This window comes from Canis lupus, chromosome 30, assembly GCF_048164855.1.
Source record: "Canis lupus baileyi chromosome 30, mCanLup2.hap1, whole genome shotgun sequence".
Classification (NCBI taxonomy): domain Eukaryota; kingdom Metazoa; phylum Chordata; class Mammalia; order Carnivora; family Canidae; genus Canis; species Canis lupus.
Genome location: NC_132867.1, coordinates 39,768,661 through 39,838,896, shown reverse-complemented (window position 1 = coordinate 39,838,896; position 70,236 = coordinate 39,768,661). Strand labels below are relative to the sequence as shown.

Sequence of the window (70,236 nt, the reverse complement as noted above, 5' to 3'; positions counted from 1 at the left end):
TGGTTCGGGCCTGAATCAAGCCGGGCTGGCCCCGCGGTGGCCTTGGGAAGACCCCTGAGGCCCAGGGAATAAGGCTGCCTGGCAGGGCTCTGGTGCCGCAGAGGTCACGTGGGGAGGCAGGTGAGGACGCTGCTTCCGCACAGCACGTCCCAGCCAGGTGCACAGGCTGACCCCGTGTCCCAGACATGCCGGCCTTCATCGCCCTTGTGGCATCGCTCCGAGTGCTCCTGGGTGTTCTCTTCCTCCCGTGAGCTGTGTGACCCGGCCGTGTGACACCTTACCCCCCTCCCACTCCTTGTCCCCCTCCGGGGTCGGTGCTGGGGGAGCGAGGCCCAGAGACCACGGCTTTGGCAGCCTGACGGATGTGACCTCGCTGCTGTGCCCGGCTTGACAGGCTGTGGCTGGCAGCTGCCCTTGGCCGAGCTCTAAAGATGCTCCATGGGGAAGAGTCTGAGCCACCCTCAGATCCCACTCAGAAAGAAGGGGACTCTGCAGAATTAGAACAAGGGACCCAGAAACCCAGCAAGAGGAGGGGATGCCCGATAAAGGATGGCCTGGGTAGCAGGTGTCCTGTGCCCAGGGGTAGAGTCTGCTTCTCAAAGACTGCAGCTCCCATTACAGCGCTGCACACACGTATCTCCCACCTGGGGCAAAGCCGCCACTGGGGTCGGAGAGACTGAGTCTCAGAGGCAGAGGGGCCCCACCAGGGGGGTCAGGTCTGTGGCTTTCACCCCACCTCATCCCAACATGCCCAGTTCCCCTGGGGATGAGGCACTTCTCGGGTTGTAGGATGCCACGAGAGACACCGGGGCGCCCATGAAAACCAGGATGAGTGTGTCGAGTACTAGGAAGCTCTTTAAGAAATACCAGCATTGGTATTGCTGCATTGGCTCAGCGGTTTAGCGCCGCCTTCAGCCCAGGGCATGATCCTGGAGACCCGGGATCAAGTCCCACGTCGGGCTCCCTGCATGGAGCCTGCTTCTCCCTCTGCCTGTGTCTCTCCTTCTCTCTCTCTCTCTCTCTCTCTGTCTCATGAATAAATAAAATCTTAAAAAAAAAAAAAAAATACCAGCATCTTCGTTCGTTCCCAGATTTGGACACAAAAAAGAAAAAAGAAAAGGAAAGAAAGAAAGAAAAGGAAAGAAAGGAGAGAACAAAAAAGAAGGAAAGAAGAAAGAAAGAAAGAAAGAAAGAAAGAAAGAAAGAAAGAAAGAAAGAAAGAAAGAAAGAAAGAAAGAAAGAAAGAAAGAAAGAAAAGAACCAGCATCCACCCCCAACCCAGGAAAGGGGCTCAGAATCTCTAGAGGAGGGATGGGACCCCCTTTCTTTAGGAAATTCCCTGGGGGGATTTCAAGGGGCAGCAAGGGTGACGGCCCCTGAGTCAGCCCAGACTCCGGACAGTTTGCCAATAATGAGACAGACGCGAGGTGCCCTTCGTAACGAGACATGGCAGGTGTGTCCAAGTTCTAACCTCTGGCGCCTATGAATGTGCACGTGGAGAGAGAGAGTCTTTGCAGATGTGGTCTGCATCGGGCTCTTGGGACAAGGTCACCCTGGGTTCAGGGTGAGTCCTAATCCTGGTGCCTGGCATCCTCTGAAGAGAAGGGCGGCGAACTGGAGATGCACGGGGGTCGGGGCAGGCCGTGGGAGGACGGCGGCGGAGGACGGAGGGATGCATCTGCAGGCTGAGGTTGGCGGCAACGTCAGGGACTGGACGAGGCGAGGAAGGACGCTCCCCCCCACCAAAACCTCCAGGAGGAACCGCCCCTGCACCCATCCTGGTTTCAGGCTTCTGCCCCCAGACTTTGGGAGAACAGCCGTCTGCGGGGTTAGGTCCCCAGTCCGTGGGGCTTGGTTCTAGCAGCTTGCAGATGCTCGTCTGCCCCCCTGGGCAGAGGCAGAGCTTCACCCACCCCTCATCGCACCCCCAGAAGACCCCCTTTGCCCTCGGCCCCATCCCCTTCTTCCTCACCCCCTCCAGCCTCCCCCCTCCAAGTTCCGGCAGAGATTTTTGGGGGTGAACAGCAAGACACGGTACACGTGGATCTGTGGGTGGATAATCACATCAGCGCTTCGAGAAGTGTGTCCATCGCTCTGAAATAATACGGCCAGGTTTCCGCCTTCCACACTCGGGGTGGGGGGTCTCCACCCTCTGCGGGGCCCCAGGAGAACCTTCGGGAAACACCTCCAGGGGGATTGCTAATTCGGATCCCTTGGTGCCTCCCGCTGACTGCCCAGCCCGCCCGCCTTCCGTGCCAGCCACACCAGGAGAAGCCGCTGCCCCTGGTCTAATGGGTCGTAAGGCCTTCATCCCCCGGGTCGGTGGCTTTGCCCTCCTCCTCTGGCACGAGGGCGTCAGGCTGAGGTTAGGCTGCGTTATCTCAGCCGCGTCTGGGAGGCTTCTTCCCACGGGGTCACGGGCACTGGGCCTGCTCACAAGGCTCCTCTGCAAAACCTCCCTGCTTTCACCGACAAGACCTCTCACCTTCTCTGGTTCTTGCACCGTCTAGGGTGAGCGGTTTTCTAGAATGCTGTGTCCTGCACCCTAATCCCAGCTGGAGGCACTGGTTCAGCTTTGCAGCCTGAGCAGGGCCGAGGGGAAGGTACCAGAACTCCCAGCATTGGGGCAGCCAGGCCCCAACACAGCCCCAGCCCTCCCTAACTCCTCACCTGCCGCAGCCTCCGAGGGTTGCGTGCGACAGCATTTCTTTCAAAAGATTTGGAAAAAACTAGCGTGCACGTGCAGGGCTGGACGTCTGTGTCCTTTAAATGCACACGCAAGCGGAAGCCCTAAGCCCCCAGCGTGTATTTGCAGTAAGGAAGTCGTGAGGTCGCAAGGCGGGGCCCTGACCCCACAGGAGTGGTGTCCTCATGAGAGGGGACACCAGAGCTCGCTTGCTGTCTCCCCCTCTCTCTGTCACATCGGGACACAGCCAGAAGGCGGCCATCTGCCAGCCAAGAGGAGTCCTCACCACAAACCCACCCTGCTGGACACTGATCTTGGGCGTCCAGGCTCCAGACCCGTGAGATGGCACATTTCTGTTGCTTGAGTCCCGAAGTCCATGGCCTTGTGTCATGGCAGCTGAGTGAGATGGGGCTAGGGACAGTGGTGACGGGTGCAGCCAACGCCATCTGACTCTCTGGTTCTGCGAGATGCCGCCAGAGGTGGGCTCAGAGCCTCTGGGGAGGAGGAGAATGTTCTCGAGGTCTAAGCCAGAGCCAGCCTCGGAGGGGCCGTGAGCACGCACTGCCAGGCTCCTCAGGTCCACCCCGCTCTCGTCCTCCCTGCGAGCAGCTCAGGGCCACTTCCCTGGAGGCTCTGCAGGGACACAGTGGGGGCCGGGGTGCAGGAGGAAGCACGGTCACTGCTCTTCCTGGGACAGACGTGTGCCTTCTCCCGTGGGCACGTCCAGCCCCGACAGGTGGGCTTCTGGAATGAGGACGGGGCGGGGTGGGGGGCGCTGTGGTCCATACGGTGAAGCCACGCCACGTTGGAGAAGGATCAAAGCGACAAGAAAGGGGAGGACAAGAGAAGGAAGTCGACAGCACAAATCGCACCGTCCTGGGTGTTGGTTCTTTTCACCGACCGCCCGTTTGCAAAGTCGACTCTCCACCTGTTCGCTCACTCACTCGCAGGCCCGCCCACACGCCCCCTACCCCCCCGCCCGGGGTCTCCCCAGGACCACAGCCGTGGCCGGGGCTGACCTGGACCCGGAAAGCCTTCCAGTCTGCCCTGTGGGTTTTGGTGTGTCCCCAAGAAGAAACGTTCAGGCCTTCCCGGGTACAGGTGACATAAGGTCTCTGCAGACGTCCTTGGGTTCAGGTGAGGTGATGCTGGTGTAGAGGGGACCTCAGTCTGGAGGGACCGAGTCCTCATGAAATGGACACAGAGAGGGAAGGTCGTGTCACCACCGAGGTACAGGATGCAATGGTGACGGCGGCGGGCCCGGGGACACCTGGATCTGGGGTGGGGACACAAGGTATTGCTGTCGGTTTAGAGCGCCGAGCCCGTGGCGCTTTCCCGGGCAGCCCTGGGGATCTACTGCGGAGCGCAGGGCAGAGCATAAGGGCTGAGCAAGCTCACAACCAGTCCTGTCACCACAGCAGTTATGTCGCCAGGACGCCAGGACGAGAGCTCAGACCCGCGGGGAGGGGCACAGCCTTCAAAGGCCGGCGCCGGCTTCCTGAGAGGAACCTGCCCAGGGGGTTGGTCCCTGAGGCCCAGAGGGGGGAGGTGCGTCCCCGCCCCGTCCTGCCAGCCGCCTCCCAGGACCTCCCTTGAAGTGAGCATCACCTCCTGCACCTGTGACCCCTCGGGGGTACGAGACGGGGCCTCGGCATCCCTCAGGGCCAGGTCCGTTTCAGGAGGTATTTGGGTCAGATAATGAGGCCTGTTAAGCCCTGGAATGCCTTATCTAGAGCGCTGTGACGATGAACGGCTGGCACGGGGTGAGCCTGCCCGAGCAGCTGGGGCGCCCCCCGCCTCGCCCCTGCGGCCCTGCCACGGGTGCACCTGCGGGACCCCACGGCACCACCCCACCAGCCTCCGTGTTTGAGATTGCAGCCTCACCAGGCAGTGGCTTCAGCTCCGGGCAGCAGGATCCAGAGCCAGAGGGGCCAGGGGCCACCCGGGAAGAAAAGGGGGGAGACTCTGCTGTGGGCCTTTGGGCCTCGCGGGTCCAGCTCCAGCCCTGACCCTCGGCTCGCTTTCTGGCAGCTCAGGAGGCCCCTGGGCTGTGTCCTCATCTGTCCGTCTGCATGCAAGGAGCGCTGCCCCCTCGCAGGTGGCCCTGGGCACGCCATCGGTGCTGTCAAGGCTGCTGTCCTCGCTCCCCCCTTATGAAGGTTAGGGACAGGAGTGACCGTGAGGTGACCCAGTACATGCAATGTCAACTATAGTCACTGTCTGTGTGGGGGACCCACTGGCCAAACGGACTCCTTGCCACAGGTCATCTGGGGACAGGCAGGCAGCAGCAAGGACCCAGATGGGGGCTGGTGGGTGCTAGGAAGCCGTCCTCGCGAGGGGTGCCGGTGGGGGTTCCAGCAGCAGCTGGTCAGGGTGGACGCAATCAGGTGACAGTGCGGCAGCCAGGACAGTGTGAATCATGAGCACACGGAGGGGACACCGGCAGGGACCCAGGGCAGGGGGGCAGGAGGCCGGCCCCAGGGAGGCCCACTGGGGTGTTAGGGCTGGCCCTGGGCCCAGAAACTGCTGATCCTGGAAGGGAAATGGCAATGGCTGTCGCGGGACGGCACGGGGCCCTCAAGCGGGTCATCTCAACCAGAGCAACGCAGAGGCGGCGCTGAGCAGCAGGAACCACGTCCAGGGCCAAGCCAGCCCGAGGTCGGAGGCCAAGGTCAGGTGTCACAGTTGGGGCTAATGCTTGTGAGGACACGGGGGCCATCAGGGCAGCGTCGGACCAACAAGGAAACAAGCATGGGTCCAACTGGCCCCGGCTCAAATCCTAATTCCTGCTGCGCCTTCCTGCCCTGCCCCCAAGCGTCCCTCTCCCGTTTATCCTTGTGTCCATGGGAGGATTCTTTATATCTGCCCTGGGAGATGGGGGCCAACACCACGGGGAGGTCATGCAAGACCGACCACCTCCTCCTGGCGCCCAGCCGGGCATCTAGCAGACAGTAGGCACCCCGTAAGAGCTGGTCCAGCGAGCGGCCTTGGGTCAGCCCTCCTGAGCATTAGGGGACCCACCAGGAGAGTCATGGCCTTCCCCCACCCTCTGTTCCGAGGACACCTTGTTTTCGGATGCACGGACAGCCTCGCAGAGCCACGGCCACGCTTCCCAGGAGAAACCCGACCACCCTGATGCGCGGTCCGTCGGGAAAATGTGTTGCTCTGGCTCGCAGGGTGTCCCCTTCTTCCCGGGAGATCCCGGAGGGGGAAAGTCCCCTTCTCAGCAGTGTTCTTCACCCACTTCCTGCCCAAGGGGTCCCGGAGTGAGGGGAAGTCACTCCCAGCTGAGAAACCGAGCCTCCGTGCTGCACCCGTCTTAGAAATATACTTAAATTGAGGGACGCCTCGGTGGCTCAGCGGTTGAGCATCTGCCTTTAGCTCAAGTCTTGATCCCTGGGTCCTGGGATCGAGTTCAGCATCGGGCTCCCTGCATGGAGCCTGCTTCTCCCTCTGCCTGTGTCTCTGCCTTTCTCTCTGGGTCTCTCATGAACAAATAAATTAATTTAATTAAAGAATAAAAGAAAGATACTTAAATTGAATATTATTATTTATTTTCCATTCTGACGGGGCGTTCCCGCTACACTACCTTGCAGTCCCCTCCACCACGTGGCGATCCCTGACCCGGCACAAACGCAGGGTGCAGCCCCGAAGCCAGGGCCGCTCCCCTCCATCACCCCGGCTGCTCCGCTCAGCCAAGCGCGGCGGGCCAGCCCGGGGAGGACCTGACTCAGGGTTGGCACCACAAGGCAGCACCTCTGGCGAGCGAGAAGACCCCCCCGGAAAGCCAGGGGTGGACAGGCAAGCCGCGCAGAAATCACTGGAGACTCAGCCCCGCGGCAGGGCGACGCCTTCCCAGGGACGGGAAAGCAAGGCGGCCGCAGTCGCCCCTGAAGGATTTGGTAACGGGCCCTCAAAACTGGGAACTTCCTTCCAGATGACTAAGTCCTCGTGTATTTTCCGAGGGCTCCAGCGCTCCAGCGCTTTGCCGGGGCTTTTCCAGGGGAGGGAGGGCCTGGGTTCCAATCCCAGCATTTGCACAGCAAATAACCCAGTGTTTACCGAGCAGTGTTCCGTGGCTTGGGGCTTGTATAAATAAAAGATAGACAGATGAGAAAGTCCAAATGGAAAGACCGGCTTGGAATGTCCCCCTGGCGGGCGGCGGGCCGCGGAGGGCAGCTTTCCATCCCAGAAGGAGCAAGATTCGCCGCCTTCCCAGCACGGCCCCCAGCGCCTCTGCTGAAGCGGCGCCTGCCTCCTGTAAGCATCTCCGCGGAGGGTTTGGGCAAGTCGGGGTCCCCTGAGAAGGCAGGGATGACAACCAAGGAAAGGAGATGTCGTGGCTGGGCAGTACCCCCCAAATTCATGTCCACGCAGAAGCTTAGAATGTGGGGCGCCCGGGTGGCTCAGTGGTTGAGCATCTGCATTCAGCTCAGGTCATGACCCCGGGGTCCTGGGATCGAGTCCCGCATCAGGGTCCCTGCATGGAGCCTGCTTCTCCCTCTGCCTGTCTCTGCCTCTCTCTGTCTCTCTCATGAATAAATAAATAAGATCTAAAAAAAAAAAAAAAGAAGAAAAAGAAGAAGAAGCTTAGAAGTCACTTTTTGGACATGGGGTCTTGGCAGATGTAATGAAGGTGAAGCTCCAGTATGAGACCATCCTGCGTCGGGGTGAGCCCCGAATCCAGCGCCAGCCCCCTAACACACGGAGGAGGCAGAGACTGAACAGAGGTGTCTATGAGTCAAAGAACACCAGGGACAGCCCGGTTCACCAGCCGCCGGGAAGGGCAGGAACAACACCCCCGCCCCCCGCCGATGCCCGGGAGCCCCCCCACTCCCCGAGGGAGCCAGCCCTGCTCTCATCTTCATCTCAGACTTGTGGCCTCCAGACTACGAGACAATAAATGTTGTTTTAAGCCACAAATTTGGTGGTAATTTGTTGCAGCAGCCGCAGGACACTGTTACAAATGGAAAGGAAAGGATCACATGGGGTTCAGACAGGCTCCTTACCCAAGTCTGCTTCTTCTTGATCTGCTGACGTCTTTTTAATTTTTTTTTATTTATTTATTTTGGGAGAGAGAGCATGAGCACAAGTCGGGGAGAGGCAGAGGGAGAGTGAGAATCCTGAAGCAGCAGACGCCCCGCTGAGCATGGAGCCAGACACTGGGCTCGATCCCATGACCCCGAGATCGTGATCTGAGCCCAGACCAAGAGTCGGACACTCAGCCCACCCAGCCGCCCAGGGGCCCCTGCAGACGTCCTAGCATAGACACTTGGTCTAATGCTTGCTCAGGGGCCGACTGCAGAGCAGAGAATTATCCCCGTCCTCAGATCTGTTTGCTCACCAAAGAGGATGCCTCTGGATGTGAGAACCGGTGCAGATTATTTAAGTGATTTGCCACCAAGATTTCCAAACTATTTGAAAAGATTAGATGCAGAGGCTGTGGGGTAGGCCCGCGAGCCTCCCAGTCACATGGGGAAGGTGGCATTCGCTCGAGACGCGCCCAGGAAGGGCCGGGTGGCCTGGGGACCAGGTCCAGCCCAGGCCAGGCCTCACCATGCCACACCAAGGAGACTCCCGCCAGTGACACAACCACAGTGGGCCCACCTCCTGTCCACCCATCAGGCCAGGGATTGGGCCGCAGCCCCCGGGGCCTTCCTCCCAGAGCTGACACCCAGCAATGCACAGTAATTTCAAAGTTCTTTTCTCAGATTTTATACAATCGAGTAAGATGGCCTTTGGGTCATCCAATTTAGCCTCCTGGAAATGCCCCCTCTTAGACGAATGGAAGGCAGGGAGGAAGCAGAGGGGGGATCCCCCAGAGAGTCGGTCATTTCCTCACAGTCAGGGTCTTCTTCCTCCACTGGGCCCTGGGAGGGGGTCTAGCTCTGGCCTTGGACCTGCAGGCATGTCACAGACATGAGGCGCTCAGAGGAGAAGGTCAGTGGCTGCCCCAGTGCCATCTCCATCTACAGGGAGGAACTGTAAGGAGAACTCCCTCCCCCTGGGCCCCCGGAGCCCTGGAGATGAAGGAGAGGTGCAGAGGGGCTGCATCCGGCCCCCTCGGCCCTCTGTTCTCCACACAGAAAGTCCCGAGTAGTAGGACTTCCTGTCCTCGTGATTCCACCTGCACCTGTGGCCTGTCCAGAGCGGCGCTGGGACAAAGAAACAGCCACTAAGGCTTCACTCTGGCTTTCTTGGGCGTCCTCTCCCCAATCCTGAACTCTCCAGCACCCTCCTGCCTGTCCTACGACTCCCACCACCCTCACCCTCCACTCCATCTGCAGGGTGCCTGGGTGGCTCAGTGGTTGAGCGTCTGCCTTCAGCTCAGGGTGTGACCCCGGGGTCCCGAGATCGAGCAGGGAGCCTGCTTCTCCCTCTGCCTGTGTCTCTGTCTCTCTCTGTGTGTCTCTCATGAATGAATAAATAAAATCTTTTTTAAAAAAGGGGAGCTGAGTCCACCTCTAAGGCCACCCATCAAAAAAACGAGTAGGTGACCCAAACCAGGCTTAATTAACTTACAAGTGTTTCCTAGTTACCTATAAGGCCCCTGGGCCCTTTTGCTGTGAGATAAAAGTGTAATAAATGTTAAAAATGGGTTTGTTTGGTTTGGTTTGGTTTTTTTCCAGACACATCTCCGTTTTGCTGGTGGTCCTTAGCTAGAGGACCTGACACAGGAGCTCTTAGCCTGACACAGGAGCTCTTAGGTCAAGCAGGGCGCTCTGGTCTAAATCCCCCCCTGGTTCGGGGCCCAGAGAGTGTGGCCAGGACATCCCTACCTCACGGGCCCTGTCCGCCCCACGCTGGTCTGCAGGAGCCCCCCACAAAGGGTGCCAAGGTTGGGGGTGACCGGTATGGCTCTGCACAAAGAATTACTATCCAATTGTGGGAAGGGAGGCTGGCCCAGTCAAACCTGACTTTAATTTAGCTGGGAAGCTTTCATTCCTCCTCAGCTAGGGCAAGATTTGTAATTGAATTCACAGTCGAAGAGCACGGCCAAAAATCTGCCTTTTAACACACGTGCACAGGGCCTGAACCCCGATGGGGGAGCAGAGCACCCGGCGAGGGCGCAGGCTGGGGTCAGGACAGCAGTAGTTCATAAACCGCATACACTTCCTACGTGCGGCCCCAAAAGCAGCCCCTGGCAGCCCTGCCCCGGACCCCAGCCACGCGCCGTTCATCCCAAGTCACTTGGGTTTGGATTCTGTTCGCTAATGGAAAGAAGCTGCGGATTCCAAGTCTGTAAATGTTCATGCCAATGGTTGGTTCTAGTTTTATACTTTACTAAGAAAAGTGAAAAGAACGCCTTCCCTGCATATCATGATGGTCGTGACAACTGAATGCCGTGTTCCTGGAAAGGGTCCTGCGCTGGGAAACGAGGCAACCGTAAAGGGCATGATTTTATAATCAACAAGAAAGCCCTGCTCATTTGTAGGCTTTATTTTGACTCATTATCGGGGGCTGCGTCCTCCTTCCCCCACCTCCCAAAATGCCTTCGTTCCCCAAAGGAAGTCATCTCTGGACGAGTAATTATTTCGAAGTTTTTCAGACCTTCCAGAGCTTTTCAGTGGAGGAGACACAGGCAAAGAGCCTCCCACATTCCTCTTGGGAAGGGAATTCGTGAGGACAGTGACAGTGGGCCCAACACCCGGCAGCACTGAGGTGCCAGGCAGGGTGGTGGCGAACCTGGCCCACTTCATGTCCTCCTGTTCTCCGGACTCTCCACCATCATTTTTATTTGAGCAAATTCACTGATGGTGGAAGTGGTAACTGAAATGTGTCAGAGACACGCTAGATGTTAACCACATCTCTCTGCTTTATAAAGGGGAGTGAAGGGGCACCCAGGTAGCTCAGTCAGGTGAGTGTCTACCTTGGGCTCAGGTCATGATCCCAGGGTCCTGGAATCGAGTCCCGCATCGGGTTCCCTGCTCAGTGGGGAGTCTGCTTCTCCCTCTCCCTCTGCCTGTCCACCCTGACTGACACTCTGTCTCTCAAATGAATAATTAAAATCTTTTAAAAATTTTTTAAAATTTCAAAGGGTGTGAACTTTGCATTTGGATGGTGGATTAGGGACTAATATAATAATTTAAGCCTCTTGATTTTGATGAACGTGCAATGGTGAAGTAAGAGAATGAGGACATAGAGAGACATAGACATATCACGTATTTACTTGAAGATGTCTACACAGAAAGAGACGTGTGTGTACACAGATGGATACACGAAGGCTGTATGTAGGCTGATGTAACAGAATGCCACAGACTGGCTCATAGACAATAGAAATGCATCTCTCACTGTTCTGGAGGCTCCGGATCAAGGTGCCGGCAGGATGGATGTCCACTGAGAGCCCGCTTCCTGCTCCATAGGAAGCCGCCCCTCCCTGTGTCCTCACGTGGGGCCAGGTTGCAACATGAGATCTCTTTCACTAGGGCGCTAATCCCGCGCAGAGGGGCTCCACCCATCCGACCTACTCACCTCCCAACAGCCCCACCTCCAAACACCATCACGTGCGGCATTAGGTTTCCTTTTTTTTTTTTTTTTAATAAATTTTATTTATTTATTCATGAGAGACACAGAGAGAGAGGGAGAGAGAGAGAAAGGCAGAGACACAGGCAGAGGGAGAAACAGGCTCCATGCAGGGAGCCTGACGCGGGACTCGATCCCAGGTCTCCAGGATCACACCCTAGGCTGAAGGTGGTGCTAAACCTCTGAGCCACCGGGGCTGCCCGGCATTAGGTTTCAACATAGGAATTTGGGGAGGTCAGAAATATTCAAACCACAGCAAGAGGCCATACCATACATATGGATATATGCATGCACACATACTAGACATATTGCAAGAGGCCATACCATACATATAGTATATATAGTATATGTATAGTATGTATATATAGTATATAATATACATATATATTATATACAATATATAATATACATACATATACATATAATATACTATATGTAGTATATAATATACATATATAATATAATATACATACATATAATATACTATACAGTATATATAGTATATAATATACATATAATATATTATATACATATAATATAATATACATATAATATACATATGTATATGACATACATACTATATATACATACTATACATAGAGGTCATGCTATTCACATATATACATGCTATACATACCTTACATATACACATTATACATAGAGGTCATACTAGACATACTACACATACATATATGTTCTATACATACTGTCTATGAGTATACTTGCTGTACATACTATACATACACATGAAAACATATAAAGACATATTACTCTCTATATATGTGGTTATATACATAGAGATTATTCTGTCAGTGTATAATATATGTAGAAACGGAGAGACACACACATTATACAGCATATCTAAGAAAAGACATATATAGACATATGCATAGATGGAGATTATACTATATGTATGTATATATGTGTGTGTCCATATATATGTGTGTATACATGTGTGCGTATATATGTGTATGTGTATATGTGTGCATGTGTGTATATGTGTGTGCATGTATATATGCATGTGTATGTGTGTATATATGTGTGTGTGCATATGCATGTGTGTATATATGAGTGAATATATATGTGCATGTGTGTATGTGTATATATGTGCATGCATATGTGCGTGTGTATGAGTGTGTATATGCGTGTGTATATATGTGCGAGTGTGTGCATGTGTATATGTGTGTGTGCATGTGTATATGTGCATGTGTATGTCTGCGTGTATATATCTGAAAAGACATACAGAGAGACAAAGGTTATTCCGTATCTATAAGATACATACGAAGGTAGGGATCCTACGAAATATGTATGAAAAAGTGTCTACACAGAGATTATGGAGAGAGAGATGATGCCAGAGAGAAAAAGATGTTAAGCAAATGGGACGAAACTCTGACCACTGGCGAGTCACATGAAGGGCACGGGATCCCTTTGTGCTCTTCCTTGCACTTTTCCCCGAGGCTGAAATCAGATACCGCAATAAGACGGTTCCACGTCCCCCTGATGGTGTCTGGGTTAATGAAGTTTCCGGGGGACGCAGTGCCCTGGCTCACCCCAGCAGCTGCTCAGACCAAGCATCTGGAGTCGTAGGCCCAGGCGGGGCCCGGCACCCGGGTCAGAGCCCAGCACAGCCCAACCCCCCAAAACTGTGGTAAGCTCCTGGGTTCCGCAGCTGAGAACCCCCAGCACCTGCGCCAGCCCCCCCATTGCTCCCCCAGAGACCCAGACTCTGAGCCCACCTTCCACACTCCTCCCCAGCAGGTATCCTACAAATGCCCTGCTCAGGAGCAGAACTGCAGCATGAGGAAAGCCACGAGGCCCTCCGCCAGGCACGGGCGCCTGCTCACCACCCCGGTGGCCTGAGCTTCGTGCGCCGATGGGCACTGCTCGTGTCCTAGTCCTGCCCTGCCTCCTCTCCGCTCGTTCAAGACGCCTCGACTGAGAACCTTCCGTGCGCAGTAGACATCTAAGGAAGGGTCAGGGGAGAGTGACCAGACGAAGCTATTGTATGCTTATTGCAGACCACCGGTGTGACACGTCCCTATGCCAAGACCCCTGGCTCCAAGGAATAAGTGACTTAGGAAGGACACCTGGACCCTTGCCCCTGTTCTATCCAGTTCCTGGATGCCCGAGAGGACGCGCACACCAGACACATCCTCAATGAAAACCCCAGACCCCCAGCAAAGAGGAGACTCTCTCTCTCCTTTTCCTTTCCGAGTCTCCCAGACCATCTATCTGTGTCTGGTCTCTCTCTGTAGCTTCAAGAACCTCTGCGCTCATTCCCTCCCGGCTTGAGCTTGATTTCTACCCTGCATAGAGCCAGGGACCCTCTTGGCTGGTCCTGTGGGGCCCCCACTGGGTCCTCGGACCTGGCCCTCCTGCATCACTGCTGTTGCCTGGGCCAGGTGGTCATGTCCATACGCTGACCTGTCAGGTCGTGGGAAGTGCTTCCCAGCATGCAGGAAGGGCTCAGCACGATGGAAATAATGCCAGGAGCCAGTTCTAGAAGTTTCCTGCAGTCAAAGGAGGTTTGGGGCCTGGCTACTTAAAGCGTGGTCGCGGCAGCAGCAGCACTGGGAGCGCATCGGTGGCTCGCACTCCTGGGCCTGCTGTGGCTGTGCAGGACCTCCAGGTGTCTCATGCACATGTGAGTGCTGGAGGAGAAATGGGTTCAGGGCATGTGTGCTACAGGGCAGCGAGACAATGGGAGTTTTAATGGAGGATGACAGCCTGGGAGCAAGCAGGGGGGCAGCTGCAAGTCCCAGCGCCGGGGTTCCTCTGCAAACTCCCACCGCTGCCCCTCGGACATGGGGGCCCTGACAAGCAGCCAGCTGGTGCCCTGGGTGCCCTCAAGCAGGTCACCAGAGCAGCTGGACCCCCGGGGTCACTGTGGAAGAAAGAAAGCAATGAGGTAGTTTTCCTGAACCCCCAGGACTCTGTGTGGTGGTTTTCACAGCTCTGTCCCCCGGACGTCACCTCCTCACAGCCCAGCACTTGCTGCGCTGAGAGCATCCTCGCAAGACCCAGGAGCACGGCAATGCCGACGGGTGACAGATCTGCATCAAGGGGCCCCCTCGGGGGCTATAAATCCACCTCTGGCAGCCACCAGCCAGTGACCTCACACCTGGCTTTCGTCTGGGCTTTGTGGTGGTGGCCGGAGCTGCAGCGAGGTGTCCTCTGTCTCCAAGTCGGGACACGCTGCTCAGAAAGCAAAGGACAGCGCTGATGAATTCAGAGGCTTAAAATAAATTCCATTCGACCACAATAAATTTCCCAAGGTCTAGTATTGCATCTCAATATTGCTTTCTTTACCTTCTAAATTCCAAGATGCACAGCGGGTATCTTCCCTGCGGACAAGGGAATGGTGACCCTTGGTCCCCCTGCTGCAAGGTCACACGGTGAGGTCACGCAGTCCCCGACAGACGCCCAAACCAATGGCTCCCCAGCTGTTTGGACTGGAGATGCCTCAACCCAACTTTGGTTTCCCAGAATTTTCCCCTCTCACAGCACAGTCCCTGGTAAACCAAAAAAAAAGAAAATTTTTTTTGCACCAAGACAGGTTTTGAATAAGTTTTGCATTAAAAATCCCACCATGCCGCAAATCAACAGGGAATGGTGAGCTGCCAATTCCCAAATCCTGCCTCAGTGTTTGAAAAACAATGTTCTGGGGCGCCTGGGTGGCTCAGCCCGTGAAGCGTCTGCCTTTGGCTCGGGACAGGATCCCGGGGTCCTGCTCAGAGAGGAGCCTGCTTCTCCCTCTCCATCTCCTGCTGCTCCCCCCGCCTGTGCTCTTTCTCTCTTTCTTGTCAAATAAATAACATCTTTAAAAAAATAAGACAAGAAAAGAAAAACAAGTGTTCAAGACTGTGATTTCCACCCCCACCCCCACCCCCTGCCTTTGCCCAGAATCGGCCGAAATGCCCGGTCCCTTTTCCTTTGCACTTTGAGACACAGAGAGAGGAAGAGTCGTAGATGATGATCTTTGCCCTAAAACGGTGATGAAATCAAGGAAGCGCTGCGTCTTCCTGAGTCACCCGTCCGGCCCCCGGCGGGGAGAAGGGGCGGACGCCGAGCCGAGGTCCACACTCGGTTCTAGGAGGATGGGCAGGGGCCTCACAAGACCGCGTCTCTGGCCGGCTGGGCAGCGGCCTCCGTGTGGTTTGGGTGAAGGTGGATCTGGAGGCCGCAGTCGGGGATGAGGAAAGGGGCCCCGCACCTCCCCAAGGTCATCTCCTACAGCTGCTGGCCTTGCAAATGGGGTCGCCCTGAATCCTCTGGAAAACTAGGGCGGGAGCAGGGACTGAGCACTGAGTGTCATCAGGTTCTACGGGGAAAGCACACGCCCCCAATCCTCCTTGGTGTGTTTTGGCTCACTTATACCCACCAGCTCCCCTACTTCTTCCCTCGTGGGAAGGGCCAGTCCCGATGCTCCGGGAAGCCGGTGGTTGTCACATTCGCTCACTCATAACCTGTGGGAGGTAGCTCTCGCCCCGTCCACTGCCAAGCCCGCTCACGCCGCCCTGTGTCCCCGTGTCCCATGCTGAACTGACGGCCTCCCCGCCTCCTTCTCCCTCATCACGCCTCTGTCTTCTGACCGGATCCTCTCAGGGGTGTTCCGGAGGCTGGACGGGCCCGTCCTACCCAGGGCAGATGCAGTCGGCCATGCGCAGCCACTGGGGACAAAGGCTGCTCACACTCATGGACTGTCCCCTCACTGTGCACTACTCTCTGCCGTCAGCCTCAATAATGGAAAAGCTCTGGCTGGACTTGAATTCCATTTTCAACTCCCACTAAGCCGACTTTGCCTTCTCGGCCATTCTCCTTGTCTGGGCCTGTGTTCCCACCAAGCCTAGGGCTCTTTCTGCTCCCTGACAGGTGCCAGCACTCGTGGGCGGACACCAAGGACCGCAGGGATTTCGATGTTTGAAGCCAACATTTGGGAAAGAGGAGTTTGCCACGGTGGGCCCGGGGGCGTCGGAGCGGGTTGGGTGGTCATGTCCAGGCCACCTGGGATCCATGGCTCTTGAAAGTCTAAAGGTAGGAAGATTCATGGAATTGCCCCTGCGTACACACACACACATCACATAGGGTCACCTGTTCCTGGAGAAGCTACAGGAGCTGAAGGTGATGGATATGTGTCCGGCGGACCAGTCCCCGGGACCAGAGGACGGAGGGGCCTGCTTCCTGGGTGTGTCCATAGCCGCCTCCCACTGCCTTGCGTGCAGGACAGTAGGGAGAAGAGCCACTGCCACCGCACTGAGCTGTGCCAAGGCCTGGAGGCTCGGAGGCCCAACCGAGCCCAGCTTCATGGTTTACCACCTGGTTCGCTTCCGGGGCCCTCAGCTGCATCGCAGGCAAGATGAGGCTGCAGGGTGATACCTCGCTGCCACGATGTCATTGTCAGCATCCAGGACGTGAGAAGACTTTATAAAATGCAAGTGCCGGGCGCCTGGGTGGCTCAGGCGGTGAAGCACCTGCCTTTGGCTTGGGTCATGATCTCAGGGTCCTGGGATCAAGCCCTGCATCGGGCTCCCTGCTCGGAGGGGCGTCCACTTCTCCCTCTCCCTCTGCCCCTCTGCCTGCTTGTGCTCTCACATGAGCTCTTTCTCAAACAAATAAAATATTTGAAAAAAATAAAATAAAATGTAATTGCTTTTAATGATTACCATCGTTCTCAATGTTCTCGGGTATGCTACTCATGATATAATTAGATACCTCGGTGCCAACCGGTTGCCAGGGGTGAGACCACCCCTTAGGCCTCATGCCCCCCATGCCAGGTTTCCTGCGGAGACCACACGATGCACACTTTCCAGCGCACACTGGTCACGACCGTGCTCTTCTGACACCAAGGACCATGGCAGGTTAGGGGCATCCGAGGGGAGGGATCTGTCCCGGGGCGGGGGGGGGGTCAGTCTCTAACGAAGGGACAAACAGACGTTCTGAGATACTATGTCACTCTGGAGGCCCTGCAGTCCCTTCACTCTAGTGCCACCCCTTGTGCCCCATGCAGAACTCCACGGGGGGGGGGGGGGTGGAGAGGGTGGGGAGGTCCTCCGTCCTCATCAACGAGCAAGCGGGCCAGCAGGGCCCCACCTGCCGCCTGCTGGAGCAGCCACACAAGCCAGCACCAATCAACAGGTACGTCAGGCAAAGCCTAATGAATTATGTCATGTCCCAGGGCCCACGGTTAATCCTGCTCTTGGCTGCCATCTCGTCACAACTTGGAACGTCAACGGGAAGCCTGGCTCAGAGCTAAGAATAGAGCCTCTGCCCGCCCTTGGCTCTGAGCTGGGTCACAGCAAAGCATCTGCCTTCTTGCTTCACCGCCGCTGTGGATGTGAAAATCTCCGAGGCCCGACATGCATGCACTGCCAGCCTCAGGCCCCAGGGAACAGGGGACTTGCAGGCACCTGCTTTCCCCCACCCGCAGCTCCCTGCGTGTTTTAACCCGTTTCAGATCTCACCCTGCGGGAGATGCCAGCCGGGTGTAACAGAGGGAAGGGTCATGTGCATGCCCAGGACCAGAGCTGCTCTGGGGCAAGTACAGCCGGCCGGCACCCCCTCACTGGGATTCAAACACATTAGGGAGGTCACCCCACCTCAAACAGATGGGGCTGGGCTGAGCCCCTCCTTCCCCCCACCCTCCGTCAGAGCAGGATGGCAATATGAGCTTTGCATCGATTGCATGGGGCAAATTAGCTCGGAAACAGAGTTTTCAAGTGTCAGGAAAACCTTGCTCCAGACGCATTGCTGTCATCCAAAGACCACAACGAGTACGTTGGACTCTGCGATGGAATGAAATACGTCACACGGCCTTGCTGCTGCAGTAACATTTTCTCATTCTAAAAAAATAATGTGCCCTTGTTAATTTTTCGGGTAAATGGACATAAAACATAGGATAATGTGTCCTTATCCATTGGAAATAAGTGACCCTAATATGCAAGGAGAACTTTCCTTAATAGCTGAGGTTTGTTTTCCTCGGAACAGACCCCGAGACAAGGATCTGCATGCAAACAGGTGGTTTGGGTGGAGGGTCCAGGAAGCGCAGGGGAGGAGGGAGGACAGGGATTCTTGTGGGAGATCAGTGTCCTCCCAGTGGGACCCCAAGCAGGACACACCAGGCAAGAGGGAGCTGAAGCATTTCTCCACCGACCCCTGTCCCCACTGGTTGGAGGGGTCACTCCTCCTGGGAGCCTCAACTTATCATCCTCAGCCCATCCTGTGAGCAGGACAGACTCACGCCTGAGAGCAGAGAATGTGCTTGTCAGCAGAGAGACACCAGCAGGACCCTGCAGGGGTGCACCTGAACCCCCCCACCCCGCCCACCAGCAGCAGCCGGGCTCCTCTGGGGGAGGAGGGGCCCCAGGGTCTGGTTGGGCCCCCACAGCCTCCAAGGTTGGAGCATGCCTGGTTCCATTCTCTGCAGACTCCAGAGCTTTCATCTGTGTGTGGGTTTAAGAACATTGCTGCTGGGGCACCCGGGTGGCTCAGCAGTTGAGCGTCTGCCTTCAGCTCAGAGCATGATCCCTGGGATTGAGTCCTGGGATCGAGTCCCACATCGGGCTCCCCGCAGGGAGCCCACTTCTCCCTCTGCCTGTGTCTCTGCCTCTCTCTCTGTGTCTCTTATGAATAAATAAATCAAATCTTAAAAAAAAAAAAAAAAAAGCGCATTGCTGCTGCCAAACGATCCCATCAGGGTTCTCCAGGAAGCCTTGCCTTCTCTCTGCTGCCTCCCCTCCCTCCCCAGGTACCCTCATCCCACCTCTGCAGCCGTGTGCACAGACAGGCGTGCATGTGCCCGAAGAGGAGCCACGGTTGCCCACCCCTTACAACTTCCTCTCTGTGCCCACCCCGCCATCCAGCGGTTGTTCATGCCAGCAGCGGGGTCACCATGACCCTCCCCAGGCCCTCATCCTTCATCTTCCATCAGTGCTTGGAATGCAGCCTCCTGAATCCTCCTCTGGCCAGCCTCTGTTCTTCCCACTGCCTCTCTGGCCCAAGTTACTGCCTTCCCTCCAGTCTGGACGCGAGTGGCCACTTGTCTGCATCCGCAGCCCCTATGGTCCGTGACGCACATGGCGATCCATGCAGCAGACACCCTATCCTTCAGTCCATAGGCGGGTGCTCTCTGTTTTCCAAGTGAGTAAATAAATGAACAAGGGAATGAATGCCATTCCTCTCAAACACATCTGGGGTCCACCGTGCAGAGACTGGGTGCATGTGCTCATGCACGCATGCGCGCACACACACACACTCACAGCTCTTTGCTGATACTCAACTTGCAACTCTCTTGGTTCCTGCTCTGTCACCTACAGGCCAGGGAGGGTGGCTCTGCCAAGACAACAGCTTAGGACAAATGACAGAGCTGAGCCTCAGCTAAGGAAATGGCCCCCCTCCTTATGCACACGGCTGATAAGGAAACCCAGGCAGACTGAAGCATGGGGAGGAAGGGACCCTCTCAGAGGCCAGAGCCGCAGGTCACAGCAGAGCAGCCTGAAACCAACAGAGGAGGAAATCCAGGGGCCCCGGGAAGGCGTGGGGGGACGCCAGGGTCTCAGGATGGGGCTCGGCGCGGGGGCGGGGGGGGGTCATGCTCAGGCCAGCTACCTGCAAAGTGTGAGAATCCCTTCAGAGGAAGTGGTGAGGCCACCCCAGCTCCGGCTGCAGTGCAGTTGAGTCGGGGTCACCGGGGTTCGGCGCGGCTGGCCCCTCTGCAGGGATTGGGAACGCCCGGCCCAGTTGGCCTGTACCACAGAGTCGGAGAAGGGGCCGTGGAAGGCAGCCCTGGACCTGCTGACACTGGGCGAGGCCTAGTGTTACTAGAAGCTGTACCTTAGGATTTCTTACAGCGCCCCTCCTTGCCCGCTCCCTGCCTTGGCCGATGGTAACACCGGGCATCGGTTTCCTGTCGCTTCTTCAGCAATTCCCACAAACTTGGTGGATTCAAACTGCGCCAATGGGCTAGCTCAGAGTTCTGGAGGTCCGAAGTTTAAAATCAGAGTGTCAGTGGGGACGCGTTTGTTCCAGAAGCTCTAGGGGACAAGCTGTTTCCTCGCCCCCTCCAGCATCTGGGGGCAGCTGCCCTCTGAGGCTCACGGCCCGTCCATCCATCCTCAAGGCCTATGGCACAGGACCTTCCCTCCTCTCCGACCTCTGCTCTGTCACCACCTCTCCTCTGATCCTCCTTCCTCTGATCCTCTTTCCTTGAACGGACCCTCGTGATCACATTTAGGGCTCACCTGGATGATCCAGGATCCTCTCCTCCTCTGAAGAGCCTTAACCGAATCATGCGATGCAGACAAAGTCCCTTTTGCCACCTAAGGGAACGTATTCATGGGCTCCGGGGATCGGGAGGTGGGCCTCTCTGGGGGGGGCATGAGTCTGTCTACCTTAGCCGTTCAGCATGAAAAGGGGTTGATGTCCCCGTTGTCGAGAGAGCAAAACAGAGAAAGCAGCGGGAGCCTGCATGAGCCCCAGGACCCAGGAGCTGAGGGCAGGCGTGGTGGGCAAACCCAAGGGGACGCAGTCATCACGGCCAGAGCAGAGCCCCAAGCTGGGGGAAGCGTCAGGCCGCGGACACAGGGGAGGGGACAGCGGGTGGGGAGCCCTGCAGAACTGAGCGATGGCTCAGCGTTCAGCCAGCAAGTAGCCTCCGTTTCCCATCCTGGATTTGGGCCGGGATTTTGGAGGCACATTCTGGAAGGTCGTCTCAACCTTCCGGCCCATCGTCTCTCCAAACGTCATCGTGAAAGGACTGACACCCTGTTTGAGGGGGAGGTTAGAATCCTTCCAGCGTCGAGCGCCATCGCGCCTGTTTCCACTCTCCGAGATCCGGGACACGTGGCTCCAAACAGAAAGAACGCGATTCGTGCCGAGCGTTGCCACGATCAGTGAAGCCGAACGTCTGTTCGGGATGAGTCCTTGGCACAGGGATCCACACTCCTGAGCAGCCCTGGTGCTGAGATGGGGCACCTGCTTACACTCCCGTTCCTTGTTTATTCCACTGGGCAGGACCTGGCACCGGCTCTGGCACCGACCTTCGGTCTGCCCCCTGCCCCCCAGGACCTCTTTTCCCACCACTTCCAGTAAGAAGAACTGTTGCAACAGGGCGTCGTGATCATGGCCCCAGGACAGTGCAAGAATTTAACCAGTGGGGTAAGGGGTGGCACAGTAGGACAGGTGGGTGGGGAGAGAGGGCCGCACTGGCAGGTCCAGGAAGCCCGGCGACCTTGGTGACACCTGGCCAGGCCACCTGAGCCAGCCCACTTTTGTTGTTGTTGTAAAAGCTTTGCTGGGATGCCAGCCCCATGCCGTACAATTCACCCGCCTGGAACGTGACGTTCAGTCCTTCCTAGTGCACTTGCAGAGCTGTGCAACCCTCGCCACGGTCGTGTCTAGAACACGCTTATCACCCTGAAGGACACCCCCTTCCGCTATCGGCTCCCCACTCCTCCCAGTCTCCCCCGTGCCCTCCAGCCCTGGGCCATCACTAATCCACTTCTTGTCTCCTTGGATTTGCCACTTCTGGACATTTTGTGCAAAGATCTCACACCCTGTGGCCTTTTGTGTCTGGCTTCTTTGACCTAACAGAAGCTTCCAAGGCTCGTTTGTGTTGTGGTAGGTGTGTATTCATTCCCTTTATGGCTGACACCATTCCACTGTAGGAAACAGCACACTGTGCCTCCCAGCCCTCTGCATACGGTCATGTGGGTGTCTCCGTCCCTTGTCTCCGTCCCTCTGTTGTGCAGAGTGCTACAGTCCATATTTCTTCAGTTGTGCTTTCTCACAAAGGAGTGGTGTTTGGTTTGGCAGCAGGGAAAGCACGTCTGCCCCCTACAACCAGCTCCAGGGCGATGCCAGTTGCTCCCTTCTCTGTCTCCCTCGGCCAGAGCTGCAGGGAGCACCCTGGTTCCCCGTGAAGCACCCCAAGTCTTGCATTTCTTGGAAAAGCAGGTCATCATTGCCCTGCTCAGTGTGTGGTCGGAGGACAGGCGGGCCTGCACATCAGCCCATATCCTGGGCAGGCCCACTCTTCCTAGGGGGCCTAACCGTGAACCCTGTCTCGCTGGCCCTGAGGGTCCTCGGGTAAGTGCACCCAGCTCACCTCACCACCAGCTCCCAGCCCAGGGGCCTGCAGGATGGAGTGTTACCGTCTGTAAGCTCAAAACTGGTTTTGTAACCCCCATCAAAACATCATGATTTATGTTGCTGAGTGCAATGCCCACACCCAAATGCTATCGTTATAAAATTCTTGGAGGAAATCTCCCCCTCCCTTGGAGCAGAGTAATGTAAAATTCTCACTCGTGTTTTCTTGACATGGACCAAATCCAATGAAATCAATGTATTACTTCTTCTGTTCACTTGCTGGGAAATCAGTGGGAGTCTTAACCTAAAACCGAGCCATATCCAGCCCATTGGGAATGAACACTGGCAGGTGAAAGGGGAGAAGCAGGTCCTGGTGTGCACATTACAGACTGCAGCATACATGTGCGTACACACATGCACACAGGTGCACACATGCATGGCACAGGCTTGTCCCCATGCCAGCCGGTCCCCCTAAGATCCCCTGGGGTGATGACGGAAGGAAGGGACGGTGGGTGGCCAGGACCATTCTGGGAAGTGACCCACCAGGTCACGGCCATGAGCATATTTAGCCCCATGATGGAACCACGCAGGGAAAAAAACCAAAGTCACATAAGCCAGAAGTTTGGAAATGGGGGGAGGCCAGGGCCTAGTGAGCAGAGAATAGTCTGGAAGGAAACAGTGAAGAAGCAGGTAATTAAAACGAGCCGTCTGCTGCAGCAGGACAGGAGCACAGACTAGGGAAAGCCCCTGCAAGAAAGCAGAAAATCCAAGTTCACGAAATGTGAAATGTCAGGGGGGAGAAAAGGCAGAGAAGGAGAGAGCGGAGACACCTGCTGCCACGTCTCAGGGGCGCCCAGGGAGGTGGCCGTGCCCGCAGGGAGGAGCACAGCCCTCAGAGACAGCGACCCGAGGGAGCGCAAACGGGGCTGCCAGGAGCCAGGAGTCCACGGAAAGACCAGAAGATAAAAGGGGGAGGGGGCCTTGGGGCCTTCACCCTCCGGGGGCACCTGCTATTCACCCAGAAGCCAGAACAGGTCTCCCTCGCCGTCCGAGGGTCCACCAGCTTCCCCTTCACAGTAAGCCTGCGAGGGGGCCTGTCCTATCACCCGGGGGACAGGTGAGGAGCCCGGCTCAGAACGAGGATTTGCCCAGGTTTGCTCACAAGCGGAGACCCCAGATTGGCCCGGGGTCTCCTGATTGCGGCCCCCGGACCATTGCGGTCTGCTGGGAGCTGCCAGTGAGGCGGCCCCCCCGGCCCACCTGCCATCCAGCAGGGACCCCAGCCCTGGGGTCACAGGGAGCTGCAGCTCACAGTGAAGACTGGTCTCCAGTGAGGTCTGGGCATCGGGTTCTGGGAAAGCTCCCGGGGCCATCCTGTCCGCCGCCCCCACGGGGCTGAGAACTGCTGTCTTGAGGGCGCCGCTCCCACATTCCCAGGGCAGGGCGGGTTCTGGACGCCGCTCCGCAGGCTGCTGGCCAGCTGTGCATTCATTTTCTTTAAATGTTTGACCTCTGCAAACCAGTGACATCTGGCCATTTATAGGACTCTGTGTTTTAAAGTGAGCTTTGAAACCGAAGGCCCAGGTGGTTAGTCTGAAGCAGGGTAGGTGAGTACACAGAAGAGAGGAGGCCAGCCCGGGGGAAGGGCCCCCCGCGTGGAGACCGGGCAGGTTCAGGTGAGCCACTCCCTTGAAGGCACGGCACCTGCCTGTCAGGTTATGCCAGTCCCGGGAATGCCCAAGAGCCGAGAGCTCCTCACCCGGGGCCTGCTGGGCCAGCTCTGAGGTCTAATTTGTTATGGGCTGAGTGGGATGGCGGGAGATGGAGCCAGCCCCCCAGCGCTAAGCCGCCACCAGGACAGTGATCCCCAGAGGAAAGCCTGAGGCCAGGGGCCACGGCTCTGGACCTCATCTCTCAAACCCCGGCCCCTGGGGCATGGCCAGACCAGAGCAGCCCCTGGAAATCCCCCGATTCACTCAGCCCTAGGAGAGTCCCTAGGATTCGTGAGAATTTTAATCCCTCAGAGGGTGCAAAGCAGAGCCTTTCTGAGGATGAAAAGCCCAGCTGGATCTGGTCAGATTCCTGTTGGGATGGTCATCCAGGGGCACCTGGGGGGCTCAGTCGGGAAGCCTCTGCCTTCGGCTCAGGGCCCTGGGATGGAGCCCCACTTCAGGCGCTCTGCTTGTCAGGGAGCCCGCTTCTCCCTCTGCCTTCCACTCACCCTGCTTGTGCGCTCTCTCTCTCTCTCTCTCAAATAAATAACTAAAATCTCAAAAAAGAAAGAGAAAAATAAGTCATCCAATCTGCCCAGAAACACCATCAGTCAATCAACAGTGCTTCACTGAGTGCCCACTGGGCTCCAGGCTCCGTCCCCACTATTATTTGTAGCCAAGTAGCCCCTCCTACTTGTAAGTGGGCCAGATTTCTCATTTTTATCCCCAGCGAGCCTCTGTACAGTGGCCCAGAAGTGGCACTGCCAACCCTCTGGATGCTCCTGGGGTCTCTCTGCCCCCCACCCCCAGGATTGCATGTGCCTAGTGGCAGGAGCCAGCACCCAAGAGGCCAGCCCCGGACCCCTCACAGGTCTGGTGTGAGCCCCGGCTCACCCCCTCCTTCTTCCCACTCCTCCAAACTGCCCAGCTGCAACCAACTTCCAAAGTCACTCATTTTGCAGAGAAAACACATGGAAACGCCAACATAGATTAGGATGGAGATGAAAGCCAAGAAAAGAGAACACAAGGAAAAGAAAAGTTACTTGTCGTGTCCCTGAGAACAGCAGCTCTTACTGCATCAATAGGACTTGGGGCTGCCTGGGATCCTGAGGGCTTCTCTGTCCACCAGGGACCGAGAAAAAGTCCAGTCATGAACGTGCGACACGAAGAGCACCCCACCGATCTGAGCTCACCGGACCCGTATGATCCAATGGTTCTCAGGTCCCACGGAGCTAGCAGAAAAGAAGGCGGTATTTCGAGTCACCAAGTGTATACTCAGGTGCCCCTTCCAACCTCTCCATCAGGGTGTCTTCATTTGATCTTGAACCCCAGAAGATCTTAGCATCAGGGTCAGCTGATCCAACAACAGAAAAGTTTAATTCTCACGCATAAAAGAAGTCTGAAGGCAAGCATTCTGGGGCAGAGATGGCAGCTTCATGAGGTCACCTGAACGTCACCTGAACACCACCCTGCTTCTGTTTTCCTCTTCTGCCACATGTGGCTTCTCTTCTCAGAGTCAACTCTTGGAGCACAATGGCTGCCAGTGCTCCAGCCCCCAACATCCACATTGCAGATGGAAAGAAAGAGGCAGGGGAACACGAGACAAGCGCCCCCTCCCTTCAACGGAGGCTTCTCAGAATTCCCGACACCTATTTGCACGGATTTCTCTTGGCAGGTCCTCATGTGAGGGCCGGAGAGTCAAGAGGCTGGAAAATGCGGTCCCTTAACTGGGTACCCCAAATGAAATCAAACTTCCGGGGATGCCTGGGTGTCTCAGTGGTTGAGCGTCTGCATGACCCTGGGGTCCCGGGATCAAGTCTCACATCTCACATACTTCTCCTGCCTCTGTCTCTGCCTCTCTGTGCCTCTCATGAATAAATACATAAAATCTTAAAAAAAAAAAATCAGACTTCCATTACTCAGAAGGAAGGCAAGGGTGGATGTCGAGGTGGGTCCCAGCATTCTCTCTCATAGGCACCCACTGTCCTCTAGAAAGGAAAGAGCAGCGCCGATTCTGAGGGAGATGAGGGCATTCGTAAGACCAAGGGTAGGTGGGGAGGAGCCTTGGGACCGGTGACTTCTCAGTTTCTGCCTCCACAGCCCCATCTGCGGACCAGTTGGCAATCGAGCAGGTGTCCTGCAGTGCCTACTTGGTGCGCGCAGCCCTGGGATAGAAGGTCACAGGGTTGGCAGGATTTTCATTGAAGTCAAATACTTGGGGCCACGTGGCACAGAGACCAGTGTCTGCAGAGACATCTGGAGCAGGGGAAGGAGAAGCCAGGTTCAGAAGGAGGTTAGCCCACGCCCTCAGACCTGGCATCGCGACCTCTCACTCTGAATCACCTTCCCACGAGAAGGCCCTGCTTCAGACCTCACTAACGGCCTCACCGCAGGGCAGGAGAGGGCTCTTCCCAGAAGATCGGAGATGTGGGCAGCGCTCTCTTCTGACCCTTGGAGCAGAGAGAGAGCCCTGGAACCGAAGGCCTGACGGCTGATTCTCACGGCTGCCCTGGGAGGCCGCACTCCTGCATTCGGCTCCCCCCGCAGCTTCCCATCTGAAACGTGAGCAAATTGCACCAGGAGCTCTCAAGTCCTCTCCATCTCCAAAGTCCCATGACCTTTTTTTCCCCTGAGAACCAGATTTGCTAACCAGCCTTGCAGGGCGCAGTGGTGCCCTTTGACCCTGGAGTCCCAAAGCCACGGTGCTCCACCCAGCGCACCCTGTCCCCAGTACACCCATGGCAGCGAAGAAAGCCAAGACACACACAGCTCTGGCCTTGACCAAAGCGAGTGGAGGCAGCACCGTGCATCATCTTCCTTAGCCATCTGTAGACCCTTAGGTAGCCAAATGTGAGCCACAGTGAGAGTGAGAGGGGAGGACTCTTTTCCTGCCTCTTCTTAAAATGTATATAAATACGTACGCTTTTGGGGTGCCCGAGTGCCTCAGTGGTTGAGCGTCTGCTTTTGGCTCAGGTAGTGATCCCGGGGTCCTGGGATTGAGTCCCACATCAGGTTCCCCGCATGGGGCCTGCTTCTCCCTCTGCCTGTATCTCTGCCTCTCTCTGTGTGTCTCTCATGAGTAAGTAAATAAAATCTTAAAAAAAAAAATACGTACGGCTTAGAAAAAGTCTTCATCTATCTTTCTTTGGAAGAGGCTAAGACATACGTGTGTCCTACACTTGCTGGTTGATTAAAGAACAGCTTGACCCAATCCATGGAAATTTTAAGGCGCTTACAGGGCCTGGAAAGAAATGCAGAAGCCAATTTGAGCACAGAATAAAAATACCATCTGGGTTTCGGTGGCAATGAGTAACACCACTGGCTCTTCTGAGCTCAGACAATTATTACATGAAAAAGGATTTTAAGTCTGCACACAGTTAAAATGGTAAAAGATGTTTAACAATGAATAAGGAGACAGAAATAACCCAAGTAGTCATGCACTCCACGCCCTTGTGCACAGGGCGCGCGTCACGTCTGGAAACGGGGAATGAGAAGAGAGGATGTCGCCAAGGACACCGTCCACCTGTAAAAGGATAAAACAGGATCACCCGGGTGCCCAGAGATTAAGGTCACCCCGGCTGCTCAGCAGCGAAGAGCTGGGGCTGGGGGTGGACGTGGGGAGGAAGTCCATGCTCTACAAACTTTGGGCGCTTTCTCAAGATATTTGAATTCTCAACTCAAACCAGCAAGCATCCGTGGCAGGCACCCGCGTCTCCCGAGCCCCATGGTTTAGTCTTTCCGGAAGACGGTCCGCTGTCAGACAGCCCGAGTCCTCAGGCCACCCACCTGACAGTTCTGGGACCTGTGCCTCCCTCAACCCGTCCTAGGCCAGCTCCGCACCAACAAAGGTTTCTCTCCTCAAAGCTAAAAGCCACATGCCATGGCTGTCGGCCAAAGGGAAGACCGCCTGGCCACCGGCCATGCCACCCGTCGTTAATGAGCCAGAGACGGGGGGGAGCGTCGGGGAGCGCCTTGATGGCTGTGGCGCATAGGCCAGAAGGACGCCGCCAACATTTCTGTTGCTGTGGTTGTAATAATAGCAGCTCACGTCAACAAAGCCTTCACACGTGCCAAGCGCGGGGCCAAGTGCTTTTCCGTGTGTTGTAAAAATATTAAAAATAATCACCCGGAGCACCTGGGTGGCTCAGTCTGTGAAGCGTCTGACTTCGGCTCAGGTCATGATCTCAGAATCCTCGAATGGAGCCCCACGTCGGGCTCCTCCCTCAGCGGGGAGTCTGCTCGTCCCTCTCTCTCTGCCGCTCCCCCTCTTTGCTGTCTCCCTCACTCTCTCACAAATAAATAAATAAATAAAATCTAGGATACCTGGGTCCTCAGCGGTTGAGCGTCTGCCTTCGGCTCAGGGCGTGATCCTGGGGTCCTGGGATCAAGTCCCACGCCAGGCTCCCTGCATGGAGCCTGCTTCTCCCTCTGCCCGTGTCTCTGCCTCTCTCATGAATAAATAAAGTCTTTTTTAAAATAAAATTAAGTAAATAAATAAAATATTTTAAAAAATAAAAATAATCACCCAACAGTTAGACTCTTGCCCCCATGTGAAACCACCAAATCCTTGACCTTCTCATATCACCTGGACATCATCCTGCCTTCTCTGCTCCCCAGCCACACCCCCGCATGCACACATGCGCACAAGCACGTGTGTGTACATGAACATGCTCACGTGCACACGCACACACAGTCTTACCATCCTACTTTCTTTCCTGGAATTCTTGAACCAATTGTAATGAGACTGCCACCTCCATCACGCCCCCAAAACAAATCTTCAGATCACCCACGACAACCCCGAGATCAAGAGTCGTGTATTCTACAGACTGAGCCATCCCGGCGCCCCAGCTGGCCTCTTTTTGACTCTCCAGCACTGGACACTGTGGATCACCCCCACCTTCCAGAGAACTCTTTTTTTTTTTTTTTTTTTTTTATTTATTTATGATAGTCACACAGAGAGAGAGAGAGAGGCAGAGACATAGGCAGAAGGAGAAGCAGGCTCCATGCACCGGGAGCCCGACGTGGGATTCGATCCCGGGTCTCCAGGATCGCGCCCTGGGCCAAAGGCAGGCGCCAAACCGCTGCGCCACCCAGGGATCCCCAGAGAACTCTTTATTACGGATCACTTCTGGCCCATGTGATGACTTATTGTGAGGGAAACCCACCACTCTGGGCAGAGGCGGCTCCATGAGCCCCTGAGCAGAGCGCGGCAGCCCCCTTCATCCGGAGCCTTTATGCAGTGCACAGACTGCTCAACAGCACCGGGCAGTTCTGCAGGGCTACAGGCTGAGGAGCCATCCAGTTATGACGACGCAGACGCACAGAACAGGGACCAGGATAGATCCCAGAAAAGGTAGCTGGGAATGAGATGGGGTTCCTGGAGGCAAGCAGCACAACGAGGAGAGAGACGTGTCCTCCAACGGGTTTGGAGCGTTCCACTGACCTGTCCGCGAGAAGCTCACCCAGGGCTTACGGGAGAGCATATTGTTATTTTTAGGAAACCCTCACGAGGCCCATGATGTGGGTGATTTACTCTCGTATGGTTCCGATGCACATAGGTGTACACGTGCAGAGCAGGGGAGGGAAAGCTCCCAACAGGGCACACCTGACGGCAGGTGGTCGGGCCTCGGAGCTACGTGGGTGGCGCCGTGCGCTTCCTGCTACACGCAACCTTCCTCTTGGGTTCAAGCGATTCCCATCTCCAGTGCTATTTTAGAGTGGGAGCTAGAGGCAAAACCATGGAGACGGTAGAAAGATCAGTGGTTGCTAGGGTTTGGGGGGGAGGGAGGGATGAAGAGTGAAGCACAGAGGTGTTCTAAGGCCCTGAAGCCACCCTGTGGGATGCTGCAGCGCTGGGTGCCCGCATTTCACACTCACCCAGACCCACAGAGTGAGCAGCGCCGAGGGCACCCCGCTGTCCGCCGTGGGCTCTGGGTGCCGATGGCGCCGCAGCGCAGGTTCGGGCGCGGTGACAGGTGCGCCGCTGGGAGGGGGCTGAGAGCAGCAGCAAGGCAGTGGGGGGGCGGATGTGGGAGCTCCCCGAACGTTCCCCTCGATTTCGCTGTGAACCTAAAACTGTTCTAAAAAAAATAATAAGAGTAAGAAAGTCTTTAAAATAAAAAAGAGGAGCAGCAGCTGAGCGTGTGCCACGGCAAGCTGACAGTCTGAGGAGCCCACCTCCGCGCAGCCGGCCCGGGCGGGCGGTCCAGCACTCGCCGTCTCCCTCGGTCGGTTCTGCACCAGCACCTCAGCCTCTCGGGGTGCTCCCTGCAAACCCCTGCGGGCTTGCCCCAGCCTCGGCCTGAGGTCGTGTGGTGGGGAGGCGCTCTGATGGGCAGGACACCCCCCCCCGGGGGTGGGAGCTGTGTGCAGGGACCCAAAGCTCCCTGCGGTGCTGTGCCAGCATCATCCACTTGAGGAAAGGTGCTGCTGCACGCAGGGTGCTCCGGAGAAACCGGTTCCGAGCTGGGGCTGAGACCCCACCCCCACCCCCTCCCAGGCTCGAACCTCAGACGCGCTTGTTCGAGAGCTTCTGCAAGTAAAGGGAGCCCACCAGCCCCCAGGACGGCATCTCCTGACTGGAGCAAGGACAGCCTGGCTCCAGCCCCCCAAAGAGAGATCCAGAAGGTGGCAGGGGCGGTGTCTGGGCCAGTGCAAGGGGCAAGCCCTGCAACGTGAACTCTGCTCAGAAGCAGGCTCGAGGCTCCTGGACGGCCCTTCAGAGCCAGAGCCCCGTCCCCTCGAAGCTGCACCGGTGACCCCAGTGGGCCTTTCGGGCCACGTGATGCGGGGGCCTGGGCTGGCAAAGGGGCAAACCCACGGGGGTGGGGAGCAAGAGGAACAGCGCCCACCCTGCCCCCCATACAACCACAGCCACCTCGCACCCCCACTACACCCCGTTCTGGGAGCTCCCAAAGGATACGGTTCCCCAACTGATGCTTTATTTCAAGGTGTATAAATATCACGGCCTCGGCCCAAGTCCGGACTCTTCACTCCAAACACACTCACCCAAACCACTGACTGATTTCACCATTCACACTCCTGCTTAGAGACGTTCCAAAGGGTGGGGGGGGGGCGGGGGGGCTCAGCGGTTTAGTGCTGCCTTCGGCCTGGGGCGTGATCCTGGGGTCCTGGGATCGAGTCCCACGCCGGGCTCCCTGCATGGAGCCTGCTTCTCCCTCTGCCTATGGCTCTGCCTCTCTCTCTCTCCTCTCTGTGTATTCTCATGAATAAATAAATAAAATCTTTAAAAAAATGAAAAAAAAGATTAAAAAAAAAAGAGATGTTCCAAAGAAAACAAGTCTCCATAAGCAATGCTTGCCCAAAATATTGTTTCCTAATATCTTTGTTTGGAGGAAAATAAAGTGTCCTGCACGACAGGTTCATCAAAGGGCTGGAATAATCCTTGCATGAAGGAAGCCAGCTGGGCACAGCAAGCCTTATGGCCTCTTATTTTTAAAGAGAGCGCGTGGGTTATGCCCCAAGCCTAAAATCCAGAAATAAAAAGATTCAGAGGGGATTGCTCTGAAATGAAATTTTTTTTTTTTTTTAAAAGATTTCATCCATTCATTCGTGAGACACACAGAGAGAGAGAGGCAGGGACACAGGCAGAGGGAGAAGCAGGCTCCCTGCAGGGAGCCCGATGTGGGACTCGATCCTAGTACCTCGGAGTCACCCCCTGAGCCGAAGGCAGACACTCAACCGCTGAGCCACCCAGGTGCCCTGGTTGCTCTGAAGTTCTGTCCTTCTTTGCATTTTCCTGGGAAGCATAGCAAGGTTTCAGAGACTTCAGGTCTGCGAACTCCAGCTTTCAACCATTACAAGGAGGGATTATTTTCCCTTGTCTGGGTTTCTCTGTAAGACGGATTTATTGAAGGGACGCCCGGGTGGCTCAACGGTTGAGTGTCAGCCTTCAGCCCAGGGCGTGATTCCGGGGTCCTGGGATCGAGTCCCACATCGGGTTCCCCGTGGAGACCCTGCTTCTCCCTCTGCCTGTGTCTCTGCCTCTCTCTGTGTGTCTTTCATGAATAAATTTCAAAAAATCTTTTTCAAAAAACGACATTTATTAAGAGAACGCGTACATAGGATGAAATTCACTCTCATTTCACAATACAAACACTTGTCACATCGTCGCTGTCCACCTAAAATCAACACACTGTGATGTGCCGATTATACCTTCAAAAATGTCACCCTCTTCAGGTGTGCGGCTCCCAGGTGTTGGCAAAGTGGGCAGCCCCATGACCGCTGCCATGGTCGAGCCACAGAGCACCCCGTCTCCCCAAAAGCCCCAGCATGGCCCCTGCTGTCAATCACCTCGTCCCGCCCCCAGCACCCCTGACTTCCATCCCTTTCATGTCCCTTTCATGTCGCCTTTTCCAGGATGTCGTAAGAGCAGCATCATACAGTCTACAGCGTTCGGAGTCGGGCTTCTTGGGCCTAGCGGGCAGTGTTCCCCCCTGCGGATGGGCCCCGTCACCCAAGCACCTGCCGACAGCCATTTGGGTTGTTTCCAGTTTGGGTGACAAAGCTGCTAGACATTTTCTCTCCTCTTGGGTGAATCCCTGGGAGCGACACTGCCGGGCAGCAGAGGAAATCTGTCCGTTTGCACAGGAAACAGGCCGCGGCCTTCCCTGTGGCTGCACCACTTCACACCAGCCGCGCACGAGCCTCCCAGCCGCTGCACACCTTGGGTCGTGGCCAACTCACCCCATCACATGGCCTCCTGGCCCCTGTGTCTCTGTGTTGTCCCCTTCCAGGGACACCAGTCACCGGATTGCGGGCCCACCCTGTCGCAGCGTGACCCCACTGTAACCTAAGCTGCGATGACCCCATTTCCAAATCAGGCCACAGGCACAGATTCAGAGGGATAGGAAGTAGACCTATTTGGGGACACAATTCAACCCACTATGGGGCTCAGACCTGTCCCTGGGAATGCTGTGTCCTCCAGGCCCCTCCAGGGCCCCCCGCCCCAGGACGAAGCTGGGGCTCCCTGGCTGGGGGACCTGAGAAAGCTGCCTACAAGCACGAGCGATGGGAACGGAGACCTCCGGTGACCTGGGACCTCGGGGAAGCAGGTGTAAGGCCTCTGCACCGCTCTGGGTGCAGCTTCCCAGGCCCGCACCCGAGCCTCTGTTTCTGGAAGCATCCTCTCTCTCGGCAGCTCTGGTTTCTGTCGGAGGCTCAGGTTATTCCCCACGAGGCAGTCTGCTGCCCAGCACCAGGCGAGCACTGGGAATGAGCTGTTCAGTGAGCACCTACTGTGTGCCAGTCACCACACAGGACCGTGAGATGACACAACCGCTCAGCCCTTCCCTCTGCGCCTGACCATTCCCTCCTCCCAGCCCAGCCTCCAGGCCCCCACAGCTCCCGGCCCTGCCACCGGGGACCTGTGGCTGCACCCCTGACCCGCTCCACAGCTCCGGCCACACCCGCAGCCATCACAGCTTGGGACAGTCTCCCAGGCGGAATTCAGACCCATGCCGCCCTGCCTCCTCCTTGTTCTTCCTCCCGCTTCTAGAAGGCCACTCAGCCTGCAGGAAGCCCCACTGCGCTGGGGCAGGATGTTAAATCCTGGGGCTACAGGCAGGAAGAGGCGGGGGACAGTGAGAGCACCTGTCACTGCCCCGGAGTCGGGAGTCGACATAAGGGCTGTGCCAGGAATGCACGGACGTCCCAAGGGGACAGCAGGGGAAAACACTGTCGCGCTGTCTGCAGAGGTCAAGGAGGGCTCCCTAGCGGAGGTGAGGCCCAGGCTGCATTGAAGGAAGAGGAGGAGCTAGCTGAGCGTCAGTGGAAGAGGGCCTGACCGGTAGAATGTGCCAGTTACCTAGCTGCGGGCAGCTCTACCTGGCGGCAAGCGGGGCCTCCCTGGAGGGAGCCTGGAGTCAGGCCTGAGTGCCTCAGCCCCCCTGAGTGTCCCACTAAGGCGGAGTGATCTGGGGGCGCTGGGACGTTCCCAATGCACCCCCTTTAGGCTCTGCTCCAAGGCCGCTTGTTGAGGCTGATGGTTCCCGGGTGCTTCCCCAACCACCTCGGCGCCTCCCCCCACAGCTCCCCACTGGGATCCACCTCCCCAAGTCCTCATGGGGTTACAGCAAGGTGGACCCCTTACATGCAGGCTGAATCCCACAGCTCAAGCCTGAGTCGCCCCCCCCCCACCGGGGACAGGTTGCCTGGCAACACCAGGCCCTCCCCCGCCCCAGCCCTGCCCATTGTGACCTATCCTTCACTCCTGCCTCCTGAGGGACAAATGCACTTGGTTGTAACCCTGCCCTGGCCCTGGGTCCCCTTCCCCACCATGGCCCATGACCCTAGAGGGTCTTCTCCATCCTTTGAGAGCCAGCTCCCCATCCCAGGGTCCTGGACCCTGACTCCTGCCTGCCACGCTGCCTCGTACATGGCCCTGAATCCCATCTTCCCGGTCACCAGCCGCGCTGCTGCTCCCCTTTTGCCGGCTCAGCGTGGCCATCTCATTCTCCGACTGCATGAGGTCCCTAACCCGGGGCCTTCCCTGGATGCAGGAGCCTGCCCACACGGCCCTGGCTTCCCAGAATGCTCAGGCCTTCACACGGCCACCCTGCGCTTTTAGATGTCACATTCCCCAAAATGCATCTCCCGGCCTCCTGTTTGCAGGGACGCTGCACCCCCGCCCCGGACCTCGCGTGGCCAAGGATGAAGAAGCCCTCCTCAGCGTGTGTAATAAAACCCGCTCCCCCACCCCCGGCCCCCAGACAGAGCCGCGAGCGTGCCAGGCCCGCCGGGGAGTGTTCCTTCCACGGCTGACGCGAGGCCGAGCCAGGCCCGCAGCCAGGACCCGCCGGCGGGGACCGAGGGGTGGGCCGCGTGCAGGCAGCGGACAGCTGGGCCCGGGCCCCAGGGGCACCTGCTCCAGGCCCGAGGGGTCCCGGCTCCCCTGTCCCTCTCTGACCCGCAACAGTGGGGCGCTGTGAGAACCTCCGCAAAGGACCGAGAGACCCAAGAAAAAGACCCCACGGGTCCAGCTTGACAAGACGTGGCGGTTAAGGGGACCCGCGGTCAGAAGTGCGTCCCGGCAGTGCTACCTCCCCTGACACGTGCCTCCGAGGCCTCTGGAGCCCCCAGGAGACCCAGTGGGGTGGCGGGCTATGCCCCTGAGGACCGTGGCGACAAGAGGTGAGGGGCTGTGCGCTCAGGGAGGCCTCAGGCCGCACCGCGGAAGGTCCCAATCCACAGAGCCTTGCCCTAGAATCTCCCTGCCGGGCCCTGCGCCACCCGCGCCCCCGCCACGCTGCGCTCGAATTTCCCACCGCCCGCCCTGCAGACACCGGCAGCCCCCCCTCCCCTCCGCTCCCCTGTCACAGTGCTCCCACAGGACGTGTCCCCTCCCCCAGCACAGTGTCCCCTCCCCCAGCACCGTGTCCCCCAGCACAGTGTCCCCAGCAGTGTCCCCAGCACTATGTCCCCTAGCACAGCATCTCCAGCACCGTGTTCCCCAACACAGTGTCCCCACACTGTGTTCCCCAGCACAGTGTCCCCCAACAGTGTCCCCAGCACAGTGTCTCCCAGCACAGCATCTCCAGCACCGTGTTCTCCAGCACTGTGTCCCCCAGCACCGTGTCCCCCAGCACAGCATCTCCAGTACCATGTTCCCCAGCAGTGTCCCCAGCACAGTATCTCCCAGCACAGCGTCCCCAGCACCGTGTCCACCAGCAGTGTCCCCGGCACCATATCCCCCAGCACTGTGTCCCCAGCAGTGTCCCCAGCACAGTGTCTCCCAGCACAGCATCTCCATCACTATGTCCCCAGCACAGTGTCCCCCAGCAGTGTCCCCAGCACCACATCCCCCAGAACAGTGTCCCCTCAGCACTGTGTCCCTCGGCACAGTATCCCCAACACTGTGTCCCCAGCACCTGTCCCCCAGAACAGTGTCCCCCAGCACAATGTCACCCCCAGCACAGCGCCCCTCACCACTTGGCACAAGTACAAGGTAAATGCTCAGTTGTTGAATAAAGTTGCTGACCAAGCAAAAGGTGATAAACATCACCTTTGCTCAGAACCCACCATCTATCACTGAGTCACGGGTGTCACCTAATCATGGGGCCCTAAGAGTAGGGCAGGCAAGACCTGCAGTTCCTTGGGCACCAGGGACATATTGGGGCCCAGCACAGGCCGCCCCAAGAGGGGCCACTTGGGCCTGAAGATTATTTTTAGTTGAAAGAGCTCAAAACCCAGCAGCTTCAGGAAAAGCTCTTCACCTCCCCTCCCCCGCCTAGATTTACATCAGAAAGGAGAGCCGGTGGCAGCGGCAACCCGGCGGCTGTTCCCAGAGATTCCCCGGTACCTCGGGAGCTCATCTGCATCACAGGGCAGCATTTGTTTCCCAAACACCTCCTCTCCCCGCCTGCTAATGGTCTTCCTCCCCCCAGGGCCCCCACGCCCATCCCCTGTCCTGAGCTCCGGAAGTCCCGTTGATGTAGGAAAGATGTTGGGATTCAGAGCTGACCCGTGGGCTGTCCCCAGGAGCTGTCCTGGGGTCGTGAGGAGTGGCCCTTGATATAGTTTCAAGTTGGGAGGGGGTGAGGGAGCACGTAAGTCTCTAAGGGATTTTGGAAGCAAGGTTTCCAGGACCTCGAGGGGGTTCCCTGTTGTTGGGAAAAGCTCATTTATTACTGTTTACTGAAAACCCAGTTCTGAGAACCTCCAGATGTAGATCAGCAGGTCACATGCTTGGGGGACGATTGCTAGCCTAGATCTTGGGGGGCAGAGATAAAGGAATTTTCCAAAGGAATGTTTGTATGTTAAGGTAGACTCACAGGGTCCTGGGGTCGGGATAACGTTAAGCTAAGATTGCCTTTTGCTCTTAGCAAAGTCTTGGCATCGAGGCAGGTGACTCCCTAGAGGAAAGTCACTCTGCCTGTTTCACGGACTTGTCAGTGGGTTCTAAGTAGTAAGGGAATTTAATTTTTTCCTTTTGACTTTGTTTCCCATGTTCCTTTGTTCCCATGGCCTCCCGTTGCCTGACAGTCCTTGGCAGCTCCGTGTCTGCCTGGATTCCCCGTATGCAGCAAATTAAATCTGATTTTCTCCAGTTACTCTGTCTCATGTCCGTTTGATTCTTCGTCCAGCTACAAGGACCTTGAAAGGCAGAGAAAATTTCTTCCTCTTCAACAGGTGGACGGGAAGGAGACTCAGAAGGAAGCACAGAGCTGCTACTCTAGAAAAGGAGAATCCAACTCGATCCACAAACACCAGTGGAGCCCTGCCCAGGGCCAAGGGCCCACCTGCCTGGCGTCTTCCAGTTGAGAAATGAGGTCGGTGACCCGAGTGTGGGCTCTGCCCCTGCAGGGTGGAGTCGGACGTATAAACCAACACTCCCATCTGACCTTTGGGAGATGCATGTCCCAGCCCCCAGGGGCTGCTCCATGGAAAGGACTAGAGAAACTGAAAGAGGGTTTGGCTGCTTCCACTCTGACCTCAAACTTTCTGGATGGGTTCTTCTTTCCAGGAGGTCTCCAGGCTTAGGCAAAAGACCCTGAGGGCAAAGCATCCCCCGCTGGGAATCGAAACCATCCCCTCAAGCAATAAGGACTGCCCTGTGTCCTGGAGACCCTCCCAAGACTGACCCCACGACAGTGATCAACCCCACCTGCACTGCTCACCTGCAAGGACCCCTCCACCTTTGTCCCACTTTTCCTGCCATAAACCTGGGAGTCTTTCCAGCACTCCGGAGATAGGCCTTGGGACACCCGTCCACTGGCTTCCCAGCATCGGCTTCCCTGAAATAAATCCCTTTCTTCTTTCACGGTCACTCATTTCTCTGCCTTTTGGGTTTTGTCTGCGGCTCATGGTCTGTTTGGGACCCCCGGGGCCGGGTGCTCGTGGGTCCCTGCGCACCAGCTGCAAAGCAACACCCAACCTGGCCTTTGAAAGACAGACTAGAGTCCTCCAGGTAGGCTTTTCGGGAGAAGTCGACGCTGTCTTCACAGAGCTTGACGGGAAGGCCAGTCTCAGGCACCAGGAGATTGTTCACAGAGCTCTCCTTCTCCCACCTAAAAACATCTGAGTCACTGGTGTGCTGCCAGACTCTACAGGTTAATTTAGAATATTCGGGTGATCAATAAATCTGTTTTTCTCCCATGGTCAATGTGATAATTCCCACATCAGTAAGACGTTCTCTACCAAAAATAACATTGAGGTGATGTTTGGCGAGCCAGTGTCAGGGTGGACTCGGCGAGGCATTAGAGGAGCGTGTCCACCTGCCGCCGAGCCTGCACCGAGATGCCCCTCGAGCCGACCCGCGCCATCCACCTGGCATTCGGATTCTGCAACTGGCTCCCTGGTACAGCTTTGCTCAGAACACGTTTTGAAACTTTCCATCTTGCCCAAATTTAGCATCTCCTTAATTAGCAACCTTTCCCAACAGCCTATTTTTAAACTCTCGTAGATGTGTATGGAATTTCTTTGCATCTTGCTGTTTAAACAGAACCAATAGTCACTTTCCCTGGTTTCCATACTGCCAAATTCTACTCATAATGTGATCCGATGAGGGGTTTTTTCTTCTATAATTTTACGTATCTATTCATGAGAGACACAGGCAGAGGGAGAAGCAGGCTCCCCAAGGGGAGCCCGATGTGGGACTCGATCCCAGGACCCCGGGATCACGTCCTGAGCTGAAGGCAGATGCTCAATCACTGAGCCACCCAGGTGCCCCCACCCCATGAGATTTTTGAGCAAGTTCTTTCTCCCAGCGTGTCATCACATAAGTCATATCGCGTGAAGGATTCGGTCTTAATGTTACGACCTCTTCTGTGCATCCGCATGATATTTTCAGCTCGTGCTCAGGATCGTCCAGACAGCATCTCCGCACACTGGATGCGGTTACACTCCAGGACCACTGCTGGCTGCACTTATTCCAGACCTGATTATTTTCCTCTGGGATGGCTTTCCATTGCAAAGTGGTTATTTAAGCAAGGGGTAGAAATAACAATACCCTCCAGCTCTCGTTGAATGCCTACTCTGTGCCAGGTACTGCTAGGCGATCGGCCCTTACCTCACTTGCTCCCCACGCGGGCCCTATGGGATGGAAATTCCCGGGGTTCCCACTCTGGGTGAGGAAACTGCAGGCGGTGGAGGTGATACAACTTGGCTGAGGTTGCCCAGTCACTAAGCTGAAGGTCTGGCACTTGAACCCGGGACTGGCAGTCCCCACCGTCCTGCTCTCAGCATCGAATCTTCTGCATCGCACAAAATACACCTTGACAAAATGACAAAAGTGAACACCACGTGCATTTTTGTGGTTGCGTCCCACGGTCGTGGTCACTGCCGCTAAGGCGCTTTCTCGGTTTATCTTTCTTAACTTCGGAATCACACCATGGTTTCTCAGGCACTGAGTGATGCTTCTTCATTTACTGCCCGGTTCGCATCGATTCTCAGACTTGAAGGCATTTCCGTTTCGATTAACAGTCTCCAATAATAGCCCAACTTTGTGACATTTTGTTCTTATATTTGGTGATAAATCACTGGTATAATTTCTGCTTATTGTCTCTTTACAGCGTTGTACATATTTGGCCTCATTTAAAACATTATCTGCAAAAAAAAATAAAAAATAAAAAATAAAAAAAATAAAAAAAAAAAATAAAACATTATCTGGGGGACGCTTGGGTGGCTCAGTGGTTGAGCATCTCCCTTGGGCTCAGGGCGTGCGTGATCCCGGGGCCCTGGGATCCAGTCCCACATCCGGCTCCCTGCATGGAGCCTGCTTCTCCCTCTGCCTGTGTCTCTGCCTCTCTCTCTGTGTCTCTCATGAATAAATAAATAAAATCTTAAAAAAAAATTATCTGAGCAATGCTATCTCGAACGTTAGTTTATACCTGCCGAAACAATTGACTTTTTTGTGTTTTTTTTTTAAGATTTTATTTATTTATTTGACAGAGAGAGCACAAGCAGGGGGATCAGGAGAGGGAGAAGCAGGCTCCCCACTGAGCAGGGAGCCCGATGCAGGGCTCAATTCCAGGACCCGGAGATCATGACCTAAGCTGAAGGCAGGCAGATGCTTCCCCGACTGAGCCACCCAGGCGCCCCAAACAATTGGCTTTTATTAACATGTAACTGTCTCGGTGGCCACTTAGATTTTTTTTTTAGTGCTTGAGCCTAAGGTAGGCCACTCAGCTACAGGCCAGTAAAAGACAGTGAAAGCATTGAGGGTCCCTGTAGAGAGCAAGATGGAGTCTCTCATGTCAAGCAATGAGGGTCCTGCAGCTACGAGATATCACCAGGACCAGCATCAGCTGACACCCCCAGAACTGATAACCAGCAAAACACAGGAGGTCTGCAGGAGCCCGAGATCAATTCAGTTAAATTCCTTTATAAAGGGGGAAGATTTGGAGCACCCGGGTGGCTCAGTCGGTTAAGCGACCGGCTCTTGGTTTTGGCTCAGGTTATGATCTCAGGGTCATGGGATGGAACCCCGAGACAGACTCTACAACTGAGTGTGGAGCCTGCCTAAGACTTTCTCCTTCTCCCTCTCCCCTCCACCACCAAAGCAGAGGGTGGGGGAGGATTTTTGCAGCAAACCATCAGACTTCCCAGACGCTGACCCCTCCACGTCTGACCACTTCAAAAAGGCACCTGCTGCAGAAGGCCCTGCCCGAATGAGGCCCCGGAGCAACAGAGATCCTTCCCCGCTGGAACGTAAGAAGCAGTGAGTGGCAAGAGCGGACCCGGACGGGCCAGAGGCCTTATCTCCACTGTGCGCCCACAGACTGGCTTTGTGCTTGGTTCCTTAACTTCCTACACCCTTCTGTTAATCGTGTTTGCTGTGTGGCTCGTCTCATGTTCTGCTCTGTGTACCGTGTAAGAAGCCAAGTTAATCATGTGGTGAAATGTCATCGAGTTTGGAATCCTGAATCTGCTTCATAATTATGATTAACTTTGCTTTATGATTGAATGAAGCAGGAATTGTGGAAAGATACAACTCGGGGGTGGCTTCACCGTGTGCTCATGACAGTCCCTTTCCTGCTTCCTTTTATTTATTTGCTTTAAGATTTTATTATTGAGCAATCTCTACACCCAGTGTGGGGCTTGAAGTAAGTCACCTGGAGATCAAGAGTCGCATGCTCCTCTGACTGAGGCAGCCAGGTGCCCCCCCTTTTCCTGCTTCCTTTTAAAACAGGATTCTGATGAGCTAACTTCAATCACAGAAGCAAGAGTGCAACACTTAATTTGAGGATAATTACCCTGCTGACAACACAGTGGTAGTGTCACACGACCTTGAAAGCCCATACCTTCCTGATGAAACCAATCACTCCAGTCCATTGATCTCAAGGGAAGAGCCAGAAAGGAAATCGGATTTCAGAGGGAGGCCCAAACTTTTTTTTTTCCCACCGTTGCCTCCCTGTCACATATTCCAAACATCTTAGTTTCTAAATTCAGTTGATATTTTATTTTTTTAATTTTTAAAAAAGACTTACTGGGGATTCCTGGGTGGCTCAGTGGTTTAGTGCCTGCCTTTGGCCCAGGGCACGATCCTGGAGTCCCGGGATTGAGTCCCACGTCAGGCTCCCGGCATGGAGCCTGCTTCTCCCTCCTCCTGTGTCTCTGCCTCTCTCTCTCTCTCTCCTCTATGTCTATCATAAATAAATAAATATTTTTAAAAAAATTTTTAATAAATAAAAAAGATTTACTTGTTTATTTGAGAGAGAGAAAAAGCATGAGCAGGACGGATAGAGGGAGAGGAAGAAAGAATCCAAAGGAGACCCCATGCTCAGCATAGAGCCTGACACGGGGCTCAATCTCATGACCCTAGGTTCACGACCTGAGCTAAAACCAACAGTTGGATGGTTAACTGACTGCCACCCAGTTGCCCCTAGTTGATTTTTATAAGTGAAAATCCTTGGGAATATTTTCAAGCAATATTTGAAAATTCTAGACTTATAATAGCCAATGATATGTCAGAAGGGTTAAATATACAGACTTGGCAAAAGCTCAGATGACATCATGATGGTTCTTGGTCGCTGGTGATGATTTTGATTTTCAAAGTGTTAGAACCCTGACAATAATTTGTCTACCTTAGAAAGAAAGAACGCTTAAGAGGAACAGGGCATCTATTTTTAGAAGTAGCAATTTCACAGATATCAGAGAACCAGACAGTGTACCAAATCAATTGAGTCACATTTAAGGCACAGGGTGGCGGGGTGGTGGGGGGGGAGGCTGCTCCCTAATGGAGAAAACAGATTAAAACACTTGACCCAGTTTTTATGAGAGTGCTTCATAAGCAAACTTCTAGTTCTAGAGTGTTTTATCCAGTCTGGTTCTAAGATCGATATTTCAACATAAATTGGGGTGGAAATATTTATCTGGACGTTTAAATGTGTCCGATTTCTAGCACAAAACATGCCAAATATCCAAGCGAATCTTGGAGATGATTTTAACCAGGCAAGTACTTTTCAGATCAAGTTTAAGTGCACGTTCATATTTCTTTTTCCTCAGTAGGGTGATTCATGTTCTGGACCAAGGTCAACAAGGCTGACTCTTACCAAAGGAGAAGGGGCGAAGCTCTAACGTGTCCAAGATTTAAAAAACAAAAAAAAAAACAAATCAAAAACCTAGTCAGATCTCTTAGTCGTTTAAAAGGAGTTTCGGGGTCAGATTAATGGAGTCAACTGGCTATTCATCATGTGCACAGGACCACATGAAGCTTGATGTCAAGTAGGACAAATGTGCTCAGCTGTCTTGGAATGTCGTAAGAAACAGCGCCGTTTTGCTTGAGATACACAGAATAAGCTGCTGTTTGGAAAGGGCCACCCGGCCTAATGCCCTTTTGGTGAGTTCATTGTTAGCTCTCACAATGCAATGGCTCCATCTAGAAATCTGGAATGACCGTCAGCTCCCTCTTGCCTGTCCCAGAATCAGCACAGTCAACGTCAGGGGTAAAGCCGGGTCCTCTTGCTGTGTGGCCCTTGTATGAGAGGGGGTTACAGCTTGATCCCAGGGCTCAACTTCATGGCACCGGAGGACAGAGGCTGGCATGGCCACCTCCACCCTTGGGCCTACCCCACATCTGGGTCCCTGGAAGAGGGCGGAACCGCCTCCCCTCACAGTCCTGAGCATGCATGAGTCTTGTAGCGTTGAACCACTTGGATTGATGGTTCCTGTTTCCCCAGACAGGATGCCAGTTCCTTGAGGGCGGGGACCATCCAGCATTCATCTTCGCGGTGCCAAAGCGTGGGCCACGACAGGCACATTCATCGTAATGCTGAGGGCAGGGCAGGAGGAAAGGAGGGCTGGCTGAGACTCAGACCTCATCCACACCCCATGTACCTCCACTCTTCATAGAGTATGTAGGTCATCAAACACAGGCCACGGAGTATGAATCCCTCTGCCTTCTGCCACCTGCCAGCTTATCCCCATCCACACACAGCTTCTCTCTCCCCCCGCGCCCTGGACCAAATCATCTATCAGAAGCCCTGGGCTCTGGATTCACCTCTTCCCATTACTAGAAAAAGAGGATATAGGGCTGTCCAGCTGTCGAGTTCCACCCTAAACATCTGTAGTATTTTTTGGAGCTGCTTATGAAAGGTCTTGGACTTCACCGTCAAACCTGGATCCAACCCCCTTCCTCTACCTACTGGCCTCATGAACCTCCCTTTCCTGGTGTGGAGGGTTTTATTGTTCCTCCAGAGGAGGGTGGTGTGCAGATCAGATCACAGCCAAGGGCGGACACTGGTTCAACAGAGGTTGTCATTCTTCACCCCAGTGTGAGGCTTTGGGGGTACAGATCCATCTTTATTTACCCAAAGAATCCCATGGTGCAGATATCAAAGCATTTGTATTCCTCACCTCCTTTCATGGGGCAATTTATGGAGCAGCACAGAAGAAATCCCACCCAGGGATGCCTGGGTGGCTCAGGGGTTGAGCCTCTGTCTTTGGCTCAGAGTGTGATCCTGGAGTCCCGGGATCGAGTCCCACATCAGACTCCCCGCAGGAAGCCTGCTTCTCCCTCTGCCTGTGTCTCTGCCTCTCTCTCTGTGTGTCTCTCATGAATGAATGAATAAATAAAATCTTTAAAAAAAAAAAAAAGAAATCCCACCCAAATCAGTTTTCTCATCGTATGCAATAATGTTTAAAGACAAGGCTTCTCGATTGTGAGCACCCAGTGGGACTGGCACTTAGCCTGATGCAATTTCCACCCTGTTGACAAGACAGCGATGGCCCACTCCAGTTCTGGGCCTACTTGAGCCTGTGACGCGGTGTTGGCAGGGAAGGGGCTGTCATACACCATTTACACCGCCATCGGACCCCTCACTGCTTCCCAGTCCCATTCTTTTTCTCTGTCATGTGCTCTTCAAAACCTTCCCCCTGTTGCCAATATGTATCCAGGAATCCTCACCTGTAGTAGATTGAGGATCTCCAGAGCTCTCCTCCAAAGGTATCAATGCAGGTCCTAGTCTCTGAAACCTGTAATTCGGGCTTTTCTGGAAAAAGGGTCTTTGAAGTTATGATTACATTAAAGATCCTGAGATGGGGAGATAAATCCTGATTATCCGAGTGGGCCCTAGACGCCACTGCGAGTGTCCTTATAAGAGGGAGATGTGACACACAGAGAAGCCATGTGACTGCAGGGACAGAGGGTGGAGGGATGTGACCACAGCCAATGACATCAGTAGCCACCAGCAGCTAGGAGGGGCAAGGAAATGATTCTCCCCTGTACCCTCCAGAGGGAGCGTGGTCTTTGATTTCAGCCCAGAGGTACAGATTTGGCTTCCAGAACCGTGCAACAATAAATGGCAGCTCTCTTGAGCCACCAAGATTGTGGCAATTTGTTACAGCGGCAATAGGAAATGAGTATATTGCTCTCTACTCCAATCTAATTTTTTATTCTTCATTTATTTATTTAAAAGATTTCATTTATTTGTGAGAGAGAGAGCACGAGCAGGGGGAGAGACAGACAGAGAGAGAGAGAGAGAATCAGGCTCCCTGCTGAGCAGAGAGCCAAATGTGGGGCCCCATCCCAGGACCCCGGGATCATGACCTGAGCTGAAGGCAGACACTTAACCAGCTGAGTCACCCAGGCTCCCCAAACCTAATTTTACGAAGGGACAACTCCTCAACCTGCAGTTGGGGCAGATTTGGACATCTAGATGCATGCTCAAAATGAAATGGTTAAGAGAATCACAGCTGATTGAAACTTCCCATTTCTAAATATGTAGAGCCTTCTGCTATCAAACCATACAGACCTTCCTCCCCCAGTTTACGAAAGGATTGTGTTCATTTGGTGCAAGAAATGCAAAGACACCAAGTTATATTGCTAATTACTAAAGCCCCAGAAGCAGACACCACCAGAACACAGTTTCTGGCTGTCGGGAGCAGATGTCCCGGGACACAGCCCTAGCAACAGGCCCCGAACTCTGGGAATACACAGGTTAACAGATGCCGTGTCTGCATCAAAGGAGCCCACAAGCTCGGGGAGAAGCTGGCCTGCAAGCAGCCGGTAACTAAGGGATGACTAGGTGTTACAGCAGAGCGACGGGAGCACAGAGGCGGGCAGCTGGCTCTCAGAGGAGAAATGGGATCTGCCGGCAGACAGAGAAGGAAAGAGATGTCCCCCAAAGTACCTTAACCAACTGTGCATGGCTGTGGATGTGTCAAGTGGAGGAACAGAGGGCAGCCACCTCTGTACCATTTTGTAGGTCATGCCCACCCTGGGGCCGCACCCAGCTGCTCTGCAGTTAGAGACGTGGGACTGACACGGACTGGCCCGGGAAGGGAGGAAGCAAATAGGAAGTTCAGCTACGAGCTTGCAGGGTGGCGTAGCTGTGGGTCACCCAGATGGAGATGTCTGACAAGAGGCTGGCTATATAGACGGTGTGAACTCTATATTAATACACATGCATGTGGTACAAGAAATCCTGTTAGGTTGCATCAGGGCATGGGTAATACAAAAAAAAAAAAAAAAAAAGGTTGCGCTCCCACTATAGGCCAGGCACAGTGCTAGGCTCCAGGCAGGAAGAGGTGAGGGACCCACTGGGGGCTGAGAGGGTCCCGGCAGGCAAATCCAAGAGAGTATGCCCAAGTGGTATGACAAGCTGCATGAGGCACTATGGGAGCACAGTGGGGGAGAACCAAACCCCAAATGAGGCTGAAGAGGTGAGGGATGGGGGAGTGGAATCCTGGGGTAGGGGGACAGGGGGGAGGGGAGACTAACATGAGCCAGCAGGATGAAACATCAATGGTGGTGGTGGTGGTGCTGGTGGTGTGGGAGGGGAGAGGACAACACACAAGACACCCAGAGGCAACAGACGGAGCGTGACTTGTTTGGGGGTGGGTTGGGGGGCAGAGGGGGATTCTAGGTGGGCCAGGTCGTCAGTCTGGTGGGTCACATCACATACATGGTTTGAATGTTAGCCTTAGAGCAAGTGAGGGCCACCAAAAACTTAAGCATGGGAGTGGCATGATACCTTTGGCTTTTTATTTTTAAAGGCTTTATTTACTTATTCATGAAAGACACAGAGAGAGGCCGAGACACAGGCAGAGAGAGGAGCAGGCTCCAGGCAAGGAGCCCGATGCGGGACTCGATCCCGGGACCCCTGGGTTGCACCCTGAGCCGAAGGCAGATGCTCAACCGCTGAGCCACCCGGGTGCCCCGACCTTTGGCTTTTAAAAAAGATCGCCTGGATTGCAAAGTGAGGGTGGATTAAAAGGGAAAAATCGGGAAGCTGAGAGAGCCATCAGGAAGCTTTTGGGGTGAAAAGTGGTTATAGTCTCAGAGGCACATTCAGGGGGTGGACAGACGGGATTTGGTGATAGGCTGCACCCGAGGAAGGAGCAGACACGGTGCCCAAGTTCTGAGCTCAGCCACCTGAGCTCATGTCTCGGGGATGGAGGGGACTGCAGTGGGGGAGCGTAACTAAGTTCGGAGCCTCAGGAGACCCCACGTGTGAGGCTGACACAAGCCTTGAGCAAAGGCGGCGGAGGAGGGAAGGTCAGACCAGAGCTAGAGGAGCCAGGGCAACGAGGCATCCGTGAATCAAGCGGGTTCGAAGAAGGAATTGGTAGAGACCACAAACCCAACAGGTCAACTGAAAGCCTGAGGTTTCTCCTGGACCTGCGGGTCAGGTCCGGGGCAGGGACGTGTGAGGGCAAAAGCCTGATGGCGTGGCTGGAAGTGGAGACACCAATGCGCATCTTCCCGAGCAGCTGGCGAGGAAGGTAAATTGAGAGACACGGGGGCCGTAGAACAGTAACGAAGAAAACCTGGCTCCTGCCACACCCTTCCTGGCTTCCCACCTGTAAAGTGGGAATAACAATGTGCACTGGCCCAGACTAATCTGGGGGGGCGGGGGGGGGGCCTAAACCTCAAGGCCCTGGGAAAGTCTTGCAATCCCATTGGATCCTGCCTTCTTTTAAGTACAAAACCACTTTTCGCTCTCCTACCACTCGGTCCAAAATGCCAAGACCCTTCTTAAAGTTCTTCCTCAGGGGTAGAAGGAAATTTTCAGGTGTGAGATTCTTTCTTGGAGATTAGGAGTCCTCCTAAAATTAGTGAAATGAAAACTACTGGCAGTAGGGCTGTTATATTGGAACAAGTCAATTCTTATCAATCTAATGCAATTTTTTTTTAAAAAGATTGTATTTATTTATTCATGAGAGACACAGGCAGAGGGAGAAGCAGGCTCCATGCAGGGAGCCCGATGTGGGACAGGATCCCGGGTCTTCAGGGTCCCCAGCTGGGCTGAAGGCTGCACTAAACCACTAAGCCACCCAGGCTGCCCAAGATTTTTTTTTTTTTAAGATTTTATTTCTTTATTTGACAGAGAAAGAGAGACAGCGAGTGAGCACAAGCAGGGGGAGTAGCCAAGGGAGAGGGAGAAGCAGGTTCTCCCCTGAGCAGAGAGCCTGACATGGGGCTCCATCGCAGACCCCAGGACCATGACCTGAGCCACCCAGACACCCTAAATCTATTGCAAGATTATTTGTTAAACACACTCCCCAGGGATGCCCGGGGGGGGGCTCAAGGTTTGAGCGCCTTCCTGCCTTCCGCCCAGGGCGTGACCCTGGAGTCCCAGGATCGCGTCCCACATCGGGCTCCCTGCATGGAGCCTGCTTCTCCCTCTGCCTGTGTCTCTCATGAATAAATAAATACAATCTTTAAAAAAAAAAAAAAATCAAGCGATCAAACAGACAGACAGACACACACACACACACACACTCCCCAAACATTTCATCAATTCTCTTAACCGGGGTCATGTGCATCAACTCAGGTTTAAAAGATTCCATTAGGGGCCACCTGGCTGGCTCAGTCTGCAGAGCCTGTGACTCCACCTCAGGGCTCTGAGTTCCAGCTCCCGGTTGGGTGTAGACACTGGTTAAGAATAAAACCTTTTTTTTTTTTTTTTTTAATTTTTTTCTTTTTTTAAGATCACACTACAAAAATTAATAAGGGCATTCGGAAAGTATCAACCACGGCTTCAAACCCTGAACTTAGGGACGCCTGGGGTGGCTCAGCGGTTGAGCGTCTGCAGTGCGCTCAGGTCGTGGTCCTGGGGGTCGGGGATGGAGACCCTCATGGGGCTCCCTGCAGGGCGCCTGCTTCTCCCGCCGCCTGTGCCAGGGCGTGTCCTAAAACCCTCGCTTTAGGGGGCGACCTGGCGCCCCTGCAGCGCCCTGGCTCCGGGCACACGCCCAGCGGCGTCCCGGGCCGGCCCGCAGGGTGCAGAGGGCTGGCGCGGGCCGTGCAGGAGCTCCGGCAGCCCGCGGGCCATCGCGGCAGCCAAGTTAGGGACCCGGGGCCACCGGAGGAGGCCGGGGTGCAGAACGCGCGAGGCCGCGAGCCCCATCCCGAGGCTCGGCCCCGCGGCGGGAGCACAGGTGCGCGCGCCAGGTCCGCTCCGCACGAGCCGCGCCGCCCGCCGGCAGCCGGAGCCCCGCCTCGGGCCGGCCGGGGGCGCGCGGGGCGCGGAAGGGCGCGGGCGGCCGCCGCGCTCCCCGCAGCCCCGCCCCCGCCCGCCCCCCGGGCGCGGCGCGCCTCCCTCGCCCCGCCCCCCGGCGCCCGGCGCCCAATCACAGCGCCGCGCACGTGACGAGCGCTGCCTGCGATGACCTCATCCCTGGTGTGGGATGACGTCAAATTCAAGATGGATGGAATCACAGCGGCAGCGGCGGCTGCGGCGCGCGCGAGCCGAGTGTGAGCGGAAAGGGGCCCGGCGTCTGCCTCGGGGCTGGAGACCGGTGAGTAACTGTCACGCCCCTCGCCCCGGGAGAACTGCGGGGCCCCGTGGGAGGCCACAGCCTCCTCGCCGAGCGCGGCCTTTCCTGACGTAACTCTGAGGTGATTTCTCTCCTCTTTTTTCTCTCCACCAGCGGGTTGCGGGCTCCGGGCGCTTCTGCGCGTGCGCGGGGTCCCGGCGCTCACCGAGCATGCCCCGGGCTCCCACGTAGCCGCTTGTGCCTTCACACTGCGCATGCTCCTTGCCCGCACTTGGCCTCGCCCTCGCCAGTGCGCATGCTCGGCCCCCGGCGGCTCTTCCTCGCGCGGCCAGGTGCCCCCCTGGGCCGGACGTGCCCGGCCTCGGCGCGCGCACCTGCGCCCAGCGGTTGGGACGCCTTCCGGCCGAGGGCGCGTGCGCCCGTCGGGTGCCCGCGCGGGGGGCCCCGCACCTGCAGCGGCCTGCGCCCCGCGGCCCGTCGGTCCCGCTCGGGGGCCGCCCCAGCCCGCCTCCCTGGCCGGCCCGCTGCCGGACGCGTGGAGCCCGGGGCGCGCCCCTGCCCCTCCAGGACCCCTGCAGGACCCGGCTCCCGGCGCCCCCGGCGCTCCCGGGGCTCCCGGCGCTGGCCGCAGGCCTCGGGGCTGCAGAGGGCTCCTTGCCGGGATTCCGCGGCCGGAGGCGCAGGGGGACGGGGCGGGGCGGGAGCAGCGGCCCTGGGCGCTCCCCGCAGGGACCCCCGCTGGCCGGGGCCGCCGAGGTCCGTTCTGCGGATGGCGAAGGAGTTGAGCAGCGTCCTGTGAAGGATCCCAGCGCAGGGGAGCCCGCGGCACTAGCGCTGCACCCGGGGGCCATGCCCTCCCTGCAAGCCCCGGGCTGCGTGCGCGTGGACCGTGCGCTTCAGCAGCACGCTTGGAGGTGGGGTGTTTGCAGAGGCTGGCTCTCTCGGGGCTGCCGGCAGGCGTCCCCCAGACCCCATACAGTGCTGCATCCTGGGGTCCTTTTAGTGCGGGAGCTGTTCCCCCCCCCCCCCCGCCGCTCCCACCTCTGGCATGGGGGCATCAGCGTATTACAGCATAGACCAGTGATTGTTCATCACCGTGACCCTGAGTCATCCCCAAGGAGCCTGCGTTATGCTCTGTGCACCTTGCTCAAGAGGACCAAGTGGGTTCGTCGGTTTGGGGTTTCTTGTCGGCAGTAACTCTTAAATCCCCTCTCCCTTCTGACGCTTGGAGTAAACTGCCCCCCCCCCCCCCACTTTCCACCTCTAATGTCTCATTGTCATTCCTTTTAAATTTAAGTATTCCTAAATGCCGGTGTTAAAGAAGAAAGTAGAAATTCAGGAGGTAGGTTTGCGTAAAAAAAAAAAAAAAAAAAGAACATTCTGTTCAATTCATTCATTCAACGCTGTTTATTGAATGTGGGGTGAAAGGAGAGAACCCCAGTCTTCAAGGAACTTAGTTACCAGGGTTTTATGGCAGAGGATTCCCCCCCCCCCCCCCCCCCCCCGGTGTGTAAACAAAGAGGAGTTATTGGGAGTCTCTGGGTGAGCAGATCCCTGAAGGGACAGCTGTCCCCACAGCCAACAGGGATGAGAAGAGCTGATTCTAGGGCTGTTTACAAGCGAGGCTTGCCAGGTTGTGGTGATGGGCTAGAGAGGAAAGAGGTTTCCGGGTTGGGAGAGCTGCTGGTTGGCAGCACACCTAACCAAATAAGGAATGTGTGAGGACAAGCAGATGTGGAGTAGGGGCGAGGGAAGTGGGCCGCAAGTGCTGTCCTGGGCATGCGGAGTATGCTGTGCCGGTAGTGTTGAGCAGGCACCTGCGGTCCCCGGGAGAAGTCTGAGCAGAGGTACGGACTTGGGAGTCCGCGTCCCCGTAGCTGAGCCCCAAGAGCTCCTCCAGAAAGCGCAGCTGCCACATGCTAAGCTCTTGAGACAGATGTTGGAGCAGGGTGAGCAGGTGCAGGTCTTGGACCTTGGGTGTGACGATTTCTCTTTACCCAGCAGATATTTCCAGGCCTGTGCTAAGCATTGGGGATACACAGACGGAAATAAGCGGTCTTCCTTTTATGGTCTCTCGTGAGGGAAGTAGAAAAGCAGGTCACTCAGAATACTTGTGCTGTTACTACAGACAGGTAGATGGGGTGTTGTGCTAGTTCAGATCGGACCGAGCCATTGGCTGGGGGCACAGTAACTAGAGCTTTGCAGATACAGTGACATTTGAGCTGGATCTGGCTGACAAAGTTGGCCAAGGGAGGGTAAGAAAGGTATGTTAGTTAGGTGGTGGGCATGGGGTGTACAGGTTTGTAGGGTAGATGGCAAGGAGTGTCCAGAGAGGGCAGAAAGATAAATTATGACCAGAAGTGTTCAGTCTGGAGAGTTTGGATTTTATCTAGGAAGTAATAGGAAGATCAATTAGTATTCCAAAAGGCAGTGATGGGACCAGCTTTACTTTAGGAAAACAAGTGAAAGGCACAATTTCCACTCCTGAGTTAAATTGGGTTACCAGAGTACAGAAGAATCAACAAATACTTATTGTCGTGCAAGATAACCATGTTGGACATTGTGAAGAGTGTCAAAACATGTTAAATAGATTTTTCATCCTTAAACAGCTCACAGTTCTGTCGAGAAGACACACAACTAACGATATCTGGCACCGTATACCCGTTATGTGAATGATCGCACTCTGTGACACAGGAGTTGAAAGGTGCTTTTCCTCATTATGAATTGAAGTAGCTAAGGAAAGTGTGTTGGTTAGCTAAGGGCTGCCAAAACAAAGCACCACGGACGGGGCGGGGGGCGGGGGGGCTAAACAGGGATGTATTTTCTCACAGTTCTGGAGCCTGGAAGCCCAGGATCAGGGTGTGGAAGGGTTGATTTCTCCTGAGGCCTCCTTCCTTGGTGTGTAGGCAACTGTCTTTTCTGTCTTCAGGTGCATGTCCCTCTGTGTGTGTGTCCTTATCTCCTCCCGCTGTAGGGACACCAGTCAGATTGGATTAGGGCCCACGTTAAAGCCCTCATTAAAACTTGATCTCTTTAAAGACTGTCTAAATATGCTTGTGTCCTTTTTTTTTTTTTACCCCCCACCCCCCGCCCCAAGATTTTATTTATTTGAGATAGAGCGAGAGAGTGAACAGGAGCAGGAGGGAGGTGCAGAGGGAGAGGGAGATGCAGACTCTGCTGAGCAGGGAGCCTGACACCGGGCTGAATCCCAGGACCCTAAGATCATGACCTGAGTCGAAGGCAGACGCTTCACTGGCTTAGCTACCCAGACGCCGCTAAATATGCTTGCATTCTGAGGTGCATGGGTGGGGTCAGGGCTTCAGTGTGTGGTGGAGCCCCCAGGAGGGGGTCACAGTCCAGCCCATGGCAGCAGGCTTAACAGAGGAATTGGATTTGAGCTGAGCTTTGAAAGATGATCAGCATCCAGGAGAGAGTGCTGGGGAAGGGTAGATGAGATCTTAGACGTTCAAAGTCTGGTGGTGGGAGAAGTGGGACGCTCGGGTTATGTCCCAGAGACACAGCATCTGAAGCAGGAAGTTATCACAAGGGAATAACAAAGGGAAAGTAAATTTAAAAAGTAGTTTGTCACCAGATTCACAGAGCCACAGAGTCTGTGTTTTTAAAATTATACATTTAATGCAAGGGAGAACCATGTGTTCCTTTTTTTTTTTTTTTTTTTTAAGACTTTATTTACTCATGAGAGACACAGAGAGGGGCAGAGACACAGGCAGAGGGAGAAGCAGGCTCCCTGCGGGGAGGCCTACGCGGGACTCCATCCCAGGACCCCATCCCAGGACCATCCCAGGACGGACGCTGGGATCAAAGGCAGCAGCTCAACCACTGAGCCACCCAGGTGCCCCGAGAACCATGTTTTCATTATTTTATTATTTCTTTTCGCTCAGCTAAAATGTCAAATTGAGGCATTTCAAACTCCCTAGTTCCTCCACCCGGTTATAGCACCCTGTTTATTTCCATTATAGCGTGATCTGAAGCTACCTTTTTCACTTGTTTCCTTGTTCATTATCTGATTTACCCCACTAGAATTTGAGGGCTTTGTCTGTGTTGGGCACCCCTGCATTTCAGGTGTGTCTAACCATGCCTTGCACATAATGAGCTCAATAAAGAAGTTTAAATCATAATAGTATTCCCTAGTGTGTATGTCCAGTGAGTGTTTGAAGCTTTGTTTTAGGAAGCCCCATCTAGCAGCAGGATTGTAAAGGATGGACTTGGAGAGCCGGGCAGGAAGAATGAGTAACACTTGGAAATGTATCAGTTAGGGTCCTTTAATAATGAGACCAGAAACAGGCTAGCTTGACTAGAACAAGGAATTTATTGTAAAGACCCAGGGCTGCTCCCGAGGTTTAAGGAAGAGCTAAAGAATTGGGCCGGGAAGTACGGAAACCAAGGTAACTGGCAGGAATCGGTGTGGTGGGCACTGGCCCACTGCATTTCCAGGCCCATCTTCCGGGGAGAAAGTTTGTGGTCTGCGTGGCTTTGGTTGTGTGCCTGCCCGTTCGCCTGGGGAGAGCCGCTCATCAGACTCCTGGGACGGGGTGCTTCTTCCCCAGCCAAACCCAGGCCTCCTCCAGCAGGACTCCAGAGCAGGACTAGAGAGGCCGCGCTGCTAATCCCCGTGCACGTGAGGGGCACACCCCGAAGTGTGAGAGACTGAAACCCTGGGTGAGATGGGACCTTCGGGAGGGGCGGACACTCCTGCCCCTCCTGCCCCGGAAGGATGCGCTAAGGAAAGCTAGCTTTGAAATCTGAGAAGCTTTAGACAATTTCTGCATATCTGCATTGTCACCAAGTGAGTGAAAAGCCAACTCAGCACTTCTTGTCTCCTTTGCATAGTAAAATCAAGTGGGGAGTCCGGCCTCCGTCCAGACGTGAGGGATTGGGGCTGAGCTGCATGTATGCTTACGCTCCAAAGTCACATGTAGGTGCTTTGTTTTCCTGACCGGCTGTTTGCTTCCTGACGTGTTCTTTTTTCTGGTGGCGTGATTGGGACTATGTGAGCAGTCCCCAACATTCCAAAGGGTCGCGTGGGCCGAGTTCAGTTTCAGGTTGATGTTTTGGTTGTAAAGACACTTTCCTATGCAAGTGGTACCAGGGGCTAGTCTTGGAGCAGGTTTGGTGTATAATGTACCTTAGCTCTGACACCACCCGACTGTCAGTCTCCAGAACCAGAGAGGCCCTAAGGTTATCTTGGTCCCTCCCATCTCCCTCTCTGGGCCCCCCATTCACCCGCTGGGGCCCTTTTAGCCTAGTGCTTAGCCATGCTTTGCTTTCTTCTGTGCATGTCACCAGAATGCTCTGTATTCCAGAATTGTCTGCCTTCCCTCCGCTCCCCTTAAAAATCTTAACTCCTTGATGTAATATTTTTGTAAAGAGGAAATTTGCCTGGAATTGGTTTCTGTAAGACACGGATCCCTGCTTCTCTTGGCATTTGGTACCTGAGGAATTTGAGCTGTGGGTATACAATAATTTTCTGTGGTTCAGTTGTGAAGGGCTTTGTAGCCATGCTGGGGAATTGGAACTTGAGGCCAGGGCAAGCCTTCGGGAGTTTTTAAGTCCTGGCACAATCAGATGTGGGTCTGAAGACTCTGTGCAGTAGAAATGTGAAGATTGGAGCCTTCGCTGTTGTAAATAGTCCAGTGAGCGGGGAGTCCCAAGTCCTCCCTGAGGTCCCCACGGTGCGCTCATCCAGCCTCCCATTGCCCAGTCAAATTCACTGCTTCCTGAAATCAGTATTCTCATAGCATCGTTTGTATCCTTCATCCTATTGGGGTTTTATGTGTCTCTGCCCTGTCACGGGAATGTGTGCCACTGGACAACAGGCAGCTGGCCAGCTCACTCCTCTCCCGTCACCAGCCTCTCTTAGGATTTATAGCATCCGGAACTATAAACATTGAGGAGAGGAAGGCCGCAAGGACATAAAACGTGTGCTTGCCATATACGAAGCACTACATACACGAGGACCTGGCGGACAGCCTGCGCCTTTGTTCTTCATAAAGGTCCGATCGGTAGGTAGGGCTAACCCATTTAACAGGGACGGGCACTACCACTCAGAGAGGCCGAGTGACCTTTAGCAGGTCACGTACCTGATAGGGGACAGAGCCAGGACTGGAGACAAATATTGATTTGAAGGTCTTTTCCATGGAGCTGTGAGTTCCATGAACTGTTAACTGTAAAGATTCTCATTTTGAAATTCCAGGAAACAACATGAAATAGGAACAATTCAGGCAGAGTTCTGGAAGATTTGCATGTGCAAGGATCCAAGCCATAGCTCGCCAGCCCTGTTTCAGAGTCTGGCTTTCCCAGGGGGTTTCCGCTCAGCTCTTTCTGTCCATCGTAAATGACTCTTCGGTCCACATTTCACCCACTTTCCTTTTAAGAGCGCCAAGGCTTTTCACTATGACTACAGTGATAGCAGGAACTCTGCAGTGATGAGTCAGGTGGAGACGAGCAGGGGAAAAGGAGTGGGGGGTGGACTCGGTGGCAGTGTGCATTTACATGTAAGGGCTTTGCAATTTGTGATGCGCTGTCTTCTGTAAGTCAGAGCTCCTGGTCATTCACCATTGAAACATTCATGAGAAGTTGGAGTTTGATGAGCCAGCGGATTTGTGGAGGAGGAGGTACACTGGGCCACAGGGTCGGCCTTACCTGAGGGCTGAGGAGCAGAAAAAGCAAAGGGCCTGGGCGTTGAGTCCGCACACCCCGCCGCCCCAAGGGTTCTGCTGAATTAGCTTGTGAAATGCGGTGGTTGTGATTTCCACCCCTCTTTGGGCCTGCATCTTTTCTTTTTATTTCTTTTATTTTTTTAAGATTTTCTTTATTCATTCATGACAGACACACACACACACAGAGGCAGAGACACAGGCAGAGGGAGAAGCAGGCTCCACGCAGGGAGCCCGACGCGGGACTCGATCCCGGGTCCCCAGGATCATGCCCTGGGCTGAAGGCGGGCGCTAAACTGCTGAGCCACCCGGGCTGCCCAAGGGCCTGCATCTTTAATGGAACATTTTATATTTTTTAGTTAAGTTGTTAAACTCAGTAAATACACCTACCGTCCTTAAAACACAAAACTCCAAAACGTTAGTTGTTTGCAGCCAGACCAAGAAAGGGCCCAGGGTTTTTGAGTTTTAATAATGAAAAAGGTAAAAGCAAGGGCTTCAGGCGGAGAAGGGTGAGGAGCCTGCATACCTTGCGCTCGCTTTCCTGTCACTCCGGATGTCTCCAGACTTTGTCCCGGGCTGCCCAAGAGGACAGAGGAGGTCCATCTCCTCTGAGGGTCTTGGGGTGGCCTTAGCTCAGCCCTCCGGGCCCTCCTGGTGTCCGCCCTCCCGCAGCCCCATGGCCTGCCCTCCCCTCGTGCACCCTGTGCTCCAGCCAACCAGTCTGTGCTCCAGCCAGCTACTCCTCCTCCGCTCTGTGCTGTTGGACCCTGCCCCTCCCCTTGGAATGCCCTTCACCATTCCTTCCTGACTCCTGCTTGTTCAGGCCGCGTCTTCTGTAGAAAGCCTACCCTGAACTGCCTCGGAGCCACACCTGATGCCATCACCTGCGCTGCACTTGTCCCTCTGCACATGTCCCATCCGGGACTCCATACCCTGGCATGTGCTGACCAACCTGTCCTATTCTCACTGTACGAGTCTCTGAGAGCTGTAAGCCAGGCCCCTGCTTGGCAAGCTTCCATCCTCTGTGTACCCGGGAGCCACCTCCCAGCTTGTCCCACCGCCATCTCACTACCAGTCACTCACCGGTGCGCACCCTCCCAGTCGCCTCCATCTCCTTGTCTGTAAAACAGGCTTGTGGACAGCACCCAGCTCAGATATCTCTGTGTGGATTAGAGGAGGAGGCTGGAGAAAGCGTGGCGTGAGGGTTAGAGAGTGTGGCCTCTGGTGCTGCAGCCTCCAGTGTGAATCCTGCTGTGCCGCTGTTTGTGGGACCTTGAGCAGGTTACTTGACTCTCTGTGCCTGGGTTTCTCATCCCTAAAATAATCATGCTACCTGCCTGCTAGGGTTGCTGTAAATACTTAGTCAAGGTGTAAAAGTGTTGATGGTAGTATGTGGTCTAGGAAGCCCTCAAACAGTAACTGTCACTAGGTGTCCAGTTGGCGCTGGAGTGAGTGGAACCGGTGATTCCCTAGCATCGCCCACACCCATGTGTCAGGAATTTGGTATGCGTGCCCACTTTTCACATAGGTAGTCTCGCTGATGACTAAATGGAGGGCCTAGCCAAATGAGTAGCATTTAAGCAGTTTTCAGGGACAGTGACTATATCTCTTACAACTCATCTCTGAGTGACTTATTTTTCCTAATTCCCAAATGTCTTCATTCAAAGAGTATAGGAGCCTGGGGGTAGAAGTGGTGACTTGGAAGAAAAGCAGGGAGCGTGGTAATTTGAAGACCGCAAAAGAAGGAAGCTTTTCTGAACCATGTTTTTGGTATACAGCAGTAAGGTGCAGACGGTGTGCAGTCGCCTTGCTTCATGTCCAGGGACTCGGAGATTCTCACTTGGTTTGGTCCTCACACAGTCCGATAGCCCACACCTGTGCTTCCCGGTGCTTGGTGCCTTGGATTCCCCCAAGAGCAGATCCTGAGCCTAGGATTCAGAGTAGCTGTTTATTTGGGACGTGATCCCAGGAAACACAGGAAAGGTTGTAGGGAGAATGAAGCAAGAAGAGATGCCCGTGAAGGGCATGTTAATGGGTAGGTGTCTGCACACAGAATCGAATTCCTGAAAAAAATCTAAACCAATGTTTCTGTCCTTCCAGCGGCTCGCACAATTCTTGGAGCTCTCTTTAACTCCTCCCCTTCCTGTCCCCTCTGGCCAGCCCATTAGAAATCCCAGTAACTACCTTAACCCCCACTACCACCTTGGTCCAGGCACCATTGCCTCTCATCATGTCTCACCCGGATCATTGCTGTAGGCCCAGCTGGCCTCCCGGCTTCCACCTTCCCTGCCTCCTAGGGCCATCCTCGGCAGCATAGCCAGAGTGATCCTTCGGAGACAGAATGAATCTGACCGTCCATTCCGCTTCTGGTGGAAAGCTCCTGCGGTTCGGCGTCTCCTGCCTCTTCCCCTGTCATCTCCCCCCATCTCCCCCGCAGCTCCCTGCTCCAGCCCTGCTGTGACTTGGGCTCCTCCCTCTGCTTGCAGGGCTCCTTGCCTTCTTCAGACCTTCTCAAGTGGCAGTTTGTTGAATGAGTGAATGAATGAGTGACTTGTGAAATTCTGGTACAGTTTGTAGTGTGTCATAGGTGCTCAGTAAATGGCAGCAATTTCTGTGTTCTCACTTAAAGTCTCTGGTGGCATCGTGTGGTAGCTGCTGTGGTCCCTGTCTTCCAGCGACAGAAACTGAGCCTCAGAGGTTGACTAGCCTACAGCACTGACTTTCACCATCTTGACCCAGACTCCAGGACGAGTGCATTGTGCATGCTCACACATGTGGACGTGTGCTGTGCTGACCCTGGGTCGCAGGAAGGAGTGCATCGTGCGTGCTCATGCGCATGGACGTGTGCGCATGTAACTGAGACTGATGTTTCACGAGGTCTCAGCCTTCCTGTGTTTGAGGCATTCTGACTTTTCTTTTTTTAAGATTTATTTATTTATTCATGAGAGACACACGGAGAGGGAGGCAGAGACACAGGCAGAGGGAGAAGCAGGCTCAGTGCAGGGAGCCCGACGTGAGACTTGATCCTGGCACTCCAGGATCACGCCCTGGGCTGAAGGCAGTGCTAAACTGCTGAGCCACCCGGGCTGCCCATTTTGACGTTTTCTACTCTGTCCTAGTTGGTTTATGATTTTTTTAAAAAATTTTTATTTATTCATGAGAGACACAGAGAGAGAGGCAGAGACCATGCAGGGAGCCCGACGTGGACTTGATCCTGGGTCTCCAGGATTACTCCCCGGGCTGAAGGTGGCGCTAAACCACTGAGCCACCCGGGCTGCCCCAGTTTATGATTTTAATTGCTAGTTTCAAACCACTAAGTTGATTGTCAGAAACCCTTTTAAAAATATTTGTCCATGCTTTTAATTTTGCATCTGTCGCTTTTCCCTGTGGCAACATCTGAACTAGGTTTCTCAAAATTATTAGCACTAAAAACAGTGTTCAGTACACAGCTGAGTTATAAATGTGGCATAACAAGTCATTTCTTTCTCTGCTGATCTTTGTGAAAGATGGCAAGAGGGTGCATAAATAAATGCATGATTGTTGAGATGTAGTAGGATTAAGGGGAAAATTAAAATGGCTTACAGAAAAGGAAGGGGAAAAGTCTCTATTAAGCAACTGAGAGGAATTAAAATTTGCCACTGATATGAAATGACTGGGCAGCAATGAGCAGAACCTCGGGGCATGTGCTTGGGGCGTCATCCCTGGAAGCAGTCATGTCTCTGAGCCCATTAAATTGTGGTTTTTGTTTTTTGTTTTTTTTTTTTTTTGAGCCCATTAAATTGAATCGGCACCGTAGCGGGGAATCAATAATAGGAAAGAAGTTTGTGTACCGTGCTTGATTATTCCAGGTTGGTGGCCTAGCAAACCCTCCTTTGTGGGCTGTTCTGAAGAGCCCGCCTGCTGGTTGACCAGCAGAGGCTGATCCTTTGAAACCAGAGGAGAACTTGCCAATGTCCTGGGTATCAGGTTGAGTGCATTTACAACCTGCCCTCTAGAGAAAGATAAAACTGTCACCGATAGTCTTAGTTAGTTTGAATCCATTCAAAAATAAACGTCATAACTGTTTTATTATTTTTCTAGAGGGAGGGAGAGGCAGAGGAAGAGAGAGAGAATCTCAAGCAGGCTCCCACCCTGTGCGGAACCTGACAGGAACCCACGACCCTGAGATCATGACCTGAGCCGAAATCAAGAGTCGGACGCTTAAATCAACTGAGCCACCCAGGTGCCCCTAAATGTTGTAACTGTTTTAAAGGGATGAGGTGTTACAGTAATGGAAGCCCCAGGGAAGGGTCAGCTTTGAAGCGTCCAGCGTTGTCTCTGTGTGAAGTGGCTTTCTCCTCACTGAGAGCATGGATGGCATTAATATGGACCCTTTTCTTTGATACTGAATTACACGTTTGCCGGGTATGAGATGCTGGCTCGTCCAGCCCTTGCAACAACCGCAAAAGGGAGGCGCAGTCATCCCACCCATTTCAGGCGAGGGCCGCGGCACTGGGCCAGGACGGGAAGCAGCCTCTCACCCCGGGGTCTCTGCCAGAGCCTGCACCCGGCCACCAGGCCTTCACATCTCAACCTCAGATTGGAACAGAATCGCAGTGAGATCTCAATGCAAACCCCTTAATTTACCGTTAGTAATAAGTGAGTTTAGATCGGGACACAGTTTCCTCTGTGCTATTGTTGAAAACATGATTTGGTAAGAAAATAGTATTCAGGAGATTATAAGGTGGTTAGCATAAGAAAGAAACCAAGCTCTTCTGTTGTTGAGCTTTCTAACTTTCGCTAAACACTGTGACACAGTAGTGATCAGTGAAATTTTTCTCTTTCCAGATTCTTCCCTATTTTTTAAAGGTCTAGTGAGACACTCCCCCCCCCCCCCCCCCACAACACACACACCCTCTTTGCAACCCAGTGGTAACAGTTCACGTTGTGGATAAGTATGTCCAGTGATAAGATTGACTTCCTTTCAGAATTACAGACTCAGGAGCTTCGATTCTTCATGCTTCCTCTCTGAACCAAGAGAGATAGAACCAAGCATCAAACGGATAAGAACCCTAGATAGCAAACCTTTTGTTTCAAATCATGCTCTTCTGCACAGCTGCTGAGTTCCAGCGGCTCTGTGCTGCTGTGAGAATACCTGGGTCACAGTCTTCGGTCCTGAGAACCCCCTCCACTGCGGTGGGGACCGGTGCTCTCCAAGAGCCCCGGGACCGGCTGGCTGCTGTTTGCCATGTTGTTCAAATAAGATTGTTCGCCCACAGAGCTCGTGTCTGCCTATGGTCTGCTCAGGACTGGCACCCGAGAAATGGCAGCGAGTGTTCCCTGCCCTTGAGGAGTGCTCCGTCCCGTGGAGAGCTTTTCACCACACCTTTCGTAACAATCGTACGCTTTGTCTTTCAGGTAAGCCCTCGCGATGGAGGGGCTGCTGCATTACATCAACCCGGCACATGCCATCTCTCTGCTGAGTGCGCTCAATGAGGAGCGCCTCAAAGGACAGCTGTGTGACGTGCTTCTGATTGTTGGAGACCAGAAGTTTCGAGCTCATAAAAATGTCTTGGCCGCCAGCAGTGAATACTTCCAGAGTTTATTCACAAACAAGGAGAATGAGTCACAGACTGTCTTTCAGCTTGACTTTTGTGAACCCGATGCTTTTGATAACGTTTTGAACTACATTTACTCTTCTTCTTTATTTGTCGAGAAGAGCAGTCTCGCTGCTGTGCAAGAACTGGGCTACAGCCTTGGGATTTCCTTCCTGACTAACATCGTCTCTAAAACACCTCAGGCCCCCTTTCCAACGTGTCCCAACAGAAAAAAAATATTCATAGAAGATGATGAAAGCAGTTCTCAGAAGAGAAGCGTCATTGTTTGTCAAAGTAGAAACGAAGCACAGGGAAAAACTGTGAGTCAGAATCAACCCGACCTAAGCCATACTTCCCGGCCCTCACCTAGCGCCGCGGCCAAGACCAGCACCAGTAAGCCCCATGTCCCCAAAGCAGCCGAGCCGCTCCACAGTCTGCCACTAGCTGACAAGAGTTGGCCGAAAGATGGTTCAGTGGGCTATGCCAAGCCTCTGGAGCACTCTGGGCCTCTGGATGACCCTTCCCGAAGCAGTTTGGTGAAAAGGAGCGCGCCGCCGCCTTCCAAGCCTCCGCAGGACAGAGAGCCGATGGACGAGAAAGCGGGTCTGAGCAGCCAGCTCCCCAAAGGCAAAGCCATAGAGCTGGCTTTGAAGAGACCCCGGCCCCCGGTCCTGTCCCTCGGAGGCTCGACGGAGACCCCCTACGTGCTGAAGGAAACTCACCGAGGCGGCGGGCCGGGTGAGGACAGGAACTTGCTGTACTACTCGAAGCTGGGGCTGGTGGTCCCGTCCAGCGGCTCTGGCTCCGGGAAGCCGGGCATCGACAGGAGCGGCCCGCTCGTCAAGAGCCTGCTCAGACGGTCGCTATCCATGGACAGCCAGGTGCCTGTCTACTCGCCCTCAATAGATCTGAAGCCGTCCCCGGGGCCCCCTTCGGCGGCGAGCGACGTGCCGGGGGCCGTGTTCTGCGCTGTGGCTCAGAAGGCACCTGTAAAGGATTGCGGGGAGAAGGCGGCCCCCGAGGAGCGGAGCCCTGCACCCCAGCCGCACCGCCTGAGATCCTTCAGTGCCTCACAGTCCACAGAGAGGGAGGGGGAGCCGGCCGTGACCGAGGTTCGCATCAAGACGGAGCCCCGCAGCCCCCTGGCCGACCCCTCCGACATCATCCGTGTCACCGTGGGGGACCCGGCGGCCGCCACCAGGGACCTCCCCTTGAAAACCGAAGACGACCAGAAAGACGCGAGCCGGCTCCCGGCCAAACGGAGGCTCCGGACGGACCGCAGGCCGCCGCTGAAGAAGGTGAGGGAGGACGAGCCCGGGTCCCCAGTGTCCGCAGAGAGCTTCCAGGGGGGCCCGAGCCCCCCGCTCCCCGACGGCGAGTTTCCCGATTCTGACTTGAATAAAGATGAATTTGGTGAGTTGGAGGGAACAAGACCAAACAAAAAATTTAAATGCAAACATTGCCTTAAGATCTTTAGATCGACAGCAGGTCTTCACCGGCACGTTAACATGTACCATAACCCCGAGAAGCCCTACGCTTGCGACATCTGTCACAAGCGGTTTCACACAAACTTCAAAGTGTGGACACACTGTCAGACCCAGCACGGCATCGTGAAGAACCCGTCACCGGCCTCTAGTTCACATGCCGTTTTGGATGAGAAATTCCAAAGAAAGCTGATTGACATAGTGCGAGAGAGAGAGATTAAGAAGGCCCTGATCATTAAGCTGCGGCGCAGCAAGCCTGGGTTCCAGGGGCAGAGTAGCTCCCAGGCCCAGGCCATCAAGAGGAACTTGCGGTCGCGAGCCAAAGGAGCATACATTTGTACTTATTGTGGAAAAGCCTATCGCTTTCTCTCGCAGTTCAAGCAGCACATAAAAATGCACCCGGGAGAAAAGCCCATTGGCGTCCATAGAGCCGCCAAGCCCAAAGAGCATGTCGCTCTCGAGAGTCCGGTAGAGAACAAGGAGGTTTACCAGTGCCGCCTCTGTAATGCTAAGCTCTCTTCTCTTCTAGAGCAAGGAAACCACGAGCGCTTATGCAGGAACGCAACCGTTTGCCCCTACTGCAGCCTTAGGTTTTTCTCGCCGGAGCTCAAGCAGGAGCACGAGAGTAAGTGTGAGTACAAGAAGCTGACGTGTCTGGATTGCATGCGCACCTTCAAGTCCTCCTTCAGCATCTGGCGGCACCAGGTGGAAGTCCACAATCAGAACACCATGGCGCCGGCTGAGAACTTCTCCCTCCCCGTCCTGGACCACAACGGTGACGTGGCGGCCGCCTCCCGGCCCCAGGCCCAGCCTGAGCCTGGCAAAGCCAACCACGCGGTCACTGCGAAAGATGACACCGCGTTCAGCGACTGTTCGGAGCACGTGAACTTTGACTCGGAAGATTCCTCCTGTCTGCCCGAAGACCTGAGCCTCTCTAAGCAGCTGAAGATCCACGTCAAGGAGGAGCCCGCGGAGGAGGCCGAGGAAGAGGCGCCCGAGGCCCGCGCCGCCCCCAAGGAGGCAGGCTCCAGCAAGGACAGCAGCCTGTGGCCCTGCGAGAAATGTGGCAAGACGTTCACGGCGCACAAGCAGCTGGAGCGGCACCAGGAGCTCCTGTGCTCCGTGAAACCTTTCATCTGCCACGTGTGCAACAAAGCTTTCCGCACCAACTTCCGCCTCTGGAGTCACTTCCAGTCCCACATGTCTCAGGCTACGGAGGAGCCGGCGCATAAAGACTCAGAGGCCTGCCCCGCACCCACAAACTCTCCGTCCCCGCCCCCGCTGCCCCCGCCCCCGCCGCTGCCCAAGATCCAGCCCCTGGAGCCTGACAGCCCCACCGGGTTGGCCGAGCACCCTGCTCCCTCCACGGAGAAGCTCTTTGTACCCCAGGAATCCGACACGCTTTTTTACCATGCACCCCCGCTCTCTGCAATCACATTTAAGAGACAGTTCATGTGCAAACTGTGCCACAGGACATTCAAGACAGCCTTCAGCCTTTGGAGTCACGAACAGAGCCACAACTGAGAGACCGACCGTCCCTCTTCACCCGCCACAGAAGGGGAGGTGGTCTCCAGAGTTCAGCCTCAGTTGTGAAACGTCCATAAGAAACAAAATATTTTTTCAAAGAGAATAATAAAGGTTGGAGATTGTTCCGCTTGAATAGGAGCTTGAGGTAAATTGATACTAATTAGTAATGTCCTCACTCAGCTTAGGAAACCTAAAATTGGTTGTGCTTTGGGCCTACAGTCCTAGGATGATTTGACTTCATTCATGTTGAAATTGGACCGATTTTGGTTGTTTGCATGGTTCCTCATTCCACGGTGTCAGTATAATCTTTACCCAGAGGTGGTTTTGGGTTTTGGTTTGTTTTGGGGTTTTTTTTGTTTTGTTTTTCTTTTTGTTTTTTAATATACTGATTTGCAATCAGTGAAATACTCTTCAAGTATTTCTTTTGATTACATCAGACACCTAAGTTCTAGTTCAATCTCGGCCACGTTCTGAAGTCCACAGCGTACCCAGAGGAAGTGGAGTAGTTTGCAACATTGAGTTAGATCTTAGGATACTTTAGCAATAAAACAATGATAAGCCTCAACTTTAATAAGTTATCCTGACACTTGATAACAATAAATATTTGGTATTTTGTGGTCTTGTAGAAATTTTTTTGTATGAAAATTGTGAGAAATTTAAATCAGCAATAGTAATACTTAGATTTTTATAAAATAACAAAAGCTTGCTCTTGGGTCATTTAATATAATTAATGATGGAAGATTTGGGAAATAACGTGAGGGTTTCTGGAAGGCCTCCGAGCCCATTTACAAAAGTTTCCGTGGCGACAGGCATCGTAATCGAAACTGCTGTGCTGTGCACGCGTGCCTCAGGTCCCAGCCCTCCCCACCGTTGGAAGGACTGGACGCGTTTGGTCTCCTCCGATTTATGCTGTCACCGGTGGGAGATCCGAGTGCATTTGGGACAGGACACAAAGGTGGCATAAGGCACTCCCTCGTTTTGAATTTAGCAGCATTAGTGGAACAAGTAAGGTTGGGACAGACACTTAGGTACCCAGGTCCCACGCTCCCGGTCAGTACAGCCGCTGTAAGTCCCGGGTTGGCGTGGACTTCCCAGGATGGGAAGCAGGGGAAAAACATCGCGCCGCGGTCCCCACGCGCCCTCAAGAACAGTATTCGCAGCGTACCATTTCCTGCCTCTGTTTCTGTTAGAATCTGTTGGAGTTTATTGTGGTAAAATGTCCTTAGTGCAATCATTCTGCTTTAAGTCACTGCTTTAACGTTTCAAAAACCTGTATTAAAGCACTATCAAGGGTCCAGAGTTCATTTTTGCTACCTATTTTGGCCCATGGGGTTTGGGCTGCCTCTTTTTTTTTCTTTCTTTCTATTTTGTATAAGTTATAATTAAAAGGCTTTTGTAGGTGTCACCCGAAGCTCAGCGGGTGTTTCTAAAGGGAAAACTTCTATTTCACTTGTGCAAACGAGGGGTTAGGTATGAACAAGTGGAAATAACGGTTGAAACTACAGAATCCTTTTAAGGTAGTGCTATGGATGAAGATTCCCAACTTTGTTGATTTTTTTTTTTTTTTTACAAGCTATTCTCTCAAATAAAAAAGAAAATTACTGTGACTGAGAAATAATTTGCTGAGTACTTAAGTGTGTACCGCTGCAGCAGAAAAGAGCTCGGTGCTCATCGATCTCGTCACCTACATTCCGTGCCAGTGATAGGAAAGACATGCTAACTTTTTATTGAAACACAAGCATTTTCGTAAAATACTAATTGGCTTTGTGGATTACAGAAACTGCATGTGAAATTTTGCCTTTTATTTTTCCATTTGAAAACTATCACAAGTCCCAAAACATTTGAGTGGTCCCTTCCTGTTTTTGTTCTTACTTAAATCTGATGCAGAAAGGAAAATAAAATGAAGTTGCAGTAACCAGTTATTGGCCATCTTTATATTTTCTTGAAGAAATCTATGCATTTTAAAGGTAGAACTAAGGCGTACGATGTTACCTGAAACATCAGCGTGGATATATTGCTCATTGAATTAATTCCCTGTATAATGTGCTGTTTCTTACTCTGAACACCTTGGCAGCTGTCGCTTCCTTGAAAGACAGTCTCCCTCAGAGTAATCCTTGCTTCTGGCTGTTAGAGTGTGTGCGGTAATTCCACGCCACACCTTACCTTGGCATTGTAAATTCAGTATCCCAGGACTTGAACCTTTATGCTACGTTTTTGAAGATTTTTTAATGATGTTAATCAGTAAAAAAAAAATAAAAATATTTTTGATCTAAATATAGGCTCAGCGTATCTGTTAGACTTTGAAAATTGCCAGTGTTTTGTCTCGTTCACATTTTTGTCTAGGCAAGGAACATAAGATTTCGAATAAAATTTTGAACCAAAAACATTTATAATGCAGTTCTGGTTTTTCTATTACTTTTTATACTGTTACCTTCAAAGCGTCAGGCTGAGAGAGTTTATTTTGGTGGTCAGAAAAATAAAATACGCTTCCAAACTCCTGTGACTATTTTAAATGTTAGGAAGTAAAATAACGAAAGACTCGTGAATCGCTTCGTTTAAGAATGAATCTCAGACAGCGGACAAGCAGTCTGTGGGACAGGTTGGTCTTTTCGTTGTTAGGACTCCAGCTGGTAAAGGTATTCTTAAAAATGTTTTTTTTCTGAGGAGAATTAATGTTTGAAAATATAGAAAGCTCAGTATTCTTTGTAAGGATTCAGGATGCCTTTTTTTTTTTAATGCAGTTGTGGAAAGAATGTTAAGATGTTTTAATATATTCTTTGTTAATCTGAGAACTTGCTCTCGAATCATTTTCTCGATGTGGGAGAGGGAAAGAGGAACGCCCTAAAACGCCTTTTTATCAAGGTAGGCAATGGAGGTTGCAGATAGTGTGCATTTTCTTTTATAGTAATATTTCAACTTAGCAGAATATTCACCTTTAAAACCAGTTACGGCTAGTGTGCATTTCCTGTTTTATCAAAATACACAACCACGAGTTCGACCATGACGTGGTTTTGCATTTGCCGGGGGCACGTGTGTGGTTCTCGGTTTTCTGTTTCGGAGGGGATCGTTAACAGCCTTTAAAAAAAAAAAAAAAAAAAAGGCTCCAGCCCTTACTAACCAGTGGGAGTCTTATCCACATGCAGCACCCATTGGCGCTGATGAGGGTGGAAGCTGTCAGACCCGAGCAAAGCGAGCCCTTTCTTGCAGGCAGGGGGCATCTCCCTCTGCAGGCCAGCCATCGGCCGGCCCTGGGCCGGGAGAGACAAGAGCCACGGGCCTGCAGTCGGCCTCTGTCTCCGTGTGTGTGTGTGTGTGTGTGTGTGTACGGACGTGTGTGTACAACCAGAATCCAGAATTAAAGGTATCTGAATTTTCTTACCATGAAAATAATTAGATGTCACGCATAGCCGGTTTCTTTATAAATTGCACTAATTCATATTGGAATATTACAAGTCTGTTTTTTGTCCCATTTCTGATCTCTCCTTGATGTTTTTTTTTGTAATAATTGTGAAAAGCGTCATTATTTAAATAATGCTAATACATTTAATAAGTTCTTTAACACTGGCCTTTTTTTTTTTTTTTTTTTAAGTTTTAAAAATAGGGTTTTCTTTTGTGGCTTTAGCACTTTAAGAAGTTTTATGTTTCCATAATTGTTAATGTGCTTGTTCAGTGCTTCTCCCGTGTGTCCCCTCGCGGGGGGGGCCCACTTCCTCGCGCGGCTTGGGGGAGACTGAACGCTCGTGTTTACGTTCCAGAGGAGGAAGCATGGGTTAGTGTCAGGTTTTTAAAGGAATTCCTTTCAGAGACCGATGTTTGGGAACCAAAGTATTTTACTGTAAATCTTGAAAATAACTTAATTGAGTGCTCTCTAGTCATTTATTAGTGCTGTTCTCAAATTCTCCACAAAGTTATACTTGGTTAATGTTCATTTCCAAAAAGGGATAATTTCTTAATCGACATTAATCCAATACTTTCAAAGTTTTCATTGAATAACCCTTATTATGAAACAAAAGTGGTTATAAGCAAATTGTGTATATTTTGTTGTCAGATGCCTTAGCGGACTAAATCATTGTTCAATTTTATTTAGGAATGAGCTTTTTGGAACTGAAAAACTCACGGTAAAATAGGATTTCTATCTAATGTTAATCCATCGCTTATTTGTATCCAATTCTGTTGTCTGTTTCCTTTGCTTAAATCTTGACTAAGAATGATTGGAGTCAATAAATTTGTACTGTATTTTGTTTTGAGTCCTGGTCTCATTGGTCTGTTTGGGACGTTGATGACGATTAGTAGCATATACATTTCTGAAAGTACAGACGAGGGCCTTTCCGGGCGAGTCACGGGAGTGGCCGCCTGAGAGCAGGTGCTTCCCCAGCGCCCGCAGCCTGCTTGGAGAGCTAGGTTCCGGGGTCGCCACAATTACGTGCTCATTAAAACCTTACATCAGCAATCACGTTTGCCTGTCCACCTTTTTCTTTACCGTTCACGTTAGTCTTTGAAAGGATCGTGGGGGTGGGTGCATAGACATTGACATCTCAGCATAGTGCTTGATAATCTAGCTTCATTGCATAATCTTCACGGCCCCCAGGTCATCCGAACCAGGCCCTTCCCTCCGGGACTCCAGCTTCCCCCGAGAGGGGGAGCCACGCCGCGGGCATCTCCGATGACCACCAGCAGGCTGACGGCAGGCACGGAAGGAGCACGTCCCGGGCACTCTTGCTCACCGGATCCCCTAAGACCGAGGACAGCAGACTTGGGGGCCTCCGGACAGCAGTTTCATGATCACACCGCCCCTGAACAAACGATATAATTTTTTTAAAGTTTTATTTATTTATTTGAGAGCACAAGTGGGAGGGGCAGGGGAAGAGGGAGGAAGACTCGCAGGCAGACTCTGCAGCCAGTGTACAGCCCAATGCGGGGCTCGATCTCACGACCCCAAGATCAGGAGCTGAGCGGAAACCAAGCGTCAGATGCTTAATCAGCTGTGCCATCCAGGCATCCTTACGAATTTTTGTCTTAATCCGCTTCAGCTCTGCTACCCAAATGGCCACCAAACGCTGTTTTGTTTAAAATGTTTCCTGTGGCCTTTTCTTCGTAGTGATTACAGGCCCTTTGGGGTCTGGGGCTGTCGCGGTCCTGTGGCGTCCTCCCCGGTCTTGGGCACACGCTCCGGACAGTAAATGCCTGTGGTGGCCAAACCACGGTGCCACCGTGCAACGTGTTCCCCAGCCAGAGGCTCTGCCTCGGCTCTGTCGAACACGTTGAGCTCCGTGAGCTGCGACGGTTGAGTGGCGGGAAGTCCTTCGGGGCGTGTGTCTGGAGAGGGACACTCTGCACACTGCCACAGGAGCACGGTCACGCCTGGCGCAGCCCTGCCGTAGCGTCCGCGATGGGCCGTCCGCCCCATCCTCCAGGGTCGGGCCCCTCGGTCAGTGCGTTGTCCCCACAGCACCTGTGTCACCTGCGTTTTGCCCAACGGAATGCCTGAGGTCCCGTTTGGGTTCGGTCATTTCCAGGACACGTTTCCTGACCCCTTTGCCCCGCATCTCGCTGCAGCTCAACGTAGGCGCCTGAGTGTACGCATCGCCGCCCGAGAGCTGCGGCCTCGCCACCTTCCGTCTTAGCTGCCCCTGTGCTGGGGCCGCGCTGGGCAGGGGAAGGGCGGGTCGAGGTCTGATAGAGGAGTCCTGCCAGACGCTGCAGACAGCGCCCAATTATTCTCAGCTGTACTAGAAGACGCTCGCTCGCTGGGTGTCCCTGCATACGTCCCCAGATTCGCACTCAGCT

The 70,236-nt window shown here is 54.0% G+C and overlaps 1 protein-coding gene and 1 long non-coding RNA gene across 7 annotated transcripts; both read left to right on the top strand.

The window, feature by feature from the left end:
- The first annotated feature begins 34,216 nt into the window (after positions 1 to 34,216).
- On the top strand, positions 34,217 to 37,789 carry LOC140621725 (uncharacterized). Its single transcript, XR_012021489.1, has 3 exons — positions 34,217 to 35,154; positions 37,153 to 37,292; positions 37,487 to 37,789. It is a non-coding gene; the product is annotated as an uncharacterized lncRNA (long non-coding RNA).
- An 11,288-nt stretch (positions 37,790 to 49,077) lies between these two features.
- ZBTB21 (zinc finger and BTB domain containing 21) lies at positions 49,078 to 68,696 on the top strand. 6 transcript variants are annotated; one of them, XM_072807062.1, is made up of 3 exons: positions 49,078 to 49,206; positions 61,260 to 62,851; positions 63,452 to 68,696. In XM_072807062.1, exons 2-3 carry the CDS (start codon positions 61,273 to 61,275, stop codon positions 64,444 to 64,446), a joined length of 2,574 nt encoding a protein of 857 aa, XP_072663163.1. In that variant the 5' UTR covers positions 49,078 to 49,206; positions 61,260 to 61,272; the 3' UTR covers positions 64,447 to 68,696. The 6 variants fall into 6 exon arrangements, with proteins under 6 accessions (XP_072663163.1, XP_072663157.1, XP_072663160.1 ...); XM_072807059.1 differs by adding an exon at positions 59,943 to 60,084 and having other exon boundaries at positions 49,095 to 49,206; positions 61,260 to 68,696; XM_072807057.1 differs by lacking the exon at positions 49,078 to 49,206 and adding exons at positions 49,794 to 50,099; positions 59,943 to 60,084 and having other exon boundaries at positions 61,260 to 68,696.
- Positions 68,697 to 70,236: the final 1,540 nt, after the last annotated feature.

Bases quoted from the DNA above. Each gene is read 5' to 3' on its own strand.
- ZBTB21 (XM_072807056.1), top strand. From the start codon at position 61,273: ATGGAGGGGCTGCTGCATTACATCAACCCGGCACATGCCATCTCTCTG.